Below are 54295 nucleotides of genomic sequence, written 5' to 3' on the forward strand. Positions count from 1 at the left end.
AGTGTTTGCATTAATTAAAATACTAGTCTATTTTAGAAGACGTGTATTGACCTCTTTTTGTTCCTATACCAGATTTGAATTGACGCAACTTAACAATTGGTGACCTCCGACGTGATCTGGTAGAGGGACTTCGCTGGATATCGTCCGGCCCATTGGACATCTCTGTCATTGGACGGTGTGTTTCACAAAGAGTCCGGACTACTAAAAACAGGTAAGCAGACACCTATTGTTATATGACTGAAGTTCTGCACATTGGCTTTATCCAAATTAATTTTGTGAAACACCTGTTTGATGTAAGTGACCCAAATTGTAACTGAATACCTGAATCATTATCAATTACATAAAACACTATGGTGTGACATGCAAACTTATGGTAAATGTGAGTGTTAAACCATGGTATTATAGAGTATTGTTCCACTGACACGTACCAGAGGGCTAGGTACGGCTAGGATCGGGGAAAATACTGAAGTCCCCAGGCTAGGACCACCAGGGGTGAGAACTGGGGGTATAGGGAATTATTGGCTTAAAAGTGTTGCACTACTGACACGTACCAGAGGGCTAGGTACGGCTAGGATCAGAGTGACACTTACAATTTTAGATAGTGTTGCACTACTGACACGTACCAGAGGGCTAGGTACGGCTAGGATCAGAGGGACACTTTAAAGTATAGGGTGTTGTATGAATGAGAGTGCGAATGATCCCAGTGTAATAAAAGAGTGTTTGCAGACGAAATACAAGAGTGAATGCGGGTTACTCAAATTAATAAACCTGTATACCGTGATAGAAAACTAATTAGGAGTTAAAGAAGTCTGTGGTTGTTTAAACTGTACAATTTGTGAATAACTATTGGGCCTGTGGTTGCTTAAACCGTATAATTTGTGAATGATAATTGAGAATAAATATACTCAGGTAGAGAAATTAAAATTAAACATATTAAAAGTGAGACATAAAATATTAAACCAAACATTTTAAATTGTTTAGATTAGAGATAAAAAGAAGGAAGTGTCGTGTACATTAACATGGCAGTGTCACACCCTGGTTCTGGGACTCAGTATGTTGAGCCAGGGTGTGTTCATTCATTGGGTGTATTTCTATGTTGGTATTTCTGTTGTGTTCATTTCTAGGTGTGACTGAGTGACTCCCAATCAGAGGCAACGAGTGTCAGCTGTTTGCTGGTTGTCTCTGATTGGGAGCCATATTTAAACTGTATGTTTTCCCTTGGGTGTTGTGGGTTTTTGTTCCGTGTCGGTATTGTTAACCGTGGACTTCACGAGTCGTGTTTTGTTTTGATAACTTTAATTAAATAAAGTCATTTATTTTTTGTTTGTTTCACACGCTGCGCCTTGGTCTACTCACTACGACGACGATCGTGACAGAAAAACCCACCATACAAAGACCAAGCAGCGTGTCCAGGAACACACGCAGGAGGTGACGCTGGTGGATGTCCTCCTCGGTTGGGGGCAGATTACCGAGGAGGAGGCCGTCCGGTACCGGAAGGCGATGAAGGGGGAGACCCAGGCAGGAGTGGAGAAGCGGCGTCAACCGGGCCGTGGTCGGAAAGGAGAGAGGCACCCCCAATAATTTTTTAGGGGGGGGCACACGGCATGGGCGACTGGGCAGCAGGAGGCTGCCACAGGGCGAATCGGGAGATTAAGAGAGGAGGCCACCGGCTTTTGGGGGGCCAGAAGGCAGGTTGGCGGAGCCTGGATGGAGAGCAGAGCCAACTCCCGTACTCAGGCATGGCAGCATGAGACTGGGCAGGTTCCGCGGTATGCGGAGATGCGCACTGTGCCGCGAGTGGTCCGGCATAGTCCGGTACGTCCTGTGCGAGCACCCCGCACGTGTTGTGCGAAGGTGGGCATGCAGCCAGGACGGAGTGTGCCCGGCTCAGCGCTCGCGGCCTCCAGTGCCTCTCCTCGGTCCCGGATATCCTGCGCCAGTGTCACGTGCTGTTATGCCAGTACGGGTACACAGCCCTGTACGTCCTGTGCTGATGCCTCACACAGAGTGTGTGAAGGTAGGCATTCAGCCAGGACGGGTTGTGGCAGCTCTTCACTCCAGGTCTCCTATCCGTCTCCATAGCCCAGTCCGGCCTGTTCCTGCTCCACGCACCAAGCCTACGGGGTGCGTCGTCAGCCCAGCCCGGCCTGTCCCTGCTCCACGCACCAAACCTACGGTGTGCGTCGCCAGCCCTGCCCGGCCTGTTCCTGCTCCACGCACCAAACCTACGGTGTGCGTCGCCAGCCCAGCCCGGCCTGTTCCTGCTCCACGCACCCAACCTACGGTGTGCGTCGCCAGCCCTGCCCGGCCTGTTCCTGCTCCACGCACCCAACCTACGGTGTGCGTCGCCAGCCCAGCCCGGCCTGTTCCTGCTCCACGCACCCAACCTACGGTGTGCGTCGCCAGCCCTGCCCGGCCTGTTCCTGCTCCACGCACCAAACCTACGGTGTGCGTCGCCAGCCCAGCCCGGCCTGTCCCTGCTCCACGCACCAAACCTACGGTGTGCGTCGCCAGCCCAGCCCGGCCTGTCCCTGCTCCACGCACCAAGCCTACGGGGTGCGTCGCCAGCCCAGCCCGGCCTGTCCCTGCTCCACGCACCAAGCCTACGGGGTGCGTCGCCAGCCCTGTCCGGCCTGTCCCTGCTCCACGCACCAAGCCTACGGTGTGCGTCGTCAGCCTGGTCCAGCCCGTTCCTGCCACTCGCACCAAGCCAGGGGTGCGAGTCGTCAGCCTGGTCCAGCCCGTTCCTGCCACTCGCACCAAGCCAGGGGGTGCGAGTCGTCAGCCTGGTTCAGCCCGTTCCTGCCACTCGCACCAAGCCAGGGTGCGAAGTCGTCAGCCTGGGTCAGCCGTTCCTGCTACTCGCACCAAGCCCGGGGTGCGAGTCGTCAGCCTGGTAAGACCGGTCAGCTGCTCCACAACGGAGCGTAAGCAATCCGCTCCGTCAATGTCCAGTCCAGATCCAGCCAGCGGGGTCAGACCGGACCAGGGGCGCTACGGGGGAATTATGGAAGGGTGGTGGTCAAGGCCGGAGCCAGAACCGCCGCCGAGGAGGTATGCCCGCCCAGCCCTCCCCTGTTTTGTTTAGTTGAGGTGCGGTCGCAGTCCGCGCCTTTAGGGGGGGGTACTGTCACACCCTGGTTCTGGGACTCAGTATGTTGAGCCAGGGTGTGTTCATTCATTGGGTGTATTTCTATGTTGGTATTTCTGTTGTGTTCATTTCTAGGTGTGACTGAGTGACTCCCAATCAGAGGCAACGAGTGTCAGCTGTTTGCTGGTTGTCTCTGATTGGGAGCCATATTTAAACTGTATGTTTTCCCTTGGGTGTTGTGGGTTTTTGTTCCGTGTCGGTATTGTTAACCGTGGACTTCACGAGTCGTGTTTTGTTTTGATAACTTTAATTAAATAAAGTCATGTTTGTTTCACACGCTGCGCCTTGGTCTACTCACTACGACGACGATCGTGACAGGCAGGACACACAGAGGCGGAGAGGGTGCTGAAAGTACTGAAATCCACCCTTGAAACAAACAGAGGAAAAGATGGAAAGGAGTGGAAACGAAGAGGAGAAAAATTATACAAAGAGTGGATAGAAGACGGTTGTATAATTGCAACGGACAGGATCCCAGGAGGTGGAGAACCTGGCAGAATATTAGAAACACTGAAAAGAAGAACTCAGAAAGCGGAAGGTGAATGGAAGAATGAAGGGGAGCCCCGCAAAGGCAAGAATAAAGATGCAATGGAGAAGGCGAGACTAAGGGAGCGGATCGGTCTGGCCATGCTTGAAAAATTGAAGAAAATGTGGGAGGAGAAAACAGGACAGAAGGAACGGACCCGTTTATACCCACCCCTACCAACAGCGCCACCACCATATGACGACCACCCAAAAACAATGGCTCCGGTTCTGGACATAGCGGGAAAAGTCCACTATCAACAAAGGACAGATGAGGAGGAAGAAGGAATGTGGGTCAGAAAGAGCGATATGACTGACAGAAGGGGAGACGTGGACATACTTCTAAAAGCTGCACAAGCACTAGAAAAAGGAGTGTCTGAACTGAGTAGAATCGAGGGAGAGACGGGGTTGAGAACATGTCCAGGTTACAGGAAGAAGAAAGTCGTATGAGCCTGACGGGTGATGGCGACAGGGGAGGCCTGGTGCTTGGTGGGGGGTGGACCCAGTCGGAGCAGAAGAACAGAGAAAGGGAGGACAGGGAGAGAGAAGAAAGGAAAAGGAAAGTGAAAATATTGGAAGAGGAAGTGAGAAGAGTTTTTCCAAGATGGCGTAGCAGTGCGGTCGCTTTTATTTTTCGTCCTGTGTAAATATCCCGTTTCTTGTTTTTTTGTCTATATTTCTCAATTTTTTTACTTTCATTCTTTAACTAAATATACTTTCCTGCAACCCGCCTCACCCAACGTGGAAAGGATTCTATTATTTCTTTATAACTTTCATCAAGAACCGTAAGCTGAAAATAGTGGCTACCTGTTATTAGTCACCGTTAGCGTCTTCACCATTGTCCGTGGCCTACACTATCCACCAGCCAGCTCTAGCTAGCCTGGACAATTGTCGGCCAGTCTGCACAGCGTGCTATCGACCCAGCGTGCTATCGACCCAGAGCTTATTGGACTTTCTGCCGGAATCACTGGACCCTAGCGCCGGATCATCACAACCAGCTAGCTAGCTGCAACCTGTTGTTGGCTGATTACCATTACCATTGCCCTATAGCAAGCACCAGTTAGCCTTGAGCTAGCCTCAGGCCCATCTCCCGGCTATCTACCTCTCTGTCAACCGGACGGGACCTCCTAGTGTTGACACTGAGCCCCGCCCGATCCAACACGACTGGTTTGCCGGCGAAATAGTCTGATGTGGTTTCAACAGGCTTCCCGTTGCGACGACCACGAAGATCCATCTGCCAGCCCCGGCCCGCTAGCACACGCAAACCACAACTGTGCTCCCTGCTAGCTGTGCTGAAGCACCAATTTGAACTGCTCTCGGACTCACATATTGCTGTTCACTGGACCTTATGATCACTCAGCTGCACAGCTGATGCCTGCTGGACTGTTCCTTTACACGGTACTCTGTCCTGTTTATTCTGTTTAGTCTTAGCCCAAACGTTATCGCTATTTCCAGTTGTGTCTTAGCTCTCTCTAATAACACATGTGACTGCTTTATGCCTCTCTCCCATGTCAATTATGCCTTGCCTATTGCTGTTTGGGTTAGTTCTTATTATACAATTTCAATGTAGAACCCCTAGTCCCTCTCAAACTGCCTCATATAGTTCCTTTGTTCCTCCCCCCATACACGCCGAGACCGGCTCAATCGATGCCTCCAATGACGCTTATCTCTTTCATTGTTACCCAACGCTTAAGGTTACCTGAACTGTACTCATATCCTTCCATATCCTTTTCTGTACATAATGCCCTGAATCTTTTCTACAACGCCCGGAGAACTGCCCCCCTTTATTCTATGTACCCAACGCACTAGAAGACCAGTTCTTAAAGCCTTTAGTCGTATCCTTATTCTAGTCCTCCTCTGTTCCTCTGGTGATGTAGAGGCTAACCCAGGCCCTGCAGCCCCCAGTATCACTCCTACTCCCCAGGAGCTATCATTTGTTGACTTCTGTAACCGTAAAAGTATTGGTTTTCTGCACATAAATATCAGAAGCCTCCTTCCTAAGTTTGAGTTATTCACTGCGTTAGCACACTCCGCCAACCCTGATGTTCTAGCAGTGTCTGAATCCTGGCTTAGGAAGGCCACCAAAAATTCTGAAATTTCCATCCCCAACTATAACATTTTCCGTCTAGATAGAACTGCCAAAGGGGGTGGAGTTGCAATCTACTGTAGAGATAGCCTGCAGAGCTCCATCATACTATCCAGGTCTGTGCCCAAACAGTTTGAGCTTCTACTTCTAAAAATCCACCTTTCCAGAAATAAATCTCTCACTGTTGCCGCTTGCTACAGACCCCCCTCAGCCCCCAGCTGTGCCCTGGACACCATATGTGAATTGATTGCCCCCATCTATCCTCAGAGTTCGTACTGCTTGGTGACCTAAATTGGGATATGCTTAACACCCCGGCCATCCTACAATCTAAACTAGATGCCCTCAATCTCACACAAATTATCAACGAACCTACCAGGTACAACCCTAAATCCGTAAACATGGGTACCCTCATAGATATCATCCTGACTAACTTACCCTCTAAATACACCTCCGCTGTCTTCAACCAGGATCTCAGCGATCACTGCCTTATTGCCTGCGTCCGTAACGGGTCCGCGGTCAAACGACCACCCCTCATCACTGTCAAACGCTCCCAAAAACACTTCAGCGAGCAGGCCTTCCTAATTGACCTGGCCCAGGTATCCTGGATGGATATAGATCTCATTCCGTCAGTAGAGGATGCCTGGTTGTTCTTTAAAAGTAATTTCCTCTCAATCTTAAATAGACATGCCCCATTCAAAAAATACAGAACTAAGAACAGATATAGCCCCTGGTTCTCCTCAGACTTGACTGCCCTTGACCAGCACAAAAACATCCTGTGGCGTACTGCATTAGCATCAAATAGCCCCCGTGATATGCAACTTTTCAGGGAAGTTAGGAACCAATATACACAAGCAGTTAGGAAAGCAAAGGCTAACTTTGCATCCTGTAGCACTAACTCCAAAAAGTTTTGGGACACTGTAAAGTCCATGGAAAATAAGAGCACTTCCTCCCAGCTGCCCACTGCACTGAGGCTAGGAAACACTATCACCACCGATAAATCTACAATAATCGAGAATTTCAACAAGCATTTTGCTACGGCTGGCCATGCTTTCCACCTGGCTACCACTACCCCGGCCACCAGCTCTGCACCCTCCGCTGCAACTTGCCCATGCCCCCCCGCTTCTCCTTCACACAAATCCAGACAGCTGATGTTCTAAAAGAGCTGCAAAATCTGGACCCCTACAAATCATCTGGGCTAGACAATCTGGACCCTTTCTTTCTAAAACTAGCCGCCGAAATTGTCGCAACCCCTATTACTAGCCTGTTCAACCTCTCTTTCGTAACGTCTGAGATCCCCAGAGATTGAAAGCTGCCGCGGTCATCCCCCCTCTTCAAAGGGGGTGACACTCTAGATCCAAACTGTTACAGACCCATATCCATCCTGCCCTGCCTTTCAAAAGTTTTTGAAAGCCAAGTCAACAAACAGATCACCGACCATTTCGAATGCCACCGTACCTTCTCCGCTATGCAATCCGGTTTCGAGCTGGTCATGGGTGCACTTCAGCCACGCTCAAGGTCCTAAATGATATTATAACCGCGATCGATAATAGACAGTACTGTGCAGCCGTTTTCATTGACCTGGCCAAGGCTTTCGACTCTGTCAACCACCGCATTCTTATTGGCAGACTAAATAGCCTTGGTTTCTCAAATGACTGCCTCGCCTGGTTCACCAACTACTTCTCAGATAGAGTTCAATGTGTCAAATCGGAGGGCCTGTTGTCTGGACCTATGGCAGTCTCTATGGGGGTGCCACAGGGTTCAATTCTTGGGCCAACTCTTTTCTCTGTGTATATCAATGACGTCGCTCTTGCTGCTGGTGACTCTCAGATCCACCTCTACGCAAGACGACACCATTTTGTATACATCTGGCCCTTCATTGGACACTGTGTTAACAAACCTCCAAACGAGCTTCAATTCCATACAACACTCCTTCAGTAGCCTCCAACTGCTCTTAAACACTAGTAAAACTAAATGCATGCTCTTCAACCGAACGCTGCTTGCACCCGCCCACCCGACTAGAATCACTACTCTAGACGGGTCTGACCTAGAGTATGTGGACAACTACAAATATCTAGGTGTCTGGTTAGACTGTAAACTCTCCTTCCAGACTCACATTAAGAATCTCCAATCCAAAGTTAAATCTAGAATCGGTTTCCTATTTAGCAACAAAGCCTCCTTCACTCATGCTGCCAAACATGCCCTCGTAAAACTGACTATCCTACCGATCCTTGACTTCGGCGATGTCATTTACAAAATAGCCTCCAACACTCTACTCAGCAAATTGGATGTTGTCTATCACAGTGCCATCCGTTTTGTCTCCAAAGCCCCATATAATACCCACCACTGTGACCTGTACGCTCTTGTTGGCTGGTCCTCACTACATATTCGTCGCCAAACCCACTGGCTCCAGGCCATCTATAAATCACTGCTAGGCAAATCCCCGCCTTATCTTAGCTCATTGGTCACCATAGCAACACCCACCCGTAGTCTGCGCTCCAGCGGGTATATCTCACTGGTCATCCCCAAAGCCAACACCTCCTTTGGCCGCAATTCCTTCCAGTTCTCTGCTGCCAATGACTGGAACAAATTGCAAAAATCTCTGAAGCTGGAGACACTTATCTCCCTCACTAACTTTAAGCATCAGTTGTCAGAGCACCTTACCGATCACTGCACCTGTACACAGCCCATCTGAAATTAGCCCGCCCAACTACCTCATCCCTATATTGTTATTTATTTTGCTCATTTGTACCCCCAGTATCTCTATTTGCACATCATCTCTTGCACATCATTCCAGTGTTAATACTAAATTGTAATTATTTTGCACTATAGCCTATTTTATTGCCTTACCTCCATAACTTGCTAAATTTGCACACTGTATATTAATTGTATTTCTGTTGTATTTTTGACTTTGTTTTGTTTTACCCCATATGTAACTCTGTGTTGTTGTTTTTATCGCACTGCTTTGCTTTATCTTGGCCAGGTCGCAGTTGTAAATGAGAACTTGTTCTCAACTGGTTTACCTGGTTAAATAAAGGTGAAATAAAAAATAAAAATAAAAAGAGGCGCAAAGCAGCTGAAAGAAATGGAGAAAAGCATGCGAGATCTGAGTGAGGAAAGGAAACAAGGAAGTAGAGCAGCCTCTCCTCCCAGAGGACATTTCATAGATATGGGAGAAGAGCATGAAGAAGCAGTGAGAGAGAGAGAGAGAGAGAGTGAGAAAGAGTAGGAGGGGGCCAGTACCCACTGATTCCCTTACCTAATCTATTGGCGGGGAATGAAAGAGGCCCCAGCAACCTTAGATGTATAACGTATGAACTTGCTCACCCGAACGTAGACGTACATCATGGGTGAGAAAGTAGAGAAAATGAGTTTAAGGTTGTGCCGTTGTTTGATTATGTGATAAGGTTTAATGGGTAATCGGACCATAACTAATGAGGTTATAGAAGTAATGTATAATATAGGTGAGAGATAGTTCAAATGATAGGAATATCATTAAATGTATGCTTATCAACGATAGCAAGTATTTGTTTTATTAATTAGGGCCTAATCAGAGAGAACAGTTAAAGAAATTGAATAGCGAACTGAAATGGCGATAGAGCTGTGAAAATTGAGTTGAGGACAAAGGAGAAAAATGTATGGCTCTGGTTAGCGGAAAAATAAATAAATAGAGACAGTCCAGCGAGTTAGATTGAGCTGTAAGATTTCAAGTAGAGGTCTAAATACTTGACTGGAAGGCAGTGCTTTGATAAATTCTAATTGTTATTACTTTATTCGATAGGTTGCTTAACACCAGTGGTGTATGCAAATAGTTGGTGAATTCTAGAATGATAATTTATTTTCATTACGGGGACCAGGGGATGCAAGTAGCTTTAGCTATTATGCTGAGGGAATAGCACCAACCTATAGTGGGTTCTAGATTTGTTAAATAAACAAACGTATTATTTAAACTAAAGTAATGCAATAGGCTACAATTATAACATTATCAGAAAAAGGCACAATTTAATGTGAAATAGTTATTACAATTATTATTAATAGTTATTACAGTTATTATCATTGATCCAGTAATGATAGAAGGATAGTAGAGGAAAGGCAAGGGATTAAATCTCATTTAGGGAAAGAAGGAGTATGAAGATATATTAGGGAGAAAATACCATTAACTGAGGGATATAAAACGTTTAGCTGAAAAAGACAACAGGAATAATTTACCTTACACCCTAATATAGACATCAGACCACACCAGAAGTAGAGATGGCAGGATCACCAGTAGCAATCATGAAGAGAAGGTTCCCAGAAAATAGTGAAGATATTGGTAATATCTCTAACAAATGAGAAAAAGGACCAGAAAGATAGTAACTAAATGGCCAAAGGAGGGAACATTTGATGTAACCGTGATTGTATTGGCTAAAACATGAAATATGACATTTACAGGGGGGACAGGAACAATAGAAGGGGAGACAGATTTTCCTAGGGGGTTGATCAAATAATTGATAATGGATCATTTGAGATGAGATCACATGTAGCAGATTTAGGGTAATCAATTAAATAATCATTGTATACTCAAGGAATTTTGAGTGGTTTTATGGATTAGTTATGAGGAATTAGATTGATACAAACAATTATTGATGGGTTAGGACTGGGGATATCTGTATCATGTTTTGTGTGTACTACCATCTTTAGATTACTGATGGTAATTGAAGGTTAACAAAATGTATAACCAGGAGAAAGAGATTATCTTATCTCATTGGAATGTTGCCCAGGGCTAGGGGGAGCAGTAGTGAAGTTAGGCAGTATTTAAAAATAAGGGATGGCAATTGGATGATCAATTACCAATATTACCTACAGTAAGTGATTGTTTAGGTAGGTGGTAATATTGACACATGGGCAAAACATGTGTCAAAAGGGGGATGGTAGGATTAAATAATAAATATATACGAAGGAGGGGACAAAATACTTTTAAAAAAAAAGTCAGAAATAGAAATTGAGAGCTGAACACGTGTGAAGATAGTTTATTAACCACACCCGTATGTCAGAGGTTTTGTGCCCCACAGGTGAACTAAAGGAGAAGGTGACCCACTCTATCTAACCAGGTGACTGGTGAGCATCCAGTCCCTAAAGAAGAAAAACTGGAAGCAGGCCTGTTGGGAAGGGCCCTATCAGGTTATATTGGTCACTGCCTTTGCTATTAGAATAGCAGAAAGAGCAACCTGGGTCTACGTTACCCACTGCAAAAAGGTAAGAACACATGCAAGCACCACTGAACACATGCAGAGTTAGAGAGAAGAACTGGACCAATAGGGTCTGGGGATCACCTCTGTTAACGAAGATCTCCTACCCCGACCTATCATCACTGTAGTGTGTTCTCAGGGTGTGAGTATGGGGTAGTACCAAGCAGAAAGACTGAGGACAGGAGAGGGTTGGCGGTTTTTGGGAATATGGATAACTTGAGTTGCATCAGTCTTGGTAATGGTCTTGATATGTCAAGATCCACCACCAATTGTGCTATGCCCTTACCATTGTTAAGAAGTAAAAGAGAAGAGAAGCGACCCGACATACTGACCGTCAAGGACGAGTGGCCTACAAAATGGGAGTCAGAGAAGGGCAGACTGTCAGAATAAAAATAAGGGTTAGGAACGTAGCCAACGGGTGGGGTACATGTCAATAAGCAAATTGGGATTATAAAATCCTATTATATTAGTGTTCGGCCCCCACGGCGGATTGTTCCTAGACTCAAGTGTTTAAATACACTTGGGGATGGGGAAATGAGACCGAGGGGGACTGAACATCCAGATGGGGGGTAAAGAGAAACAAAGACATCACCAATTATCAATTGGAGATAGTAGTAATGTGACGGACTTAAGTTCGGAAGCACAGGAGAGAATTTTGAACCTTACAGCCCCTGTAACCGATGTGTGGTGGGCGTGTGCCAGTAAAGGAAGTGTAAGGCAGAGAATTCCAAAAGGGTGGCTAGATACATGCACCCTGGTTCTACTGGTTCAGCTAGTTAGAATTAGTCACCAGGAACCAAGGATTAAACAGATGTAGGAGGAGTTTTAACAAGAAGGAGAATAGCCCTATTTAGATGGATGCGATTGGGATACCAAGGGGGGTATCGGATGGATACCGAGCTATGAAACAATTAGGGGAAGGGTTTACTACCACGTTCTTTTGGTGGGTGACAATAAACAAAATTGTGAATTGGATTAATTATATCTATTACGACCAACAACGATTTATTGGCTGGACTAGGGATGCAACAGAAGGGATCTTTGAACAATTATCCGCCATCTCACTCTTATGACTTAGTAAAAAGAGGTTGGCTCTAGATCAGGCAGAAAGGGGTGGTGTCTATAGAATGGTAAGCCATTGTTGTACGTTTATCCCTAACAATACTAGCCCTGACGGGAGCATCACTAAAGCCCTTTTTGGCCTGGATAAGTTATCTGCAGAGATGAAGAGCATGGCTGGAGTGGAGGGTGGTGGGCTGTTCTCCTGGTTGAATGACTGGTTTGGTAAGTACTCAACTATGGTGGTTACTGGATTTCTGACCCTAATCGTTGTGTTCTTGCTTCTGATGTGTTGTGCCGCTTTTATCATCCCTTGCCTCAGAAAGTCAGTCACAGATGTCGTGCATGCTGCTGGTATGATGCCTTTGCTGAAGGCTCAAGAAGGAGATGCAGATACTGAGTCTGGCTTTCGGAGGAAACTGGGGTTGACAGAAGATGACCCTTGGTTTGCTATTGGTGAGGTGGTAGAGTGACACCCTAGTGGGTGTCTAAAGGTGGAATCAAAATTCCCTGTTTGTGTTTTTATGTTTTATAAATCAATTTTAACTATTGTGAATGTTTGTCTTTCCTTATGTGAAGGTTTGAAGTTCCTGGGTGGCTGGTAGCCAACCTAGTACAAGTTAGGTGTAGATGGAAGGACTGAAGGCCTTTTTATTATCATTATTGCCTATTAATAAAAGTGTGATTCTTTTTGTTTGTATTGTATTTTAATGAGTGACACCCTAGTGGGTGTCAAAAGGGGGAATCCTAAATTTCCCTGCGGGTGTGAAAAGGGGGATTGTGGGGGTCTATTTTCTTACAACTAGATGTGATGCCTAGCTTAGAAAGAATACATTAATGATTAAACATAATAGGTTTGTGCTGTACTGATATAGATTGTTTAACATAACAAGCTGTGATTAATGTGAGGAACCGTTAGGGGGTAGGCTGAGACAGACTTGTGATTCACACAGACACACACACTGCCTCTTTGTTAAACCGCTCAAGGACAAAGTACTGCAACATGAAGAAGAAAACTATGTCTGAGGTTGCTGACTCGAGACAAGTTGTAAAGATAACAACTAAAGCCCGGCAACAGTGAAGCGCCAAGGGACTGGGACCAGCCTGTGCGCCATCGATAGGTTGGGTAAGTTTAAACCACACCTAGCCTCTACTCTGACAGGCCCAGCAGGGAGCGGGAACTCTCTCTGTCAGAGTATTTAAAGAAGAACTTATAACAAAAGCTCAGTTCTCTGACTGCCCTGCGTGGTTTTTCAGTGGGCCCGAATATACGAACATCATATTTACCATTCAAGTGTTTGCATTAATTAAAATACAAGTCTATTTTAGAAGACGTGTATTGACCTCTTTTTGTTCCTATACCAGATTTGAATTGACGCAACTTAACAGTAATAACCTAACCATTACGAAACTTCTATTCGATCAAATAAGCCTCACGTAGCAAATTAGCAATTAAATTTTTTGTTGACCAAATTCGTGGACAGATTTTGGGCAGAGTAAACCCTCGCTTCGCCTCTTCTTCTCTGCTGTGTGCCTGTGGAACTTTATTGCCCATGTGGGAAATATGAAGTGCTGCTTGTAGCGAACTGTTACAGAAAATTCAGTGAAGTGAGTATGATTTACAGTAATTGTCAGTCTATAAATGAGCTGTTTCGGTGAAGTATTTTACTAAGCGAGATTCCATTGGATATGGTATGATATTTATTAGCACATTTAGCTAGCTAGCCATGTTATCAAACATCTTCACTAGCTAGCTTGCTGATTTTGTAACTGTAAAGCTAGTTAGGCTGCTAGCCTGAAACGCATAGTTGATGTGAACCAGCAATACAGCTGGCTAGTTTTATTTACATTTACGTCATTTAGCAGATGCTCTTATCCAGAGCGACTTACAAACCAGGTGGCGAATCGCATCTCTGCATGTCTGGCAGACATATCAGTATGGATGACGGATCACCACCTCAAGCTGAACCTTGGCAAGACGGAGCTGCTCTTCCTCCCGGGGAAGGACTGCCCGTTCCATGATCTCGCCATCACGGTTGTGTCCTCCTCCCAGAGTGTGAAGAGCCTTGGCGTGACCCTGGACAACACCCTGTCGTTCTCCGCTAACATCAAGGCGGTGACCCGATCCTGCAGGTTCATGCTCTACAACATTCGGAGAGTACGACCCTGCCTTACACAGGAAGCGGCACAGGTCCTAATCCAGGCACTTGTCATCTCCCGTCTGGATTACTGCAACTCGCTGTTGGCTGGGCTCCCTGCCTGTGCCATTAAACCCCCTACAACTCATCCAGAATGCCGCTGCCCGTCTGGTGTTCAACCTTCCCAAGTTCTCTCACGTCACCCCGCTCCTCCGCACACTCCACTGGCTTCCAGTTGAAGCTCGCATCTGTTACAAGACCATGGTGCTTGCCTATGGAGCTGTGAGGGGAACGGCACCTCCGTACCTTCAGGCTCTGATCAGTCCCTACACCCAAACGAGGGCATTGCGTTCATCCACCTCTGGCCTGCTGGCTCCCTTCCTCTGCGGAAGACATAGTTCCCGCTCAGCCCAGTCAAAACTGTTCGCTGCTCTGGCACCCCAATGGTGGAACAAGCTCCCTCACGACGCCAGGACAGCGGAGTCACTCACCACCTTCCGGAGACATTTGAAACCCCACCTCTTTAAGGAATACCTGGGATAGGATAAAGTAATCCTTCTACCCCCCCCCCCCACAAAAAAAAACAAAATAATTTAAAAAAAAACAATTATTAGTAAAAATTATTACAAAAAAAAAACACAAAAAATAAATGGAGGGTGGTTATCCAACTGGCAATAGGGTGAATGCACCAATTTGTAAGTCGCTCTGGATAAGAGCGTCTGCTAAATGACGTAAATGTAAATGTAAATGTGAAAATTGTTTGTTGATTGGATTCAGTGTTTTTTTTATTTATTTTTTACTAGATATGTGCAATAGCTAACTACATACTCTGTTAATTCACTTAACATCCTCACCTTTTCTGATATTCTCCCCCTTTTCAGATACAGTAACTACATCCATTATTCTCAGAATGGCAAGTGAGCAGGAGGTGGCAGCAGTGGGCAAGATTCTGGTCAACCCAAAGCAGGACCTGACAAAATGATTCAGAGCACTCTTCACCCTGCGTAACCTGGGTGGACCATAGGCCATCGAATGGATCAGTCAGACTTTTGTGGTAGACTCTGCTCTGTTGGAACATGTGCTGGCATATTGCCTGGGCCAAATGCAGGATGAGAGAGCCATCCCCACGCTAGATACTGTTCTAAAAGACACAGCACAGGAGCCTATGGTCAGGCATGAAGCAGGTCAGTATGCAGGCTCATGAGTCCACTCTCATTCATATACATACTGTATTGATAAACATATTCACAGATAATTAACGTAATAGTGCTTATCTAAACGGTTAACTGTTTTAATGTTTTATTTATTTAGGGGAAGCATTAGGAGCTATTGGGAACCTCAAGGTCCTTGACTTACTGAAAGAGTACTCGGAGGACCCAGTCATCGAGGTAAAACGAGGCATATTGGATAGAAATATAAGTAGCAAAGAGATTATGTGAAAATCAAACATCACACAGCACTTTCATTTACATATAGTCATATTCCAACCCGAGTTAAGCGTGCGTAAGTGGAACATAATGCTCTTTTTATGCACTTTTCTCTCTGCATATTCTGACCTTGAACTTAAACCTGAGAATATTATGCTATTCACCAGCTATTCGTTTGGGGTGGTGATTGAGTAAATGAAGGTGTGGCGGAGGTGTCTACAGATATGCCGTATTCTGACCTTGACTTAATTACACCACCTTGCCCAAGGAAACCATGAATAAGGTCTAGTGACCTACTGGTTCTAAGTGGAACACCATTCTCCATGCACTGTAATTTACAACTTGATTATAGCAAGGTAAATGAGCAATCCGTTTGGATAAGGCAATTGTAAATATAAATGACACTTGTTTTACAGTGCATTCGGAAAGTATTCAGACCCCTTGACTTTTTACACATTTTATGTTATAGCCTTATTCTAAAATGGATTAAATAAAAATCTTCATACTACACACAATACCCCATAATGACAAAGCAAAAACAGGTTTTTAGAAATGTGTAGCTCAGTTGGTAGAGCATGGCGTTTGCAACGCCAGGGTTGTGGGTTCGATTCCCACGGGGGGCCAATATGAAAAAAATAAAAGTATGTACTCACTAACTGTAAGTCGCTCTGGATAAGAGCGTCTGCTAAATGACTAAAATGTAATTTTTAAAATAAAAAACATAAATACGTTATTTACATAAGTATTCAGACCCTTTGCTATAAGACTCAATATTGAGCTCCGGTGCATCCTGTTTCCATTAATCATCCTTGAGATGTTTCTAGAACTTGATTGGAGTCCACCTGTGGTAAATTCAATTGATTGGACATGATTTCGAAAGGCACACACCTGTCTATATAAGGTCCCACAGTTGACAGTGCATGTCAATGCAAAAACAAAGCCATGAGGTCGAAGGAATTGTCCGTAGAGCTCAGAGACAGGATTGTGTCGAGGCACAGATCTGGGGAAGGCTACCAAAATGTTCTGCAGCATTGAAGGTCCCCAATAACACAGTGGCCTCCATCATTCTTAAATGGAAGAAGTTTGGAACCACCAATACTCTTCCTAGAGCTGGCCGCCCGGCCAAACTGAGCAATCGGGGGAGAAGGGCCTTGGTCAGGGAGGAGACTAAGAACCTGATGGTCACTCTGACAGAGCTCCAGAGTTCCTCTGTGGAGATGGGAGGGCCTTCCAGAAGGACAACCATCTCTGCAGCACTCCACCAATTAGGCCTTTATGGTAGAGTGGCCAGACGGAAGCCACTCAGTAAAAGGCACATGACAGCCCGCTTGGAGTTTGCCAAAAGGCACCTAAAGGACTCTCAGACCACGAGAAACAAGATTCTCTGCTCTGATGAAACCAAGATTGAACTCTTTGGCCAAGCATCACGTCTGGAGGAAACCTGCCACCATCCCTACGGTGAAGCATGGTGGTGGCAGCATCATGCTGTGAGGATGTTTTTCAGCTGCAGGGACTGGGAGACTAGTCAGGATCGAGGGAAAGATGAACAGAGCAAAGTGCAGAGAGATCCTTGATGAAAACCTGCTCCAGAGCTCTCAGGACATCAGACTGGGGTGAAGGTTCACTTTCCAACAGGACAACGACCCTAAGCACACAGCCAAGACGACACAGGAGTGGATTCGGGACAAGTCTCTGAATGTCCTTGAGTGGCCCAGCCAGAGCCCGGACTTGAAAATAGCTGTGCAGTGACGCTCCCCATCCAACCTGACAGAGCTTGAGAGGATCTGCAGAGAAGAATGGGAGAAACTCCCCAAATACAGGTGTGCGAAGCTTGTAGCGTAATAACCAGAAGACTCGAGGCTGTAATCCATTTTAGAATAAGGCTGTAACGTAACAAAATGTGGAAAAAGTCAAGGGGTCTGAATACTTTCCGATTGCACTGTACAGTAATATTTCTGTAAAACAAACCAAATCTCACTTTTCTTGTTACCTCAGGGTCATTCTTGGGGGACACTTTGAAATGATGCACACTGTCATCGAAGCACTTGAGGGTGAAAAAGCAGTGGTCTCTGGCTTTGATCTGAAAAAGAAAATAGTAAAACACAATGTCATATTCTACCCTAATATTCCAGTAAATGCTGTCACCATGTTAAATCTGATGAGAGAACAAACAATCATGGCCTACCAAACAGTGGGCTTGGGTCAGGGGCTTACAGCCTTGTCTTCGGACATTGGCAGCTGCATCCAACCTTAGGAGGCAGAGAGAGAGACAATAGGTGTAAGAATCTAGAATGGGCAAGGGTGTCCTTTAGCAGTTGAATCTAACTTAAGATTCACATCATAGAACTTCAGGAAGAGGTTAAAATGACCAAGCTTGTGTCTAAAGAAGAAGAGAGAGCACCTACTGTTTAGAGTACCAGGACAGAACCCCATCTTGGAGGACCACCCAGTAGGAACGCCAGCCTAAAAACCGGGAATTCTGACAGAAGGTTCAGGACAGGAAGAGTTTGTGTTATTACGTCATCAGTCACATACATGAAAATGTTATTAAGTGATAATAAGCTTTTCACTGTTGACAACAAGAGTGGAAATAGTGGAATCATCTGCAAACGACTGTACCATCCAAAGGGCTCCTTCAAACATCTGAACATGGTGAGTCATACCCTTTGAGACACAGTTTAGAGACAGCAACCATTACAAATGTTTTCTCCAACAATATAATGTGCGGTCAAGTAAGACTTATAATTTTCTTACATAACAAATCACTTTAGCACTCACTTTATGAACATTGCCTTCCAGGATCTGCTTTATCTCTGTTGTTGGCGAGGTCAAACACAGTCTGACTGAGCCCATCTTTACCCTTCTTTAGCAGTTTCAGGGCACATAGCTTCTGACCACAGTAGGCAGCACAGTGCAGTGGGGTGTTACCCAAGAGATCACAGCAGTTCATGTCTGGAGGCTTTTTGTAACAAACATTTTTACAAACACCGATTCAGGTGCTTCTTTTTGGCCAACATAAAATAAGTTAAACTATTCTGAATATGTTGTGGACATTACACATTTTATTAATATGTTATGGACATTCACTGACCTTCCAGCATGCTTTTGATCTCCCCATTCTGAGTGACATCTTTAGGAATCTGTGCTGTTCCATTGATGACAGTGGCACATGCATCATAGCTTAGCAGCAACATGACAACCTCCTGAACAATGCATGATTTAGTGAATTAATAAATGCATGCAGGAACACTCAACAATCAATATCAAAGTCAAACATGCATATAAAATTAAGAATAAACTCAAATAAAACAGATGTATTTTTTAAAATATTATTTTTACAGTTTGGTACCTTTCTTCCGGTGAAGGCAGCTTTGTGCAGTGGTGTGTCTCCCACATTATTGGGCAAATTAACATCCGCTCCGGCCTGCAGGGAATATTCAACAGACACGCATTAATTCTGCAAAAAAAATTGTTTAAACAATCATCCATCTCCTTATTAAAAATAAAGATGCTTCTTACAGTACCTTGAGTAATTCCTCCACCACAGCTCTGTGTCCAAAGTAACAGGCCAGGTGAAGAGGCGTCCATCCCAGGTTAGACTTACTCTTACCTGAGGACAGATTAGACACACTCACATTTCTGCCAAGCATTCCTATGTGTAGATAGAGAACAGTAACTGCAACCATCCTGCAGGATTATGCCCCTGGGCTTAAAGTTAGCTAAACAATTTTTCTAGACCAACAATCAAAATAGATTAGACACACTCAAATTCCTCAATACTGTAGTATACTAATGAAGAGCTTTGCTCATTCAAATAACTGACCAGCAGCAAGCAACTACTTACCTTTGCTTTTGATGTTGGCTTCTTCTTTAATCTTGGACATGAGAAGCTTCTGGATGCCTGGAAGATCCCCATTCCTGGCATGACGCAGAAACTGGGCCTCTGGATCCAGATCCTCCATAGATAACTGAACAGATAGATAACTGAACAAGAAGTACAGAAAGAAGATCACAGCACTGAAAGACTGTCAGATTTAGGCTACTACTCCTAATACTGATATAAATTGCACATTCAACAAAACTGAAAATCAGATCTAGGTGGTCAAATGTAGAGATGATACAACAGTGCTCGAGGAAAATTCATTGTCTAGGCTGTTCCTGCAACCAGAGAGCAGCACCATACATACAGTATTCACATTGTGACTCTCAAGAAGCAAATAAACTTTGCTTTAAATCGTGGACTAAAATTAGCCTAGTTCGTCACTTGGATTGCAGTAGTAAAGCAAGATTAAAGGGTCTGAATACTTTCCGAATGCACTGTATATGCATATTCGTTTGTTTCAACACCAATTGGTAGATTCAAAAATATTCTGATCTTGTAGATAATTTAGGGTTAATACAGTATTTATTAAATCATAAAAAATGAAAATAAAGGTTTGGAGACCCTGTACGCACAAAATATATTGATGATAAAAAAATACAATCGTTTGATTAATCCAGAAAGTTGCCATATTCAGTTCTTGAACCCATGGTAATGTTGGAAGATTAGTGTACATAGAATTATAATATGGAGAATAGTGTACAATAGTAGGCTATACCCTCGTCTATTGCCTGAATTAACAGTTTGGTTAAAACTGTTACGGCTTGGTTTGCGCTCCATAACAATTTAGTCAGCCTACTGTTAATAATGATCCTCAACTACATGGCCGTGACAGTGTTTACAGAGGCTCAAATTAAGTTAAATTAAACAATGTAATTAAATGGAATGATAATGTAGGCTGTACCAACTGAAGGGAACTAACAGTAAACTGACGGTCGATACTGATAGTGGCTAATATTTAATATGATAGAAATAGGAAACAGAGAATGTTGGAGTAGCCTATAATTAAGACATTCGAGAGTGCCCATCCTTTACTGTGGGAAACGTGAGATGTTGATATGCTTCAGTTTGCTGCCATATGACTGGTTTCATTTTTGTCTCCAGCTATTATGAAGGTAAAATAGATATATAGTGCATTCGGAAAGTATTCAGACCCCTTGACTTTTTCCACATTGTTACGTTACAGCCTTATTCTAAAATGGATTAAATAGCCCCCCATCAATCTACACACAATACCCCATAATGACAAAGCAAAAAACTGGCTTTAGAAATTTTGTAATACATTAGCAAAAATGTATAACCTGTTTTTGCTTTGTCATTATAGGGTATTGTGTGTAGATTGATGAGGGGAAAACATTATTTAATCAATTTTAGAATAAGGCTGTACATAACAAAGTGGAAAAAGGGAAGGGGTCTGAATACTTTCTGAATGCACTGTATTTACACTGAACAAAAATATAAACGCAACATGCAACAATTTCAAAGATTTTACTGAGTTACAGTTCATATAAGGAAATCAGTCAACTTAAATAAGTTAATTAGGCCCTAATCTATGGATTTCACACGACTGGGAATACAGATATGCATTTGTTGGTCACAGATTTGTGTGGATCAGAAAACCAGTCAGTATCTGGTGTGACCACCATTTGCATCATGCAGCGCGACACATCTCCTTCGCATAGAGTTGATCAGGCTGTTGATTGTGGCCTGTGGAATGTTGTCCCACTCCTCTTCAATGGCTGTGCTAAGTTGCTGGATATTGGCGGGAACTGGAACAGGCTGTCGTACACGTCGATCCAGAGCATCCCAAACATGCTCAATGGGTGACATGTCTGGTGAGTATGCAGGCCATGGAAGAACTGGGACATTTTCAGCTTCCAGGAATTGTGTACATATCCTTGCAACATGGGGCCGTCCATTATCATGAAACATGAGGTGATGGCGGCAGATTAATGGCATGACAATGGGCCTCAGGATCTCGTCACGGTATCTCTATACATTCAAATTGCCATCGATAAAATGCAATTGTGTTCGTTGTCCGTAGTTTATGCCTGCCCATACCATAACCCCACCGCACTCTGTTCACAACTTTGACATCAGCAAACTGCTCGCCCACACGACGCCATGCACGCTGTCTGCCATCACCCCGGTACAGTTGAAACCGAGATTCATCTGTGAAGAGCACACTTCTCCAGCGTGCCAGTGGCCATCGACGGTGAGCAGGGCCTAAAATTAACTTTTTGGTCCACCAGCCACTGTGGCAGATACAGTAGATGAAAACATCTACCAGCCAAAATATGTTTTTGCCATAATGACATAAAAAAATGAATGATTACCATGCTTTGTAATGTTTCTAAAACAAGAAATGTATTAGTAAGAAGTAAAGTGGTATATTGCTCAATTTCAGCTAGCCCTTTAAGGGGGGGAGGTTACCGTGGTAACGGGGCCACTCGAGTCCTGTCGTGTGAGAGAGAGATTTGGGATCTGACTAGGGCATCTCTTCGCTATTAGTAGAAGTAGCAGACTCAAACGAATGTTGAAAAACAATCAAGCTTGTGAACAATACCATGTAAATGGCCAAGAAACACGAGGTCTAACTTTGTAGAATTTCAAGTGAATTAGACTTACTTTTATGCCAAAAATGAATCTATCAGCACTTCACTCAGTGAGCTCAGCTCCCCTGCCAGGCAGTGTTGCTGCGCAAGGTGAGATATAGGATTAGTATTTATTTGTGCAATTAGCAGCTATGAAACAAAACAGCAGGAATACTTTAAAAACAGCTACTGCAGCATTTTTCTAACTAACTCGTACGTGTGCTTATACTTGACTTTTTGCTATTTTTATTCACAAATGTAATGCTCCCACTGTAGAGTATTGCAATTGACTACCCGCCAATGTGGCTGGTGAAATAGACATTCTTACCCGCCAATACCTACATTTACCTGCATTTACCTGGTGGCAGGTGTTAATTTTATGCCCTGAAGGTGAGCATTTGCCCACTGAAGTCGGTTAAGACGCCAAACTGCATTCAGGTCAAGACCCTGGTGAGGACGACGAGCATGCAGATGAGCTTCCCTGAGACGATTTCTGACAGTTTGTGCAGAAATTCATCAGTTGTGCAAACCCACAGTTTAATCAGCTGTCTGGGTGGCTGGTCTCAGAAGATCCCGCAGGTGAAGAAGCCTCATGTGGAGGTCCTGGGCTGGCATGGTTACACATGGTCTGCGGTTGTGAGGCCGGTTGCACGTACTGCCAAATGCGCTTATGGTAGAGAAATGAACATTCAGTTCTCTGGCAACAGCTCTGGTGGACAATTCCTGCAGTCAGCATGCCAATTGCATGCTCCCTCAACTTGACCTCTGTGGCATTGTGTTGTGTGACAAAACTGCACATTTTAGTGGCCTTTTATTGTCCCCAGCACAAGATGCACATGTGTAATGATCATGCTGTTAAATCAGCTTCTTGATATGCCACACCTGTCAGGTGAATGGGTTATTTTAGCAAAGGATAAATGATCACTAACAGGGACATAAACAAATTTGTGCGCAAAATGAGAGATACGCCTTTTGTACATATGGAACATTTCTGGGATCTTTTATTTCAGCTCATGGGTCCAACACTTTACATGTTGCGTTTTATATTTGATACCTAATATTCTGAACCTGTTCTCAATATATTCTACAAAATTCTAACTAAAAGGAATGGCTTAAGATGAATGTACTGAAAACCCTATTGAATGAACTCCAAGATTAAATCTGTTGTCCAGCAAGTGGGAGGGTTTTCAGCAGTTGAATTACATTTATTCAGAGCGCGCAAGGTAGCCACACCTGCAGAGAGCGTTACGCGACTGAATAAGGTAAGTCTGAATACCAAATACTGAAGTGTGTAGGAAAGGCATGATTAGGAAAAGTGTTACATTTCCTAAATCTGAATCGGCCCCTTGGACGAGTACAGTGCCTGTATGATGGTCATGACAGTACTCTCGTTCTCCTCTAGGTGGCAGAGACGTGCCAGTTGGCTGTCAGGCGGCTGGAGTGGCTGATTTCTGGTGGGGACCAGAAAGGAGAGGAGGGCACCGATGGAACCTCTACTGTTCTGTGGACCCTGCTCCCCCAGCCCAGAGGAAGACTGTACCTGAGCTGAGGACACAGCTCCTGGATGAGCGCCTGCAGCTGTTTGAGCGCTACAGGGCCATGTTTGCCCTACGCAACCTGGGCAACAAGGAGGCTGTCCTGGCTCTAGGAGATGGTGAGAGAGACTGGCAGTCATTCTTAAACTATGCTGTCTATGGCAAATGTCAATAAAGGAGTGAATTAGTAGCATTCAGAAGGGCTTATTTTGGGCAAAATGTGCAGCCACATAATTCGTATTCACATAAGCTAATTTTCTTGTCCTGAATTATTACATAACCCTCCACTATCAGCGTCTCTGAAAACACCCACTCACTCAACCCTTTGTAATCCTTCACAGGTCTTCAGTGTAGCAGTGCCTTGTTCCGCCATGAGATCGGGTACGTCCTGGGTCAGATCCAGCACCCAGCCATCATCCCCCAGCTGCAGGCAGCTCTGGAGCTGGAAGGGGAGAACGCCATGGTGAGGCACGAGTGTGCCGAGGCCATGGGCGCCATAGGCAAGGAGGAGTGTATGAAGATCCTGGAGCGTTACAGGAAAGACGCAGAGCGCGTGGTAAAGGAGAGCTGTGAAGTAGCCCTGGACATGCTGGAGGATGAGAACGGCACACGGTTCCAGTACGCTGACGGACGACCACGACTGCAGGGGGAGCAGTGAGGGCCAAACAGCAAGCATGGACATTGGACGCTATAGGAGAACTGCTATACAGCGCTATAAGAGCTTTTCACAGATGTCATAACTCATGATGACTTATACACATTTTCACTAATTGAAACTATCTTGACTCTTGCCTGTGATTATTGGCCTCTGAGACAAGGCAGTGTAATAATTATATTACAGTACATTTTGAGCCATGTTTTGGTTTGTTTATTCATTGTTTTCATGGAAGCTACATGAATAATATTGTCAAGATAATTGAATACCTTTCCCCCAAAACTCAGTGAACCGTTCACATTTATCTTTAATTCAGAATGATCTGATAAGCATCTGAAATCAGATTGTTAATCCACTTTTCTGCTCTGTCATATCATTGATTTTTATCTCGAATTAAAATAAAGGTAATAACATTGTTGTATTGTCTCAATGGTGTCGCTTAACACGATCATGACAATAGCGTGCCTGTGTTCTATCCCAATCAGAGGTTTTGCATCATGATGGCTAATCCACACAGTCACTCAGACACATTGCTATCCTCTGGGCTTTGACAAAGATTACAAATGGGATGAAAACATAGCATTTAAACTCAACAGTACAAACACCCTGATCAGGGGGAAAGCGTTTGTAAGTGTGATGTACAGTATGTGTGCATCTTGAGTTGTGACCTCTGCAGAGAGTGGGGAAAGAAAGGCAGCTGTCAGTTCTGTGGAGGGATAGAGAATAACCAGCATTCTGAGAGGGAGGGCAACAGCTATAGTAAAACAGGGATAAATGACACACTCCTGTTCACTAAACCTAGCTAAACAGTGCCCAGCCTTCCCTCAACCTACCAACACCTCAGTCACCATGATGCACCCCATCATGATCGGCATCGTTGTTGTCATCACCGTCATCTACTGGATCTTCATCCTCACAGAGGCCTTCCATAGGAAGATAGAGGAAGAGACCCTGCTTAAATTACTGACCTTACAGAGTTGTCCTGCTCAGAGAAGATAGATTTGAGTGTTTCCTGTTTTGTCTGGGGGAAATGCTCAGTCCTCCACACCTTCAGCACAGTGCTCCTGCCATTGGAGCACAGTTTTACACATAGGTAATGCATTTCTTTGAAACTGATCAAATACATTTCTGGATATAATTAGCTGTATTTCTAACATCAGATATTATGAGGGGTTTTCTGACTCACATTCATACAGGAAAGGCTGTGACCTTGTCTTGCCTCTTGTGGCATTTTGATTGTTACGTTCGTTCATAGACGGGACAGACCAAGGCGCAGCGTGATATGCGTACATGTTTCTTTTAACTTAATAAACAACACGACAAAACAACAAACTAAACGAAACGTGAAGTCCAAGGTAGAACACAAAACATACCTTACACGGAACAAGATCCCACAACTACACAGTGCCAATAGGTTTGCCTAAGTATGGTCCCCAATCAGAGACAACGAGCGACAGCTGCCTCTGATTGGGAACCACACCGGCCAACATAGAAATACACATACTAGATTAACACCCATAGAAAATACAACATAGAAAATCACACCCTGACTCAACAAATAAGAGTCCCCAGAGTCAGGGCGTGACAGTACCCGGAGCTGGACTGGACCCCGGTGGAGTGGACTGCTCTGGCTCCGGAGTGGAGCAGCTGACCGGAGCTGGATCAGGCACCGGTGGAGCGGACTGCTCTGGCTCCGGACTGGAGCAGCTGACCGGATCTGGATCAGGCACCGGCGGAGCGGACTGCTCTGGCTCCGGAGTGGAACAGCTGACCGGAACTGGATCAGGCACCGGTGGAACGGACTGCTCTGGCTCCGGAGTGGACCACTGGTCTGGTGCGAGGAGCAGGCACGGGCCGGACCGGACTGGCGACACGCACCACTGGGTTGGTGCGAGGAGCAGGAACAGGCCGGACCGGGCTGGCGACGCGCACCACTGGCTTGGTGCGAGGAGCAGGAACAGGCCGGGCCGGGCTGGGACGCCCACCACTGGCTAGGTGCGAGGAGCAGGAACGGGCCGGGCCGGGCTGGCGACGTGCACCACTGGCTTGGTGCGAGGAGCAGGAACAGGCCAGGCCGGGCTGGCGACGCGCACCACTGGCTTGGTGCGAGGAGCAGGAGCAGGAACAGGCCGGGCCGGGCTGGCGACGCGCACCACTGGCTTGGTGCGAGGAGCAGGAACAGGCCGGGCCGGACTGGCGACACGCACCACTGGCTTGGTGCGAGGAGCAGGAACAGGCCGGGCCGGGCTGGCGACGCGCACCACTGGCTTGGTGCGAGGAACAGGCCGGCCGGGCTGGCGACGCGCACCACTGGCTTGGTGCGAGGAGCAGGAACGGGTCGGCCATACTGGGAACACGCACTACTGGCTTAGTGCGGGGAGCAGGAACGGGCCGAACCGGACTGGCGACGCGCACCACTGGCTTGGTGCGAGGAGCAGGAACGGGTCGGGCCGTACTGGGAACACGCATCACTGGCTTAGTGCGGGGAGCAGGAACGGGCCGGACCGGACTGGCGACACGCACCACTTGCTTGGTGCGAGGAGTGGGACTGGGTTCCTCTATTAACCCCCACTCCTTCTGTTGCCTAACCAGCTCCTCTTGCCGTGCCTCTACACTTTCCTTCTCCCTTTTAGCTTCCTGCAGCGCCTCTCTCTGACCGAATAACTCCTGCTCCCTCTGAGCCAACAGCCCCCGTAACATGGTGGCCTCCTCTCCTAACCTGCAGATCCGCCCTGTCGCGGCCTCCTGCTGCCTCGTCGTCCACACCGTGTGCCCCCCCCAAAAATGTTCGGCACTCCTCTTCCCGTGAGGACTCCTCCGGGAGCCCCCACGAGTTAGGGAACAGAAACTCGTCGTCGTCATCCTTCCGACTCCTCAGTATAATACTGTTCCCACTCCTCTTCCCATGGTCGTGGGGACCCAATCTGGAAACCAACCGGGTGCAGTGGTCGGGGCTCTTCTCTCTTGCTCCCCGACCACCCCTTTAGCCCCCCAAATTGTTTTTCTTGGGACTGCTTCTCGGGCTTCCTCCTCGGCCGGCTTCCGTGTTGCCGTTGCTCCTCTCCTGCCTGGGCGTCCTTCTTCGCCCAGGGTCCTTTTCCCGAAAATATCTCCTCCCATGACCACCAATTGCCCACCTGTGACATGGCTACTCTCTCCGCCTGGGCACGCTGCTTGGTCCTCGTTTGGTGGGATCTTCTGTCACGTTCGTTCATAGACGGGACGGACCAAGGCGCAGCGTGATATGCGTACATGTTTATTTTAACTTAATAAACAACACGACAAAACAACAAACTAAACGAAACGTGAAGTCCAAGGTAGAACACAAAACATACCTTACACGGAACAAGATCCCACAACTACACAGTGCCAATAGGTTTGCCTAAGTATGGTCCCCAATCAGAGACAACGAGCGACAGCTGCCTCTGATTGGGAACCACACCGGCCAACATAGAAATACACATACTAGATTAACACCCATAGAAAATACAACATAGACAATCACACCCTGACTCAACAAATAAGAGTCCCCAGAGTCAGGGGCGTGACATTGATGTTGAAGCTTATCTCCGGATTGGGTAGAGATTTAATCATACACACAATGCAGAGTGAAAAAAGCAGGAATCTCTTTTTTTTTCTCGCTTGGTGTGTCATCGTATGGATACCAGATGATTACTTACTACTGCTCACATAAGGAGAGGAAAATTCACCAAATACAGCCTTAGATCAGGGAAACGATAGAGGGAAATGTATGGACTGAAGGGAAACAGCCAAAGGAATCTTTGTCTGCAGCTCAACCCAGCAAGGTATTGAACTATCTCTTTTCCTCATTCTAGTGTCAACATTTGTAATTTGTTTACTAGTGCTACGTTTGATCACTCAACATAGCCTGTTGATTATATGTATGATTCAGAATAATGTGGAAAGTACCTTTGTGCTCATTACACATCATCCAATATGTTTTCAATTATTTCCAATTGTATCCTTATACTTTGCCAATTATATGATCTGATAATCAGTAATTGGCCTATATATGGAGAATGTCCTACTAAATTGATACCTATTTATTTTGACACATCTAAAATAGTTTCCATCTCAAACATGATTTGGCGGAAACCAGGTTTAAATTATCTCAGAGAGAAAGGATGTCATTGACTACTCATGGCCATACTCATTCACTCATACTGTCACGCGTCATTCACAGCCATCATCCTAGTCTGACAGGGAACACTGTTGAGGATGAATTAGGTCTGGGTGTCGAAGGTTATGAGGGACACAGAGACTTATGTAGAGTTAGACACATACAGTGAGGGAAAAAAGTATTTGATTCCCTGCTGATTTTGTACGTTTTCCCACTGACAAAGGCACAATCAGTCTATAATTTTAATGGTAGGTTTATTTGAACAGTGAGAGACAGAATAACAACAAAAAAATCCAGAAAAACGCATGTCAAAAATGTTATAAATTGATCTGCAATTTAATGAGGGAAATAAGTATTTGACCCCTCTGCAAAACATGACTTAGTACTTGGTGGCAAAACCCTTGTTGGCAATCAGAGGTCAGATGTTTCTTGTAGTTGGCCACCAGGTTTGCACACATCTCAGGAGGGATTTTGTTCCCCCCTCTTTGTAGATCTTCTCCAAGTCATTAAGGTTTCGAGGCTGACATTTGGCAACTCGAACCTTCAGCTCCCTCCACAGATTTTCTATGGGATTAAGGTCTGGAGACTGGCTAGGCCACTCCAGGACCTTAATGTGCTTCTACTTGAGCCACTCCTTTGTTGCCTTGGCCGTGTGTTTTGGGTCATTGTCATGCTGGAATACCCATCCACGACCCATTTTCAATGCCCTGGCTGAAGGAAGGAGGTTCTCACCCAAGATTTGACGGTACATGGTCCCATCCATCGTCCCTTTGATGCGGTGAAGTTGTCCTGTTCCCTTAGCAGAAAAACACCCCTAAAGCATAATGTTTCCACCTCCATGTTTGACGGTGGGGATGGTGTTCTTGGGGTCATAGGCAGCATTCCTCCTCCTCCAAACACGGTGAGTTGAGTTGATGCCAAAGAGCTCGATTTTGGTCTCATCTGACCACAACACTTTCACCCAGTTCTCCTCTGAATCATTCAGATGTTCATTGGCAAACTTCAGACGGCCCTGTATATGTGCTTTCTTGATCAGGGGGACCTTGCGGGCACTGCAGGATTTCAGTCCTTCACGGCGTAGTGTGTTACCAATTGTTTTCTTGGTGACTATGGTCCCAGCTGCCTTGAGATCATTGACAAGATCCTCCCGTGTAGTTCTGGGCTAATTCCTCACCTCATGATCATTGCAACTCCACGAGGTGAGATCTTGCATGGAGCCCCAGGCCGAGGGAGATTGACAGTTATTTTGTGTTTCTTCCATTTGCGAATAATCGCACCAACTGTTGTCACCTTCTCACCAAGCTGCTTGGCGATTGACTTGTAGCCCATTCCAGCCTTGTGTAGGTCTACAATCTTGTCCCTGACATCCTTGGAGAGCTCTTTGGTCTTGGCCATAGTGGAGAGTTTGGAATCTGATTGATTGATTGCTTCTGTGGACAGGTGTCTTTTATACAGGTAACAAACTGAGATTAGGAGCACTCCCTTTAAGTGTTTGCTCCTAATCTCAGCTCGTTACCTGTATAAAAGACACCTGGGAGCCAGAAATCTTTCTGATTGAGCGGGGGTCAAATACTTATTTCCCTCATTAAAATGCAAATCAATTTATAACATTTTTTACATGCGTTTTTCTGGATTATTTTGTTGTTATTCTGTCTCTCACTGTTCAAATAAACCTACCATTAAAATTATAGACTGATCATGTCTTTGTCAGTGGGCAAACATACAAAATCAGCAGGGGATCAAATACTTTTTTCCCTCACTGTAGGAGTGACTCTTGACCCTTCAGTCCAGTTTCACTCAAAGCTCAGGTGGAGTAGGGCTACTGACCCTGTTGCTGACAAGAGGGACTCCAGTCCTCCCTGCCAGGCCAGCCTCACACAGCAGACAGCATGGAACTTCCTGTTGTCTCAAGTTTTCTGCAAGAAGATCAAGGATGCACCCAACCCTGAGGAGGTCGTCCCAGTCTGAGTGAGCAATGCCTTTACTGACTATCAATCAATCAATCAAATGTTATTTATAAAGCCCTTTTTACATCAGCAGATGTCACAAAGTGCTATACAGAAACCCAGCCTAAAACCCCAAACAGCAAGCAATGCAGATGTAGAAGCACGGTGGCTAGGAATAACTCCCTAGAAAGGCAGAAACCTAGAGAGGAACCAGGCTCTGAGGGGTGGCCAGTCCCCTTCTGGCTGTGCCGGGTGGAGATTATAACAGTACATGGCCATTAAGGCCAGATTTTCTCTAAGATGTTCAAACGTTCATAGATGACCAGCAGGGTCAAATAATAATCACAGTGGTTGTAGAGGTTTAGTACAGTATATCAGGAGTAAATGTCACTTGGCTTTTCATAGCCGGGCATTTAGAGGTTGAAATAGCAGGTGCGGTAGAGAGAGATAGTTGAAAACAGAAGGTCTGGGACAGGGTAGCACGTCCGGTGAACAGGTCAGGGTTCCATAGCCGCAGGCAGAAGAGTGGAAACTGGAGTAGCAGCACGACCAGGTGGACTGGGGACAGCAAGGAGTCATCAGGCCAGGTAGTCCTGAGGCATGGTCCTAGGGCTCAGGTCCTCCGGGATGGGAGGGAGATAGAGAGATAATTAGAGGGAGCATACTTAAATTCATACAGGGCACTGGATAAGACAGGAGAATAACACCATATATAACAGACTGACCCTAGCCCCCCGGCACATAGACTATTGCTGTCACGAACGTCTAAGGAAGCGGACCAAGGCGCAGCGTGTTGAGCGAACATGTTGACTTTATTATATTAAAGCAACCACGAAACAACAAAACAAAATGACGATAGTGAAGTCCAACAGTGACAATGACTGAACATGGAACAAAAACCCACAAACACAAAGTGAAAACACACAGTTTAAATATGGCTCCCAATCAGAGATAACGAGCCGACAGCTGACACTCGTTACCTCCGATTGGGAGTCATATGACTAACAAGAACAACCAAAACCAAGCACACCCAAATACCCAACATAACCAAACCAAACCCAACAAAACGAATACACCCTGGCTCAAATACAAAGTCCCGGAGCCAGAGTGTGACATAACCCCCCCCTTAAGGTGCGAACTCCGGGCGCACCAGCATAAAGTCTAGGGAGGGTCTGGGAGGGCGTCTGTCCACGGTGGCGGCTCTGGCACAGGTCGTGGTCCCCACCCCACCATAGTCACTACCCGCTTACGTAGCCTCCTCCCAATGACCACCCTCCAATTTAACCCCACTGGATTAAGGGGCAGCACCGGACTAAGAGGCAGCACCGGACTAAGGGGCAGCACCGGACTAAGGGGCAGCACCAGGATAAGGGGCAGCACCAGGATAAGGGGCAGCACCGGACTAAGGGGCAGCACCGGACTGAATGGCGGATCCTGGCTGGCTGGCTCTGGCGGATCCTGGCTGGCTGGCGGATCCTGGCTGGACGGCTCTGGCGGATCCTGGCTGGACGGCTCATGGCTGGCTGACGGATCTGGCTGCTCATGGCTGGCTGACGGATCTGGCTGCTCATGGCTGGCTGATGAATCTGGCTGCTCATGGCTGGCTGACGGATCTGGCTGCTCATGGCTGGCTGACGGATCTGGCTGCTCATGGCTGGCTGACGGATCTGGCTGCTCATGGCTGGCTGACGGATCTGGCTGCTCATGGCTGGCGGAAGGCTCTGGCTGATCCTGTCTGGCGGAAGGCTCTGGCTGATCCTGTCTGGCGGAAGGCTCTGGCTGATCCTGTCTGGCGGAAGGCTCTGGCTGATCCTGTCTGGCGGAAGGCTCTGGCTGATCCTGTCTGGCGGAAGGCTCTGGCTGATCCTGTCTGGCGGAAGGCTCTGGCTGATCCTGTCTGGCGGAAGGCTCTGGCTGATCCTGTCTGGCGGAAGGCTCTGGCTGCTCCTGTCTGGCGGAAGGCTTCGGCTGCTCCTGTCTGGCGGAAGGCTCCTAGCGGCTCCTGTCTGGCGGAAGGCTCTAGCGGCTCCGGTCTAGCGGACGGCTCTGAAGGCTCATGGCAGACGGGCGGCTTTGCAGGCTCAGTACAGACGGGCGGCTTATGCAGCCCTTGGCAGACGGGCAGTTCAGGCGCCGTTGGGCAGACGGGCAGTTCAGGCGCCGTTGGGCAGACGGGCAGTTCAGGCGCCGTTGGGCAGACGGCAGACTCTGGCCGGCTGAGACGCACTGGTGGCCGGATGCGTGGTGCCGGAACTGGAGGTACCGGGCTGAGGACACGCATCTCAGGGCTAGTGCGGGGAGCAGGAACAGGACGCACAGGACTCTGGGGACACACAGGAGGCTTGGTGCGTGGTGTAGGCACTGGTGGTACTGGGCTGGAGCGGGGAGGTGGCGCCGGAAATACCGGACCGTGCAGGCTTACTGGCTCCCTTGAGCACTGAGCCTGCCCAACCTTACCTGGTTGTATGCTCCCCGTCGCCCGACCAGTACGGGAGGTGGAATAACCCGCACCGGCCTATGTAGGCGAACCCGGGGACACCATGCGTAAGGCTGGTGCCATGTAAGCCGGCCCGAGGAGACGCACTGGTGGCCGGATGCGTGGGGCCGGCTTCATGACATCCGGCTCAACGCTCAATCTAGCCCGGCCGATACGTGGAGCTGGAATGTACCGAACCGGGCTATGCACGCGTACAGGAGACACCATGCGCTCTACTGCGTAACACGGTGTCTGCCCGTACTCTCGCTCTCCACGGTAAGTACAGGGAGTAGGCGCAGGTCTCCTACCTGACTTCGCCACACTCCCTTTAAGCCCCCCAAGAAATTTTTGGGTAGTACTCTCGGGCTTCCAGTCTTGCCTCCGTGCTGCCTCCTCATATCGCCTCCTCTCGGCTTTAGCTGCCTCCAGCTCTTCACGAGGACGGCGATATTCTCCCGGTTGTGCCCAAGGACCCTTTCCATCCAGTATCTCCTCCCATGTCCATGAATCCTTTATAGGCGTCCATGAATCCTGTGTATGTGGGTCCTGTTGCCGCTTGACACGCCGCTTGGTCCTAGATTGGTGGGTTTTTCTGTCACGATCGTCTTGACGAGAAGGAGTAGACCAAGGCGCAGCGTGTGAAATAAACATGACTTTATTTAATCAAAGCACGAAAACCAAAACAAAATGACGATAGTGAAGTCCAACAGTGACAATGACTGAACATGGAACAAAAACCCACAAACACAAAGTGAAAACACACAGTTTAAATATGGCTCCCAATCAGAGATAACGAGCCGACAGCTGACACTCGTTACCTCCGATTGGGAGTCATATGACTAACAAGAACAACCAAAACCAAGCACACCCAAATACCCAACATAACCAAACCAAACCCAACAAAACGAATACACCCTGGCTCAAATACAAAGTCCCGGAGCCAGAGTGTGACAATTGCAGCATAGATACTGGAGGCTGAGACAGGGGGGGTCGGGAGACACTGTGGCCCCGTCCGACCATACCCCCAGACAGGGCCAACCAGGCAGGATATAACCCCACCCACTTTGCCAAAGCACAGCCCCCACACCACCAGAGGGATATCAACAGACCACCAACCTACTACCCTGAGACAAGGCTGAGTATAGCCCATGAAGATCTCCTCCACTGCACAAGCCCGAGGGAGCGACAAACCGGACAGGAAGATCACATCAGTGACTCAACCCACTCAAGTGATGCACCCCTCCTAGGGACGGCATGGAAAGCACCAGTAAGCCTGAGACTCAGCCCCCGTAATAGGGTCAGAGGCAGAGAATCCCAATGGAGAGACAGGAACCGGCCAGGCAGAGACAGCAAGGGCGATTTGTCGCTCCAGTGCCTTTCCGTTCAACTTCGCACTCCTGGGCCAGACTACACTCAATCATAGGACCTACTGAAGAGATGAGTCTTCAGTAAAGATTTAAAGGTCGAGACCAAGTCTGCGTCTCTCACATGGATAGGCAGACCATTCCATATACATTGATCTCTATAGGAGAAAGCCCTGCCTCCAGCTGTTTGCTTAGAAATTCTAGGGACAATAAGAAGGCCTGCATCATGTGACCGTAGCGTACGTGTAGGTATGTACGGCAGGACCAAATCGGAGAGATAGGTAGGAGCAAGCCCATGTAATGCTTTGTAGGTTAACAGTAAAACCTTGAAATCAGCCCTAGCCTTAACAGGAAGCCAGGCTAGCACTGGAGTAATATGATCACATTTTTGGGTTCTAGTCAAGATTCTAGCAGCCGTGTTTAGCACTAACTGAAGTTTATTTAGTGCTTTATCCGAGAGATAAGGCTTTAGGATAATTTCTAGGTTTTGCTGGTGCTTTTGCTATCTGTACTCTGCTTTTGATGAGGGAGAGTGGCTCATGTAGTACTTATGTAGTGTTCTAGTCAGTGATGATACAGCTAATGCTAAACCAGCCTGAACTGTTGTGAATCAGCTGCTCTGTCTCATAGACAGCATGGGAACACTCATTTTGTGGCTGTGGCTGTTTGTAATGTATGATGGGAACCTCGACAGCCTCAGCTCTGTTGAGAGGCACTATTCAGTCTCGACCGCCTCAGCTCTGTTGGGAGGCAGTATTCAGTCTCGACCGCCTCAGCTCTGTTGGGAGGCAGTATTCAGTCTCGACAGCCTCAGCTCTATTGGGAGGCAGTATTCAGTCTCGACAGCCTCAGCTCTGTTGGGAGGCAGTATTCAGTCTCGACCGCCTCAGCTCTGTTGGGAGGCAGTATTCAGTCTCGACCGCCTCAGCTCTGTTGGGAGGCAGTTTTCAGTCTTTTACGTGACATCAGTCTCCTCAGTCTGAGAGAACTCTTTCTGCACTTTGGTTGCATGAGCAAGCTTCAACTATGTTTTGACATGTACTCTCAGGGCTTTAGACACCTCCTCCACATTTCATCTTACAGTAACTCTCTCATTCCTGTGTCTGTTTCTTCATTCCTTCATTCCATCACAAATAGCAACATATTCTCTGAAAATCAGACGTCATTGTCAGTTGACTTCAGGGAAGTTCATTATGGGAATAAAGATATCCTTCTTCACAACAGATGTACTGTATGTTCCCCTTATTTGATCTTTCATTTTGGGAGTTTCTGCCCTAAAAGAAATACTGCTAACTCCCTTGTTCTATCTTGCCTTACCAGCCATAAGGCTCAATATGAAGAATATACTGGACATGAGCCGCACAGACGAAGTCTCCATTTAGTTCACTGTTCTTTTCTTTGTAAAATAATCTTTCCTCCAGATATCATTCCATGATGGTGTTTTTCACCAACATGGTCAATTAATTCTCATATACCCCTAATCAACGTCCCCTTTCAACTAATTCAATTTGTGGATGGATTCCTCACAGACCAGAACACTTTGGCTGTACCATGTAGTGTCCTGGGGGAGAGGTGTGGACTGGGTCCTAGGCCCCGACCCCGATGAAGAGGAAGGTGTGTGTGACCCTAAAGGAGGGGAGAAGGAGGAGAGGTGGAAGAGGTGGATGACCATCAGAACAGTAGACGAGGGGAAGGGGATCCTAATATTGGTCAGATCTCCCAGCATATAAAAGCAAATACTCAACCTTCTTTTGCAGAAAACAGACCCACAACCTTTTCAGTCAGTTGGGGTCTGAAGAACATTTTGCCTAAGGTCCCCTGATAATAATTCCCTGTCCACTCTATTCTGCTCTCTCCTCTGTCCTCAGTTCCTCCCAGGTTGGCTCCCAAACAGCCAAATCCCATCTCTGTTACTTCTAATCTAATCCTGTTTTTATACAAATAAAATGAAACTGCAACCCAATCCCTTTTTTAACAATGTAATTTAAGCATCAGATGTATAGTTGCATAGTGTAAACTAAGATACTGTATGTACCAACAATGTTACTGTATTATAATGTCTGTACTGTATAGAATAACAAATGTAGACAGTTTGAACAATCCAACGGTGCAGAAATATTCATTTGTGCCAGTGGCTCCGAGATTTTCCATTTCCTTTTGACCCCAGTAGAAAAAACAGTTGAATCTTTACTATAAGAAGTCATCTCACATAACACCATGGGATTGAGCAGCACCTGGACAAACACACTCAACACTCATCGCTTTTGCGAGTGTTGAGCTATATGTGCTGCTGTAGATGTAAATACATCTGTTTGCTTGTGACTAAGGTGGCCAAAGAGGATGACCCTCGTTCCAATAAAGGAAGGACTAAGCCTGTTTGTCTGTCTGTCTGTTTGTCTGTCTGTCTGTCTGAACGTGTATATCTGCTTTATCCCCTTATCCCGATCCTCCATTATCATGTGGCGCTAAGCTAAGCCAGTCTGACTCAGAGACAGGGCAGGGGGGAATAAGGCCTCAGCCGTGGCAGCTCAGGGATTTAGCAATGACACACAAGGTCACACAAGACGTGCTGTTATCGCCTACCATTCTGGTCTAGGACCACTACAATACACAGTGGTGAGCTCTGCAAGAGTAGTCTGTTAGGTCACTATATGCATTGGATATCAATATATGGTTTGGCATTAGAAGAGTTTAGTTGATTGGAATTCTTCCATTGCCCAATAAAGGCCAGGATTATTACAGCTCTCAGATTAAATGATGGGTTGACAGAGGGGTCTTGGTAAAAATATTATTGTCAGACATGCTTAACAGTAATACTTACTTACAAAACATACAAAAATGGCACCAATAAAGGAACCATATCCCCTATCTCGCATTTTGGAACTATGGATAGAAGCCCTCTCCAGCGACACTACCACCTGTCTCTCTTTTGGAGATGTGGGTGGAACCTTCGGCCTAATTTACACTTTTTGTTTTCCAATCCTAAATCCAGGCTCAGAGAACTGACCTTGACCTGGCCCTTACAGTACGTACTAAGTACATTAGCTTGCGTGGGTCTCTTTGCAGTCAATGCAATCTGGGACTAGAGCACTCCTGCAGCCATGGCAACCTCATGCTGAGTGGTACCCAGCACAAGGGCTGCAGTGGGATGACATGTAATACATCTAAAATAACAGCTTCTCAGTTGGAGAGAAGATTGATGAGCAAGATCGATTGATGCATGGTTGTTTTCGAAGATCGGAGATTACTGTTGGAAATTAATACAGCCTGTCAAATTAGGAAGCGGTGAAAGAAAACATTGATACTGGTAGGTACACAAGTTGTTCTTATTTGCAGAAATCTTTGATACACATGACCTATAAAGAAATGTAATATATACATTGTACTGAATTGACTGCCAATATACTCAGCATACTACTTTAAGCACGTCTTTGTGTATGGACAGGTAGACCAGATGGCAACATCAATGAGGCTGCCACACTCCCCTTGAAGAAGAGTGGAGGTAGACTAGAGTGAGGGGACAATGGACCATAACCTGGACTATGGGGAACCACAAGAGGAGGAGGTGTTCTTTGAGTCCTACAAGCCTCCCTCTCGGGACGCTATCACCCTGCCCAACTATGTTATCTATCTGTTCCTAGCATCGGTGGTGGCTCTGATCGCCCTGTACGCCATCATCAGGCACCTCATCAAAGAGCTGATTCATGACCTAGCAGGTACAGGTACCACTACACTCCCACACCACACTGAAGCCAACTGGCCGCACTGTTTGTCTTGTGTCAGTCAGCAATGAAATGACGAGAATATTATCAAAATATCACAATCTAATTATTAGAAATTATCATTCTGTAGCTGACTACAAACATGCTGATATAGTCTGGAATTAATTGAATTGAATATCTCCGTTTAAAAAGTTTTGCCATATTGTGTTCTCCCCCCCCCCCTCCCTGTATAGACTACCTGTTTGGGGTGCAGCCTGACGAGGAGGTGGTTAACCCCTGGGAGTGTAGGGACAAGTTCCAGGTGGACTGGTGTCCAGAGACCAACGCTGAGCTGGAAGCTATGGTCAAGGCGGAGGAGATCCACTGCCTGATGGAGGGCAACAAGAACATGCCTGCCATCTGGGTCATCTCAGATGGACGTGAGCCACGGCCCCCACGCACGGGCCCCAGGGTCGCCTTCGGCAGGATGAGCTAGCTACAAAGGGGCAGACACACAGACTCATACTGCTAGGGACAAGGCAGGGTACAGCAACGTGGCAGATGCACTGTAAACTGTAAGCCAAATGAGATATACTGTGTTGTAATCATGTACTCATTACTGCATTACACAATAATCTCCACATGCTGGCAGCATGCCAAGAGCTTCATAAGTGAACAGTCATTGTTATTTTATTAGTGTTTAGACTAGGCCTTTTGACCATATGAAGAGGAAATGCTTTCAGGACTTTCAACTGTGAGCAATGTTGTTGAACACGTTTACATCAAAATAATTCCATATGGTTTCTGATTTTAAACCATTTCTCTCACAAATACTCTTGTTTTCTATTTATTACACATTTATTTTACACAATATTACACATTTGCACATTTGCATACTATCCAGTAAACGCGTAGCATGATCGTTACTGAAAGCTGGTTTCATAAACAAATGAAAAGCCATGAGTTTGGAGTGGACACACCTTTCATTCCATACAATCTGCTGGCATCATTGGCAACATAGTGCAATCTGGTTGCTCTCTGTGCTGTATATTGCACTTTGACCTCACAGGACGTTACCAGTCCAGAAGGAGTATCGTAACAGTGAACAGGTTCTACACTACACCAACCTCAGAGGTCTCCTGGGACAAACAAGGATTCATAATGTCTCTCCACAAAACTCTCCTGGTCTGCTTATTACTGGCTGTTTGTGTTAACCAGGCCCAGAGCGGTAAGCCAAACGGTAAGTCATCGTCGATGATCAATCATACTAGCTAGATATTGATGCAAAGCACTGTGTTTAACAACAATTGTGTAATAATAACCTCACCTTGCACCTTCCGACTGAGGTTGGCATTATGTTATTGCTGTGAACACTGTTAGTCAGTACTAGTCAGCGATGTTTAACTCTTTATTCAAATATCTTACATCATCATGATAATATAGAGTCCACATACTACAACACTATCAATGGTGTGGTATCAATGATCAAATCAGAGTTTTCTGGTCAATACATAACTCTTTGTTCCCTATATAGGAGGCTTACGGATCACTACATCGAAGGGTGGGACCCTGCAGCCTTGGCTTGTCGGTCTGGCTGCTGTAGTGGGATTCCTCTTCATCGTCTTCGTCGCCCTCATTGTACAAAGGCTTTTCTTCAAGAAGGAAAAGTTAGTACTCCAGAGGTGGTAACCTAAATGCACTGCACCTGCATATATTCTGTGTACTTACTGTAAAGTGGGACGACAAGGGTAAATATCTAAGCAAAAGGAATCTCCTTAAATTACTATTCTAATTCCTAATTCTATGTCCTAAACATTGTTTTGACCTTTCAATACATAAACCACTAGATGGCCTAACCATGGGTAATTATTTAGCTTATTGCTGATCTGCCTCCTACATTTTATGGTTGTTAAGATATACTATTGTCTTATCAGTGCAGGCTGCTAGCCATCTGCCAAGGTAATATTCAGTCAGTGATTAAAATGACAAGTCCACAGAGATGACCAGAGGTGCCTTGTGTAACAGGCACCAGCAACCTGACTCCAGTGGTGTAAAGTACTTAAGTAAAAATACTTTAAAGTACTACTTAAGTAGTTTTTGGGGGTATCAGTACTTTACTTTACTATTTATATTTTTGTCAACTTTTACTTTTACTTCACTACATTCCTAAAGAAAATAATGTACTTTTTAGTCCATACATTTTCCCTAACACCCAAAAGTACTCGTTACATTTTGAATGCTTAGCAGGACAGGAAAATTGTCAAATTCACGCACGTATCAAGAGAACAGCCCTGGTCATCCTTACTGCCTCTGATCTGGCGGACTCACTAAACATAAATGCTTCGTTTGTAATATGTCTGAGTGTTGGAGCGTGCCCCTGGCTCTCCGTAAATAAAAAAAACAAGAAAATGGTCCCGTCTGGTTTGCTTAATATAAGCAATTTGAAATGATTTATACTTTTACTTTTGATACTTAAGTACATTTGAACAAAAATACCTGTATTTGAAAAGGGTATTTTGTCTTTAAATTATATTGTAAATTGGAATGGTAGAGTTATCAGAATTGTATGGGAAGGTCTGCTCAATCCAAGATTACAACCAATTGATTACAGCATTACCCCAAAAATGGAGGAGGCAGGTGCCATACAGATTGCAAAATAGTTGGGAAGAGATTTTTGATATACCGATTCTATGGTACAGGGTGTATGAGTTGATATATAAAACGCTGCAAGATTCAAGACTTTGTGCTTTTCAGCTAAAATTATTATACAGAATTCTTGCCACCAACAAAATGTGGAATATTTGGGGCATACAACCATCGCAGCTCTGCAGATTTTGTTGTGAGGATACAGAATCAATAGACCATTTGTTTTGGTATTGCCCTCAAGTAGTCTGTTTCTGGTCTCAGGATCAGGAATGGCTGAAAATGCATAACATTGATTTAAAATTGACCCTAGAAATAGTACTGTTGGGAGATCTGGAAAGACCGGGTCAGTCAATTACTAATATACTAATACTGTTAATAAAAGTATTTATCTTCAACTCGCAATCTGTGGATTCTATTCGATTAGATAGACTGAAATTGTATGTTAAACATCACAACATAGTTGAAAGATATATGCTGCGTAGAAATCCGAAGAGGGTTGCCAGCAGAGATAGGTGGGATGGGCTGAGGGGGGGGGGGGTCGGGTGCAGCTCTTGGGGAACTGTAGATGGGATCTTGGAGGGCTGGTGGCCTGGCGGTTGGGAGCTTGGGCCGGTGGCTGATGGATCGCTGGTTCGTGTCCCCGTTTTTTTGACCTTGTGGGAGATCTGTCGACGTGCCCTTGAGCAGGGCGTTGACCCTGGTTGCTTCTGTGTGTCGCTCTGGATGGGAGTCTTAGATGACTAATGTGATGTAGTTGTTGAGCGTCTTCACTGCAAGTATATTGTATGTTTTAGATATTCAACAATAAAAAATAATATTATAATAATAATAATTTGAGCAATTACATTTACTTTTGATACTTAAGTATATTTAAAACCAAATACTTTTAGACTTTTACTCAAGTAGGATTTTACTGGGTGACTTTCACTTTTACTTGAGTCATTTTCTTTTATTCAAGTATGACAATTGGGTACATTTTCCATCACTGCCTGACTCTTCACTGACATAATCTGTTCATACTTTTAATATTGTGAGTTCCTGTTGTCCTCAACTAACTTACCAGGATCTCACCAACAACTGTATTTTCTTATGAAATGTTCAACTGCTGCACTCCTAGTCCTAGACAGTAGGTTATCAAACTACACACGCTCATTGTAAAGCCCATGTTCTTGTCTTGCAGAGAGGAAGATGGTGGTTGGTATGAGAACATAGCTGTAAAATTGGAAGATGGAAAGGCCAGTGAGGTTATACAAACCAACCTATAGAGAGACCACCAAACAAACCATCCAGGGAGGGGACACACTCAGACATCAGTTTCCACGCATTGGGTTTCTTACCTCTCCTGCACATGTATTTCTTTCAACTCTATGATTGTCATATCCTATGTTAGTGCAATTAAACAAATGATATAGATATTCCCTCAATTTTGCCTGTATACTGTGCATATCAAGATAATTCTGAACAGGATCTGTTTTATTGTTGGCAGGATTGTTTGTTGTGCAGTCACAGTGTTGGATTTATTGTACTGTAATGAATGACATGTTGATGGTTACAATAGTGATTCAGTAGTCTCATTTAGATACAATAGTCTCATTTAGTAATTGATGCTTTTACAGTGTTACTGTAACAGAAATTAGTGATATTATTTATACTACCACTAGATGAAACTGGATTCTGTTTTTCCATTTAGAACTCACTAGACCTACAGTACTACACAGATTGTGTAGGGGAGAGTGGGGTAAATTGAGCCATAGGGGTAAGTTGAGCCGCCCTTGTTTCTAGGAAAACATACACAAAATTAAAACTTGACCAAATATTTAGGAAGAGGTCATCATTTCATATTTTCAGGGTTACACAATATCCTGAAATATATGTAGATATATTTGTTAGAAATAATACTATATTTCCTTTGACAGAGTGATGCTGAATGTAAAAAATGGCTAAACTTACCCCACTCTCCCCTAGTCAGTTTCAAATTGAGAATACAGAAAGTGTAAATTGTGAAGCTACAGCTGAATTGTATCTAAATAAATGTATTACAATTAATGTTATAAATAATAATAAATAATATGCCATTTAGCAGACGCTTTTATCCAAAGCGACTTACAGTCATGCGTGCATACATTTTTTTTTTTTTTGTGTATGGTTATGTTATTGATTGGTCATTTGCAAGTATACTTTCGCTGTCAGTTATTGCAATTACATCCCAAAATACCATAGAGAATAGGTACTGTACATTCAACTGGCAGATTATCTCTAACCCTAAACCTAACCCTAACCCTAGATTGGTAATACAATGCATTTACAGTAGAAATGCTTGCCATAACCCTAACCCTAATCTTGGCATAACCCTAACGCTAATTTGGCATAACCCTAATATTAATATTTGCATAACCCTGACCTCAATGAGGGAAATACCCATCTTTCCCTCATTGCTTAGGCAGTACCACAATATGGGATGGCAATATTGACGTCCATGAATGCAAATCACTGGAGGAATTGAAATGAGGTCAATTTAGCCATCCCTTCAAATTGCTGAAGAGAGGATATAAAGGGTAGCTTGCCTTGTAGCTTAAAGTGGAACTGACAGCGTTTTAGCAACATGAAATCATATTAATATCTGTTCATATACACCCCCAGGAAGATTATGACACCTTTTAAAAATATTTTAGTGAGCACTTAGATATGGTCATTTTCACATTTTTATAAATTCATAGAATGCTTGGGAATGACATAAGTAAGTATTTTGTGAGTGGGAAAGTGGCCTAGCGTTTGGACAATTAATAGACACTGCAGTAAATAAAACCTAATGAAAACTAGAGTCTACGCGCCATAGCCAATCAGAGCTACAGTAGGCATATATATGCAAATAAGCCATTTGCCACACAGGCCTGCCATCCACTTTGAACTGGACTGTGTGTTTACAGGCAGTAGCAACAGCGTGACTTTAGATCATTAGAACGCATTCGCCAAAAGCCACCTGAATGGATTTCTGCAAATATGTAAATACCATTGGGGTCCTCTTACATTTGGGAACTTCACAGTCCTATTGATCAAACAACCATGAAAAGGTAGGCTATCTCTCCCTCAGTTGCCTATGCACATGAACAACAACAAGATCAACAACTAATGCTAGCTAGAGCTCATCCTTCTGCAGCTTGCCTGCCAATGCACGCCTGTCCCAACCCACGTTTTGACAAATGAATGGGAACTTGCCTGCCTGCCTGCCCATTTGATCGATGACAAATACATTTGATTGACAACTAAGAGATATGCTATCTGTGGATAACAGTTGTTTAAGTTCAGCATTGCTAGCTAGCTACCAAAGCGATTCACATTTCTTGCTAGCTAACCAAATGACACCTGCATCTCTCGCTGTAGCCACCGAAAAACGATATGAGGGGGAAATGTTGGTCACTCACCCACTCCTCCAATGACATGACATCCTCCCAGCAGCTAGCTAGCTACATAAATAGATACGCTAGCCCAGGGGTGTCAAACTCAATCAGAGCATGGGCCATGTAAAAAAAAAAAAAGAGCACGGGCCAGATGAAGCCTATTTGTTTTTAGAAAAAAGTGCAACTGTGACCCAAACTGGCCATTGTTTTATTTGAAAAAAGATGGCCCTTTATAATTTTCACTTATGTCCATGGGATTCTGTATATATAATTTTTACACATTAAAACAAAATAATATTTGTCCAGCCTTTGCTGCTATGCTTGCAGATGTGCATAATATGCTGAGACCCTAATCAAAAAGTATTTAATAAATCCAAATAACAAAAACGTAGCTATAGGTTGTTGTAACATTTAAACATGTTTTTTTTTTTTTTTTCACTGCATCGATCACCGGTGCAGTTGAATGCAACATTGCTGTATGGTGCACTCAAAATGTATTGTAGTTGAGTAGCCAGCCTAGGCTACTGCTCAAATGTTGCTGTAATAGGCATACATGTTTGTCCTTCGCATGGTGTTTTGTTGCAGGTTTTGTTTTTTGGTTATTCATTGTCAAGCTTTAAAAACCGAAGCCAGACTACATAATTTAGTAGCCTAGCTTGGACTGTGGCATGTGTCTGTACACTTTCCCTCCACTGTGTGCTGTAAACGGGACACACGAAAGCAGCGCAATTGAAGTTGAATTCACCGATGCAAGTGCATCAGGCTGTAATTTCATAAAGTAGATGACTCAACTGCTGTGTAATTTATACTTGCTTGTGTGTCCTATTCGGCCTGCGGTCCTTGCGTTTGACACGTGCGCTAGCCTATTAGCCAAGTAATGACCGACTTCTGATCATTGCCCTTGCTAGTTTGATTGTATTGACATTCCCAGCCCAGCTACAGTCATCCGTTTGTGTTGAAAATATTGAGTCATTGAAACTGAAACAGTGCATCCCAAATGGGTGGAGGCAGCAAACAATTTTCCAGGTAGCTGCGATTTACAACCTGATAGCAATATTCTTTGCACTACCAAGACATTTATTGGTGAATTATGTTAATCATACATTGAACTGCATCCATCTATTCTGCCAACAATGTACGTCATGGAATTTTTGTCAAATAGAACCTATTTTTAAAACCTATTATAAAGTTGGTTTTGAAGCATAAACCGGGAATTTGATATTTTTGCTGATATTATGATTGTCTGTTTGTTTCATATCTACAAAGTAGTTAAAAACCCTGTCAGTTCCACTTTAAAGAGTATTTAGCATATTCAGGCTTTCTGTTCCGGAGTTCAGGCTCTCCCTTTTTGTCCAAAGGGCCGCCACAGTGCAGAGGGTATGTATATTGGGTCACTGGCACTCTTCTCCCTGGATCCTGTGTATTGTAGGAAATGGCTTGTTTAAATTAGTTGGTACATTGGGTGGGCGTGTGTCCATGTGTGAATCATCAAGAAACCGAGTGCCAGAATTGAATGATTAACTGGGCTTTGCATTATATTACAACTCTGAAATCTACAAGTTTATGTATAAATGCAGTGCCCTACAGTATGAGGTCGATTACTCATTTTGAATGGCAGCCCTGACAGCTTAAATAGTTCCAGCACATTGATGTAATACGTTATTTTTGATTGATATTTCTCATTTTATTCATCAGGTTTCCAACAATCCAAATACCAGAGAATGCTCAGATCTTTGGCACAATAAAACTTTCACTTGATATCAACATAAATCTGTGACTCAGTTGTAAGATAAAAAAGTCATTTGAAAGTAGGTGTTTGTGCTGGAGACCAATCCATTGTCTATTTCTCTATTTAAATTGAGCCTGCTGACTTTTAGAGAGGCACATAATCAATGCCCACTCTCTGATTACTCGTCCATGGGGTTAAATGCATGTGGTGTGAGTACAGTTTTATTATGTTTTCCCCTTTAAAATATAAGCAACTTTAGGCAACAAATCCGTTTTATAATTGCAGGATAATCATCATAACAAGACCATCTGCACTCTACAGTGAACCACCTGACCAAAAGTTACTTTAAAACTTGATTGCATGTTGAGATTACAATGTTACAGTCGTTACAATTTCTCACCATTAGGTGTGAATCAATCCCACTGCTCCAAATGTGTAATGGCAACAGTCTGTAAAGATACAGTTAAAAGCTAGACAACGATAGATCGACAATGAGACTTTATTCATAAGGCAACTAGATACAAAGGCTATAAGTAAAGAATTAGCAAAATGGCTCAGAACACAATTTTTTGAGAAAAGCATGGAAAAACCTTGAATTTATTATTGCTGGTTGACTTCAGTATTACATTGATCCCTCTGTGACAGAAATCCTGAATTTGCCTCCTTCTCCAGACAGCTTGCAGCACTCCAGTGGCCAGAGAGAAGACAGGAGACAGCCTGAAATAGAAGTGCTCACAAATAGACCCATTTAGAGCCACATATGAGCCAGGAGTCTGTGTCAAACTTTAATACGTGTTGGGCTGGCCCTCAACCACAGAGCATGAGGATACAGCAGGGGAAAGCCGTGCAATCCAGAATTTGTGGCAATCCAGAACTTGTCAGCGAAGCAGAGGGGTTACACGTCTGCTCTTATTTAGACCACTACTTCCAACGGACAGAAACAGGGCCCAAACCAAACGATTTGAAAAAATGGTCCAAGACGATCCACTTTTAGCTGAACATTTCTTCTGCCTTAGACTTTAGTGCTGCTTTTTTATGGCTCAAGCAAGGCTAACAGGATCTTTGCTAAATGTTCTCCAGCCTTGACTGGTTTGAGTTCTGAATGTTGGCTAGGCCTCCTCGGGACATTAAACAGAGTGGCAGCATGACAGGTTTCTGCGGTTGGAGGTTTTCAAAGTTAGTTGAATTTTCAATGTGTTATCACTATGCATTCAACCATCTAAAAGCACAACAATGGAAAAACCATGTCTGATTTTTGGTTTAGTTGTCACCCAAATGTCTATCACTGCGCTTCAACCATTTAAAAGCACAGCAAAGTTCAAATGGGAATACAATGTCAGATATGTTGTTTATTTATACAGATTAATGTGTGGTCCTCTGTAGCTCAATTGGTAGAGCATGGCGCTTGTAACGCCAGGGTAGTGGGTTCGATGCCCGGGACCACCCATACATAAAAATGTATGCACACATGACTGTAAGTCGCTTTGGATAAAAGTGTCTGCTAAATGGCATATTATTATTATCACTGTGCTTTATCTAATAGCAGAACCAAATTACCTGGATTGCAGTTGAGATTACATTAAAAGTACATGGTGCAAGCGATTAATGCCGTTTGAGATTCTGCGCAGCAGATTATTACATAAATTGTGAAGATCTCCACAGACCTGCGATTACCTATGCATGCTATCTTGAACATGCATGCTTTATATGATTACATAAGAATATATTTATAGTTACAGTAACCTCAAAATGTGGCCATGGGATGTGTTCCTCATTTTAAGGTTGAATGTTACATTAGTTTGTAAGATAAACTCAACTTATTTAGTGCTATTTAGTGTATTACAAAAGTAACATTGAATTGTGTTTGCTTGACAAACAACCAAATATCAACATTTAAAGGAGATGTATCTACTGCTTTGATAGTTCCATCTGAGCCACTGGCTTACTCCCATTCTTTAACTTTTATTTTTGGTTGAGTTGGAGACGTGAATCCAACATATCATTTGCGATAGGCAAATAGGCTAGTTATTGTATTTCAGAAGTGATACTGAATTGTGTTTGGTTGTCAACGCAACCAGATATCAACATTTGAAGGAGATTTAGCCAGATGGAGATGTGAATCCAACATATCAATTATTAATTTGTAAACAAACTGGAATTAAAGCCAGACTAAGTCAGTGGCACAGATGGAACTATCCAAGCAGAAGATACATCTCCTTCAAATGTTAATATTGAATTGTGTTTGCTTGTCAACCCAACCAAATATCACTAAATAACATGACATTTGAAATCTACAAGAGCTTTTTTTTTTGTTGTAATATTTTATTAGAGAAAAATATAAACATCATAATTTGCAGATAACATAAATGTTTTGCTTTTCACCCCTAGTCCTTCAGAACATTCCCTATTGATCCCCCACCCCTCCCGCTGTCTCCCACCCCACCCTTCCCAATGCCTCCCACTCCCCCACCCCTAAAATCACAGAGTAACAAATAATAAAAATAGCAAAAATAGATAAACATAGTAATAAAATAATAATAAAATATGCCAAAATTGTCCATGAGAGTTTTAGAAACACCTTATATACAGTGGGGAAAAAAAGTATTTAGTCAGCCACCAATTGTGCAAGTTCTCCCACTTAAAAAGATGAGAGAGGCCTGTAATTTTCATCATAGGTACACGTCAACTATGACAGACAAAATGAGAGAAACAAATCCAGAAAATCACATTGTAGGATTTTTAATGAATTTATTTGCAAATTATGGTGGAAAATAAGTATTTGGTCAATAACAAAAGTTTCTCAATACTTTGTTATATACCCTTTGTTGGCAATGACACAGGTCAAACGTTTTCTGTAAGTCTTCACAAGGTTTTCACACACTGTTGCTGGTATTTTGGCCCATTCCTCCATGCAGATCTCCTCTAGAGCAGTGATTTTTTGGGGCTGTCGCTGGGCAACACAGACTTTCAACTCCCTCCAAAGATTTTCTATGGGGTTGAGATCTGGAGACTGGCTAGGCCACTCCAGGACCTTGAAATGCTTCTTACGAAGCCACTCCTTCGTTGCCCGGGCGGTGTGTTTGGGATCATTGTCATGCTGAAAGACCCAGCCACGTTTCATCTTCAATGCCCTTGCTGATGGAAGGAGGTTTTCACTCAAAATCTCACGATACATGGCCCATTCATTCTTTCCTTTAAACGGATCAGTCGTCCTGGTCCCTTTGCAGAAAAACAGCCCCAAAGCATGATGTTTCCACCCCCATGCTTCACAGTATGTATGGTGTTCTTTGGATGCAACTCAGCATTCTTTGTCCTCCAAACACGACGAGTTGAGTTTTTACCAAAAAAGTTCTATTTTGGTTTAATCTGACCATATGACATTCTCCCAATCCTCTTCTGGATCATCCAAATGCACTCTAGCAAACTTCAGACGGGCCTGGACATGTACTGGCTTAAGCAGGGGGACACGTCTGGCACTGCAGGATTTGAGTCCCTGGCGGCGTAGTGTGTTACTGATGGTAGGCTTTGTTACTTTGGTCACAGCTCTCTGCAGGTCATTCACTAGGTCCCCCCGTGTGGTTCTGGGATTTTTGCTCACCGTTCTTGTGATCATTTTGACCCCACGGGGTGAGATCTTGCGTGGAGCCCCAGATCGAGGGAGATTATCAGTGGTCTTGTATGTCTTCCATTTCCTAATAATTGCTCCCACAGTTGATTTCTTCAAACCAAACTGCTTACCTATTGCAGATTCAGTCTTCCCAGTCTGGTGCAGGTCTACAATTTTGTTTCTGGTGTCCTTTGACAGCTCTTTGGTCTTGGCCATAGTGGAGTTTGGAGTGTGACTGTTTGAGGTTGTGGACAGGTGTCTTTTATACTGATAACAAGTTCAAACAGGTGCCATTAATACAGGTAACGAGTGGAGGACAGAGGAGCCTCTTAAAGAAGAAGTTACAGGTCTGTGAGAGCCAGAAATCTTGCTTGTTTGTATGTGACCAAATACTTATTTTCCACCATAATTTGCAAATAAATTCATTAAAAATCCTACAATGTGATTTTCTGGATTTTTTTTCCTCATTTTGTCTGTCATAGTTGACGTGTACCTATGATGAAAATTACAGGCCTCTCTCATCTTTTTAAGTGGGAGAACTTGCACAATTGGTGGCTGACTAAATAATTTTCCCCCCCACTGTATATATAAAAAAAGGATGCCATGATAGATAGAGGAAGAAGAACAGAGGTTCAATGACAAATGACTGCCCTACTATGATTGAGCAGTGAGAGTCAATCAGGGGGAAGAGCGTGCAGCCTATCAAAATAAGAAAGAAATGGTTGCTAATGTGTATCACATTTCTCTACAGACCCCCTAATAGTACATTTAAAAAATGCAAAGTTTAGAAAGAGCTTAACATCCCGTATCCAAGATGTGGCTGAAGGGGGTGATTAGGCTTTCCAAAGCAGAAGTAATCAACCAGAGCTTGAAACCCTATGCCTATGTATTGTCCATTTTTTGTTGAATCCTGGGTTGAATTAAAACAATAGCTGTTGATGACTTGATATGAGTGAAAATGTACGGTCACATTTCATTTGCTCTTTTAAACCAACGCTTTGGAATGAAGTCGATAGCAACAGTGAATCTATTTAGTTTTTAAGAGGAGATCTCTCAACAATCATTCTCACGATAGCACATTGGTAATAGTCAGTGACAAATATCATAGCTAAACTGGGCTAGGTTAAAACCCTGGATGGGAGACCAAAGGGTAGCTTCACATAGATACATTCTCCAGTAGGAGGTACTGTCTGGCCTGTAAAAAAAAATTCTGATGGTGAAAATAGTGTTGAAGATCTGACATTGTTTTAAAGGAAAAAATTCTACATATTTTATACAAGGTTTGTCTATGTTGACATTTGGTTACTATGATGACATAATTCTGTGATTGAAATTTCACCCTCAAAACAGTTGATGACTTTTTTCAAATCCATTTTTTTTTCACGTAGATTCCACGTCACAATACGTTGACAAATTACGTTGAAGCAATGTTGATTCAACCAGTTTGTACCCAGTGGGAATCTACAGTTGATGTCAGAAGTTTACATACACCTAAGCCAAATACATTTAAACTCAGTTTTTCACAATTCCTGACATTTAATCCTAGTAATAATTCCCTGTATTAGGTCAGTTAGGATCACCACTTTATTTTAAGAATGTGAAATGTCAGAATAATAGTAGAGGGAATGATTTATTTCAGCTTTTATTTCTTTCATCACATTCACAGTGGGTCAGAAGTTTACATACACTCAATTAGTATTTGGTCCCATTGCCTTTAAATTGTTTAACTTGGGTCAAACGTTTCGGGTAGCCTTCCACAAGCTTCCCACAATAAGTTAGGTGAATTTTGGCCCATTCCTCCTGACAGACCTGCTGTAACTGAGTCAGGTTTCTAGGCCTCCTTGCTCGCACACACTGTTTCAGTTCTGCCCACACATTTTCTATAGGATTGAGGTCAGGGCTTTGTGATGGCCATTCCAATACCTTGACTTTGTTGTCCTTAAGCCATTTTGCCACAACTTTGGAAGTATGCTTGGGGTCATTGTCCATTTGGAAAACCTATTTGCAACCAAGCTTTAACTTCCTGACTGATGTCTTGAGATGTTGCTTCAATATATCCACATAATTTTGCTTCCTCATGATGCCATCTATTTTGTGAAGTGCACCAGTCCCTCCTGCAGCAAAGCACCCCCACAGCATGATGCTGCCACCCCCGTGCTTCATGGTTGGGATGGTGTTCTTCGGCTTGCAAGCTTCCGCCTTTTTCCTCCAAACATAACGATGGTCATTATGGCCAAACAGTTATATTTTTGTTTCATCAGACCAGAGGACATTTCTCCAAAAAGCACGATCTTTGTCCCCATGTGCAGTTGCAAACCGTAGTCTGGCTTTTTTATGGCGGTTTTGGAGCAGTGGCTTCTTCCTTGCTGAGCGGCCTTTCAGGTTATGTCAATATAGGACTCGTTTTACTGTGGATATAGATACTTTTGTACCTGTTTCCTCCAGCATCTTCACAAGGTCCTTTGCTCTTGTTCTGGGATTGATTTGCACTTTTCTCACCAAAGTACGTTCATCTCTAGGAGACAGAACGCGTGTCCTTCCTGAGCGGTATGACGGCTGCGTGGTCCCATGGTGTTTATACTTGCGTACTATTGTTTGTACAGATGAGCGTGATACCTTCAGGCGTTTGGAAATTGCTCCCAAGGATGAACCAGTCTTGTGGAGGTCTACAATTATTTTTCTGAGGTCTTGGCTGATTTCGTTTGATTTTCCCATGATGTCAAGCAAAGAGGCACTGAGTTTGAAGGTAGGCCTTGAAATACATCCACACGTAGACCTCCAATTGACTCAAATGATGTCAATTAGCCTATCAGAAGCTTCTAAAGCTATGACATCATTTTCTGGAATTTTCCAAGCTGTTTAAAGTCACAGTCAACTTAGTGTATGTAAACTTCTGACCCACTGGAATTGTGATACAGTGAATTTTAAGTGAAATAATCTGTCTGTAAACAATTGTTGGAAAAAAATTACTTGTGTCATGCACAAAGTAGATGTCCTAACCGACTTGCCAAAACGATAGTTTGTTAACAAGAAATTTGTGGAGTGGTTGAAAAACGAGTTTTAATGACTCCAACCTAAGTGTATGTAAACTTCTGACTTCAACTGTACGTATGGGTGAATTTCAACATACTAAACACTCTGCTTTGACCTCTGAAGCAATGAAATAATGACTATCATGATGAATTTTACAGTCCTGAAAAGCTAGTGCTATACACTGAACTAGCAGATATGTATACACTGACATGCAACTGCATGCATGCTATCAACCTTCTAATAATCTCTGGTACTTTTATAGCTCTCCTAACAATGCTGTCAGAGTCATGGGCATCACAAAGGACTGGGACAAGGGGACAAACTTCAAAGGAGTCCTCACAACCCTTTTGCACGCTCTGCCAGAGTCTTGTTAACAAGCAAGGGTCACTTTTTAATGCATGCTATTCCTCCAGCAGCCTCCATATAATTTAGTGACCTAATTGCTATCATATTGCAGAGAGCAGAGTCTCAGGGGAATACTGGCATTTGTTTGGACATCTGGAAGCAGTTGGCGCAGTGTTTTTACAAGGCGTTCACATCACATACTGTAAATTGACTTATTAAATTCGTAAGCATAGACAAGCAGATTAGAGAAAGGGGGAAGAAAATGACCTTTGACATTATAGTTGACAGTCACACAAAACACAAACCACCGTAATTAAAAGAGCCACTGAATAACCTGGACCAGCTCCAAGTATGGACCTTCTTGAATGGGGTTTTCTAATAATAATAATAATATGCCATTTAGCAGATGCTTTTATCCAAAGAGACTTACTGTACAATATAGTATATCTTCTGTACATTATGTACATTGGAAGTAGGAAGTTTCCACCCCCTTTGCACAATCACATTTTGTTGCCTGTTTTTCAAGCAGATTTAGTGTAAGTCAGAACTGTGACTAGGCCACTCAATACCCTCCTCCAGTTACTCCAACCAGTGACTATCAAGACGGGACTTATGTTTGCTTGATTTGGCTGTTGCTCCTACACATTTTCCTTTTGCAGTGCATAAAATACCCCTTTTTAAAATTTGACGTGAAATTTGACATTTTTACAATGTGTGGAAATTTCACGTTTTATGCTGCATCGCTCAACTGCGGCATCAACTTCATATTTCCTGGCAGTAGTTGGTGCTTTTGTGGGCTTTGTTTAATCTGGAGCCAGAAGAGCAACACACTCCTCATCCCCTCATATTCAGAATCTGAGGAGCAGTTTTGCCATCCAATCCTGAGAAAGAGACATATAATCTTATAGTCTCTTTTTGTATAAAAGGGACTCATACTGTACATGGCCTCACTTGCTGCAGCAAGCATCCACTTGACAAAAGAAAAAACGTAGAATGGAATAATCTCTCCCTATATTCCAATCCAAATATAAACCTCTGTAGTTTTCATTTTGGACCCTTCCTGAAGCACTGACCCCATGTCTGCCCCAAGCAAAGTCAGCAAATTCCCCCATCACATTGACACCATGAAATGCTATTTCACTCTAACAAGAAAAATTATTTGTATCATTACTAGGATCAACAACAAAGAAGCAGTGAGTTCACCCAGGGATTTCTCTGTCAAATCTACAGTATATTGATAATTGAAGTCATAGCAGTTAAGAGGCCAAGAACAATTGCAGGAGAGAAGCACCAGGCTGCTGTGTAAATCCTTGGTGAACAGGCCGGGGTAACGTTTTAGTAGCAAAACCAAAAGACTGTCTTAGTAGCAGGCCCTACGTAGCAGTGTGTAATTAAAATGTTACTTTATAAGTTTATATAGTTTTTATGAATCAGTCTTCAATTTCCTCTCTCATCTATATGCAGCGGGGTCTTGCAAAAACAACTGACTTGGTCTCTGAGGTATTTGTTTTTTTTGGATCTGTGGACGGTGTAATTTCAGTATGAAACAGCTACAGCTCATGGCTCTGTCCGTATGGGAGTCGCCCCATTAGTCATTCATTCAATGGCTTTGTTTCATAACCCTGCTCACACTTGGCGCC

The 54295-nt window shown here is 44.3% G+C and overlaps 2 long non-coding RNA genes and 1 pseudogene across 2 annotated transcripts; 1 reads left to right on the forward strand and 2 right to left on the reverse strand.

Annotated features, from left to right (window-relative positions):
• The first annotated feature begins 15088 nt into the window (after positions 1-15088).
• LOC121532697 lies at positions 15089-24535 on the forward strand (annotated as a pseudogene).
• LOC121532698 lies at positions 17595-18112 on the reverse strand. The gene is made up of 3 exons (XR_005994371.1): positions 18011-18112; positions 17791-17854; positions 17595-17685 (listed from the first exon to the last, which is right to left on the reverse strand). It is a non-coding gene; the product is annotated as an uncharacterized LOC121532698 (long non-coding RNA).
• LOC121532699 lies at positions 18703-19219 on the reverse strand. Its single transcript, XR_005994372.1, has 3 exons — positions 19130-19219; positions 18955-19029; positions 18703-18808 (listed from the first exon to the last, which is right to left on the reverse strand). It is a non-coding gene; the product is annotated as an uncharacterized LOC121532699 (long non-coding RNA).
• Positions 24536-54295: the final 29760 nt, after the last annotated feature.

The sequence above is a fragment of the Coregonus clupeaformis genome, chromosome 20 (genome assembly GCF_020615455.1).
Source record: "Coregonus clupeaformis isolate EN_2021a chromosome 20, ASM2061545v1, whole genome shotgun sequence".
Taxonomy (NCBI): Eukaryota; Metazoa; Chordata; class Actinopteri; order Salmoniformes; family Salmonidae; genus Coregonus; species Coregonus clupeaformis.